This window comes from Pteronotus mesoamericanus, unplaced genomic scaffold (genome assembly GCF_021234165.1).
Source record: "Pteronotus mesoamericanus isolate MK-2021 breed Mesoamerican mustached bat unplaced genomic scaffold, CSHL_Meso_final contig_56, whole genome shotgun sequence".
NCBI classification, from domain to species: Eukaryota; Metazoa; Chordata; class Mammalia; order Chiroptera; family Mormoopidae; genus Pteronotus; species Pteronotus mesoamericanus.
In genome coordinates this window covers 24,745,580-24,808,885 of record NW_026555201.1, presented here as the reverse complement: position 1 = coordinate 24,808,885, position 63,306 = coordinate 24,745,580, and the positions used below count along the sequence as shown (strand labels likewise).

General features: G+C 33.7%; 2 protein-coding genes across 2 annotated transcripts; one reads left to right on the top strand and one right to left on the bottom strand.

Annotated features, from left to right (window-relative positions):
- Positions 1-3,040: 3,040 nt before the first annotated feature.
- Positions 3,041-31,813, top strand: RASSF9 (Ras association domain family member 9). Its single transcript, XM_054579838.1, has 2 exons — positions 3,041-3,116; positions 30,553-31,813. The coding sequence occupies exons 1-2, from the start codon at positions 3,070-3,072 to the stop codon at positions 31,811-31,813; spliced, it is 1,308 nt and encodes a 435-aa protein (XP_054435813.1). The 5' UTR covers positions 3,041-3,069.
- A 24,438-nt stretch (positions 31,814-56,251) lies between these two features.
- Positions 56,252-56,624, bottom strand: LOC129075715 (60S ribosomal protein L37a-like). The gene has a single exon (XM_054579837.1). The coding sequence runs from the start codon at positions 56,597-56,599 to the stop codon at positions 56,321-56,323; it is 279 nt and encodes a 92-aa protein (XP_054435812.1). The 5' UTR covers positions 56,600-56,624; the 3' UTR covers positions 56,252-56,320.
- Between the last annotated feature and the right edge of the window lie 6,682 nt (positions 56,625-63,306).

The window sequence follows — 63,306 nt, the reverse complement described above, 5'->3', positions numbered from 1 at the left end:
AAAGAAGTGAATAATGTTTGGGAGGAAATATTATACAATGTTCTGCTATATCATTGAAAAGGTATACAGTCATTAGTTTGCTTTATTTTTAAGTTGGGGTAATTTTTTATAGTATTCTCTTTGCTACCTTCCCTGTTTAAAAAAATAGCACTTTGTCTAATACTTTGTCAATGCTTGTATGCCATATTTCACTTAGTTCTCAAATGAGTATCAATAAACATAAGGATTTTTTGAAACTGATTATTTCCTTGTAAGAAAACTCTTATGAGAATAAACTTGGATAAAAGAGTTTAAATATTTTGAATGATATTGATGTACATAGACAAATTCATTCCTACAAAGTTATGTCAATCTGTACTACTACTCATGTAGAGTAGTATACTCTGATCATCATACTGAAAAGAGTTCAGCATCATCATTTTAAAAATCAGGCAGTTTGGTAGAGGCAAAATGAAATCTCATTTTGATTTGCCTGTACAATATCTGGTTACTAGTCACGTTGAATTTTTTAAAAGCATGGTTTTGTTATTTTATTTTAAAATTGTTATTTGCTCATTTTTTCTATTTAGATACTAGTGCCCATGTTTTATATCCTTTTAGCTTTTAATATCAGAGGAACATTAACCCTTGTGTTTAATTCTTACACATCAAAGAGCATGTCACTGAACAGTATTAATAGAATATTTTATGTGAGGAATAACAACATCATAAATGAGACTCATTTATGCTAACCTGAAACTCAACATAAGATTACAAATATACTAATAAAGCTGTAATGTTGTTTCCTCTTGTTCCATTAAAATTTCCTTAGTGAAAAATGTTTTATATGAAAACTATATATACAAATAATCTTAATAAGGGTGGAGAACTGAAACTACAGGAAACGAGATATTTGTAAATATGAAATTCTTTGCAAATTGACTGCAGGCATTATATTAATAAGTAAACAGCATGTCTTTAGAGGATTATGTTTAGAACAACTTAGAATAACTGGGCAATATTCCATAATAGGTTAAATCATTTTTGTTATGTGCTTGTAAAATAAAACCAAGAACTGAAACTCATGTATACCCAGGCTTATGTTATTCATATTGCATGCAAAGTGTGTATGTGATTACATAATGTAGGAACCCGGCTGGCCCTATGCTGATGCTGCGATCAGGAGTTCTCCGGTCCTTCAACAAGTGTGTGTGTGTGTACACACAAACAAATGTATATGAATACATATACACACACACAAGCTTGTAAAACAAAATAAGCCATTTCTACTTTTCGTGTTTTAAAGGTTTTCTTTGGTATTATTACTATAGACTCATTTAAAAAATGGGTATTTTTCAAAATTATCTATCTTCCAGGACTAGAAAAAAAGTAATTGAATTAAAGCATTGGCTATTATAATGTTTTCTAATTTGTAACACTTAGGAATATATATATATAATATATGGCTTATATACAGTATGTACAACTATAAACAATACATTTTAAATAACGTGTAAAATACATATATGTATATATACATATAGAAATATACAATACAGAGGACTGGAGAAGAATTATAGCAGCCATTGGAAAGTTGATTTCTTTGAGCTCTGCAGAATCCTGAATAAATCAGTACCTATAAAACCATAGCAATTTTTAAGATCGCTTTTTTGTGTGCGCTTGTGTGTTTGATGTTGTTGGGGATGGGAGTCGGGCTCCCAAAGAAAGTGTGAGACGTCACGTTCTCTGCCAAGGTCCAGAGGTCCATTAGTCTGAAGTGTGATTCAGCCCACAGTCCTCTGACTTCTTTTTCCCCTCTCCCTTTGCCGTGGAAGCCAAAGATTAAGAAGCGTTACTTAGCGAAGAGTAGAAGGGGCAGGAGGAGGGAAATTAGAAGGGCGAAATGCCACGGGGGGCGAGGGGGTGGAACGTCCTGGGGAAACTGCAGGCACTCTTGTCCGGACCGCTCTTTCCCACGGCATCGGGGGCTTAGGGGAGCTCCCTCGGCGCTCAGCTAGCAGCCCGCACTCGCGCCCCCTCGCCCAGCTCTGCCCGGCTCCCAGGGTAGTGCGATCGAGCTCGCGTGGGAGCCGGTGATGCCTGCCTTCCCCTCGACCTCTACTGCACGCTTGGAGTTCCACGAAATCCTCCAGGCGCGTACTGCCATTTTACTAGTTGAGTAGGGGGCGGGAGCAAATTGTTGGCTCTTCCTTCAGACTCCCACGTCCCCAAAGGCCCAGTAAATGCCAAAGAGGGGTTAGAGGCTGGTGTAAATGCCGGGGAAGTCGGACCCCAACCCCGGCTGGTTCCTAGCCCAAGGCTGTGATCGGGAACCTTTTGGTTGGAATACGAACCGAAAAGAGTGTGTAGGACTGGAGGTGGGGCAAGCCCTCAGGATCATGAAGTCGGAGACTCAGATTCCCAAGTGGCCAGTGACCACCTGGACTCTCCAGCTTCGCTCCTCCTCCGCATATTTTACAGCACTGACACCCGGGCGGGGGTTTTTCGTACCGAATCCGTAGGCAAAGAGTTCTAGGCCCTGACTCCTGCTTGCCACGATCAGGTTACTTTTCACAGACTGGAGCAGCTGGGAGGTGGGGTATTTACTTTTAATTCTTTTAGGTAAGTTCAGTTCACCTTGTGTGGTTGGGTGTGGAAGGAAGGGAGGGGGTTTTCCAAATGGAGTGAAATTCCCATTCCATGGGTATTACCCTGCCTGTGGGGTTGGCAGTCCTTGAAGTTTAGCAAGTCTGCAAATAAGTACAGAACACAATAGAGTCCCCCTCCCTTCCTCTCTCTCTTTTTTTTTCTTTTCCTGCCTTCAAAGGCCTTCTTGGAGGCTGAAGCTGGGCAGGTCTCCAAAGGTGCAGCAGCCACAACAACCTCGCAGTTCCAAGCAAAGCAGCAGTTGCACAACTTCCAGCAACTCTCGTAGCCGGTTACTAATGAGCTGAAAGCGAGGAACATCTGAGGAGGTGAAGAGGAGGCTTCCAATCCTCCTCCCTTTACTCTAGAAATCCAGATACCACCACCCCCTACCCTCAGATAACTTTGAGATAAGGTCCTTTCTGTTCCATTGCCTGTTGGACCATGGCTCCCTTTGGAAGAAACTTGCTAAAGACTCGGCATAAAAACAGGTAAAGTCCAGCGTGCGTGTGCTCGAGAGTTTGTGTAAAAGTATGCAGGGTTTTGTTTTGTTTTGTTTTGTTTTTCCAGTTAGATTTTGATGAAAATTGTTCTTGGGGGACAAAGGCCTAAGGAGTTAGGTATTGTATTTATACCTAACTGGTGAGGATATTGTTTCTGTAACAATGACTGCAGTGGCCAGGGCAAGGATCTCTGAAGATAACGATTATTTTAACTTATTTCCCCCACTTTGGCCAGCCATTGTTCCATAGCTAGCATCACCCAAATCTCTCTCTGTGTTGCCTTGTATATTTGAGAGTAGTGGGCTGGCAAGTTTCATTTTGCTTCAGCCAGAATTTTAGTGTGTTATAGGAAGAGTTAAAATTTTGATGAAGATATAAGTCAAATTCATTAACCATTAATTAGAATGAAAAACACAGATGCTGATATAAGCCTGAAACAATGCTCTGGCTCCCCTAAAGTAGGGCAATCCTGGAACTTGAACATTTCCTGAAGTGAAAATGCCCAGTGGAGAAACTTTTCATGAGCTGATTCTTTCAAAATCTTTGCGAAGTTTAGGTGGTTTTAGGCACTAAAGGATGATTCAAACAGTTGTCCTCCTTAATCCTTATTAATATTTTACTTTGATTCGATTTCCTTTGTTCTTTCAAGCCTGAAATGTACATAGTGTAAATATTTCTAGGTCTCTCTGTGTCTGTCTGTCTCTCTCACACACACAGATTTTTTTTTTAACCAGTAATGTGTTCCAATCCTATTAAGTATTTTATTAACACCTCCAATGCTATATTTCTATGCCAAAAAAAGTGAGAACAACTTTACACATGGGCTTTACTTTTTTAATATATTTATTTTGGCATAAGGGCTTTTTCTACAACTGGTCTCTCAATCATGCCTGTTTGTACTTGTAATTAGTGTAAATTTAAAAGCATACAATTAGATGGTAGGAAATGATACAATTAAAATGTCTGCATAAAAATATAGAGTGATACAACTTTAAAGTAAATTTCCAGTTTAATTTGTACATGCATGTCTACTTGAAATATTCTGTTTTTAACTCATTCCAAATGTATTAATGATTTAGTTGACCAAATTTGCTTAAGAAACCAAAACAGTAGTAATGAACACTATAAAAAATTTTAAACCCATTTAATTTGCTAATAACTTATACCACAAATGTGGTATTTCTGGTAATGGATAGAAGTATATATTAAAATAAAGATATCTGTTTGAATATAATGTTAGTGATGATTATCAAAAATAGGTTTATATCTTAGTATATTAAAAATTCCATAATAATCCCCTTGTCAAAAGAAAAAACTCACTATTTTTCAAATAACATTCAGTAGCATTATTTATGAGTATGTTTGTTTAAAATGATGTCAAAATGTATTAAAAGTTACTATGGGAAAGTTCATGGTTTTATAAGACAAGTTATGTTTCTAGCATACAAATCTTTTTGAATACTTCCCCTGTAGTTCAGGATTGCGGTGCGCATGCAATCGTGTTTGTTTTTTGTTTGTTTGTTTGTTTATCATTATAAAGTTAAGAATTCTGCCATTGGCATGCCAGATAACAGTGCAGTAACTCTTTGCATGCACCCCTGTGAGTTTCCCTCAGGGGAGTATGTTTCCACTTTCATTACCTCGGTTTTGCCACTGCACCATCTATTCTGCCCATAAAACTAATTTCTGTCAAGGAGGTGAGTATATGGCATTTTTTATGCAAAATTATGAAAACATGAAAAGAAACAACAACAAAAAATGAGGAGTTTCATTGTATATTGAGTTTTTCTGAGAAAATGGAATGGTGATCCCAAAGATGATGCTTTACTATGAACCTGCTTTGGCAAAAGTGGTAACTGAGGATATTAAGTTCTTCTTATAATGGAGTGCTTCTGTTTACAGATTTCTATTTTGTAACCCTTTATAAAAATTTAAACCACAGTGGTAGTCAAGTACGTAAAAATATGTGTATTTCAAATTAAGCAGTATATAAGCTATGCGATATATTGAAATAGAATTTGTGTATATTGATTTGTTCAGTGTTCAATATTGCTATTGATGAGATATTTTTGTTTTCTTCTATTTTATTTTCTACCTTCTCAAAGGTGGAAACTGCAGGTAAAACTTAGTTAAGCAATTAAGTTTATCTATTTCTTTTACCAAATCTGATTCTATAATGATTTAAATAACCCTACTAGGACATAGCAAAACCAAGTATCTTTCCTAAAATGACAAATCTCTATCCTTTCATAGGAAATGCGACTGATGATACAACAGTTATCTGATAACAGTGAATGAATTCCTCAAACATTGTATAAAATTCCTTGTAGAATGTAAAGGAAGAGTTTGAGCAATATATTTGTGTACATCGTGATATATAATTCATACAACTAAAAGAACCACTTGAACATAATTGCATCTTTGTCAGCAGGGAAAAATGCAAATTACTAGAAAGAATATTAGGAATTTGAGATCATAAAATTTTGAGAAATTTGTTTACTGAACTTTTCTGCATCTTATTCTGTCTTTTCATTTTGTCCTCTCTTAAAGTGATATTTAATCATCCAAGATTGAACTTCCTGAAATAGTTCTGTAAATATTCTCATTACACATACCTATTTGAGAGTTTTACAGACAAACAGGATGTAAATGAAACTTTATGTGGCATAAGAACCTTTCAGAGACGCAAACTGTGGATCTTGGAGAGGGCGGGGCCATATATGTCCAGTCACCATTGTGTTCTCATGCCTAGGACAGTGCCTGCCATGTGGTGGACCTGCAATAGACTTGTTTATATAATTTTGTAAACTAAAATTATAATTTGTACTCAAACTAAAATATAGTAATTATTTTATTTTCTGTTCGTCATATGATGTCAGCTGGTATTATATAAAAGGGAATGTTTTATAAAGATTTAGTTGGCATTTGATATAATTCAAAACCCAGGGAGATAGAAAAATAATTATATGGATTTGGACACCAACTTTATCCTACTCTACCAGATTATCTTTTCCAAATTTTAAAAATTATTTAATTCAAAAATTTGGTAAACAGTCTTTAGAAAATTTGAGAGTATGGTCACAAAATGATTGTATTTGATCATGCAAACTTTTATGCCTTTTATTTCTAAGTTCCTTAGAAATAAAAGAAATGGAGCCAATCTAAAATTCTTTATGTTTACAGTCAGAATTAATATTTAAAAAGTTTCTAATTGTAGCTATATTTAATAGTAAGAGCAGTTTTCAGAAAAGCTTTTGAAAGATCTTATGCAGCTTTTTGTTCAACATGAAGAATGAAATTATTGGAGAGTCTAGATATTTCCTTTTCAATAAACTATTCAAAGTTCTGAAAGATGTTTTCTAAAAGTCACTAGATAGATATTGTTTCTCATATAAAAGCCTAAGAAGCAAATAATGAAGCCTAACTTCATTTGGCATTCATATGAACATTCAGTAATTAGATTTAGATTATTAACATATTCAAATGTTCACATAGGTTCTATTTGTGATTATCTTTATATCAGATTCTATTTTCAAGAAAATGGTTGTTTTAAAAACTAATGCTACTGAATAGCAATCAACAACTTCTTAAAAAGTTCAGAAAAGTAGAATGTCACTATAAAGCTTTTAGGGATACTTGGTTGTGAGTTATGATTCCTTGAGATTTTAATTAATGAAATTTGAGGGCAGGGAATTGGTTGAACCTTTTACCAAACCTTGCTAGAAGGAGAAAAGTGTCATAGTAAAGCAGCGTCTCATGCATTTGTTGAAAATTTAAAATATAATAGTTAATTTAGGCGATTAGTAAGAGGAAAAAAATTCACAACAGTTATGAAGGGATCTAACCTAGGTTATATGGCTTTTATAATTATTATTAAGTACTATTCAGTCCACTCTGGACTTTCCTTTGGCTTTTCTTATACCTATGAATATATGTTAATCACAGATGATAGAAAACACTGTCATAATAATCAACTTCAAATTAAAACTATCCAAAGTATATTTGTAATAAATATATTGGAAATAAAATTTCAACTCTATTATTTATAATTCATACATAAAATTTGCATTAAACATTCCCTTTGAATCAATTAAGGCATTTCTGGCCAAGTCTTAAAAAAACAGGTGCTTTAAATTGCTCTCATAAGAACATCATACCATGAATGCTTCATCAGAAGGAAGAATTAAGTTTTGTGGTTTAAAGAATTAAGTTTTGTTGGCAAGATCCATATTTTTTAATTATAATTAGAAGGATGGTAATTTGTGAATTCTGCAGAATGGGAAATTATTATATAATGTTTTTGTATAACCTTTAATAAGTATTTAAAATGGTCCCTAAACTGGATTTAGAAATGCCAGATATTTGAGTATATCTTCTTGGTTCCCAGGAGTTCCTGAAAGAGATTTTCCTTAATGATACCTAGTAACTTAAGTAGTTACTAGTTGGCAGCAGACAGGCTGTTAAGAACAATGAGTGGAATGCTCCATTCCTGGCAAAAATAGCCTGAGAGCAGTAGCAGTGGTAAAATTGAGCTCTAGGTTAAATCTTGAATTGTTACTGAAACAACTATAAGCCAACTCAAAATCCACTACATAAGATGTATTATTATGCCCTGTACTAATTCATGAAACATCACAGTATAAAGTTCTTAAATGGATTTTTTTGGGGGGGAAAAAATGTTTGTAGCTAGTCAACAATTTTATTTACATAAGTTTTGATTGGTATGTGGTTCAAGGAGATTTGATAATAGTTTTAAGTAATTCACAAAAATGTGGCGGTTTCTCTTTTTATTTTAGTTCTGAAAGTGGAAGAAAGTTGAAGTGGGAGTATGAGTTTACCTCTTTCAGGTGCTGAAAGCAAATCTCTTTGTCTCTAGCATATTGATTTTCTAAAGCGAGGCAACATATCTGCACCACCATGTCCATGTGAAGAAGTTCAGCGTACTTCTGTCTTTTAATGTTCTTTAATGTGTGTTTGTTTATAAGTTTTTAAAGACATTCTTTTGGCTAAATACACAAAACACATAGAACATTGATTCATTAAGAATCAATTATTTACATTTTAAAGTAGATTTTGGTTCCATTTTGTGGAACCTATTATAATACTACACTTTCCAGAGAAAGTTGCATATTTGTTGATTATAATGAAATTACTAATGTGAATGGTCACCCAAGGGTAAAGTTATTACTTTATGTGAATTGAATAGAGCTTTGGGAAGATGCTTAGCACTGGCAAGATATTTCAAGGATAAGAATAATCAATAAGAATTAAACATGCTGACAAAGAAAATTATCCTGAAAGGTTTATATTGTAGGCTAGAAAACCCTCTATTTTTAGTAAATAAAGTAACTTAAGATAGGTATAAAAATTTTCATTGAGTATAGGCTTAGTGAGAGCAAGGACTTTATCTACCTTGTTCCTTTCTGGGTCACCAGTGAGTAGGTGCTCAATAAATATTTATATAGTTGAATAAATTGATGCATCGTATACCCTCCAAAGACAGCTGATCCCCTTACAGTACTTGGTTCACAGTAATAGATTTATATGTTTGATGCATGAGTAACTTAAAGAATGGATCCAGAATCCAAAGTTAACCTCTTTTTACCTCTTTCCTAGCTCAACTCCTTCTTCCTGTCAAATGGTGAGGGGACATACATACCTGACAAACAGATGTTATAAAAGGCTCTACTGAGTTATAGGTAGAAAACAAACCAAGGAAACTCATTCTTCACTAAGGAAACTGTTATTTAACTTCATGCTCATTAAACAAAACTGAGTATATATAAGTAAGGGTTGACAGATGATGGTGGATGGCTACTATATACACCAATGCTGCAAGTGAGCATTTCCTCCTTCTTGTGAGATAAGAGGGAAATATGATTGTGAAACATTTGTTTTCTCATATAAAAGGAGGATTTATGTTCTTTGTATAGGATAGTTACAGTTATGAGACAAGGGGAAAATGTTAGAAATAGGCAGAAAAATATCTTGGTTAAGAATTACAGCTTTTCGTTCACATAGCCCTTAGGTCACCTCTCAGATGTGCCATTACTAATTGTATGCCCTATGGCAAATACTTAATCTTTCTGATACAAAAGCAACAACAATAACATGCAAAGTTGAATCCCAGTTTGATAATTAGAGGTGCTCTTGAAGTAAAAGAATACACAATTATGAATAAAAATATCGCTAAGGTCATTCTGGGGTCTTGGAAGATGGCTGTGCAAATAAGGTAGCCTTTATGCTTAAGTTCCATTAGCTTCAGGGTGAATGCATCTCTGCTAATACTTTTTATAACACTATGTGCCAAGCCTGCTTTAAGTAATTTATGTAATACTTAAATAATGCTGTGAAGAAGGTACTATGATTGTGCCTATTTTACATTTGAGGCAGTTAAGACACAGAGGAGTGGCAGAAACAAAATTTAAACCTATACTTTTAACTAAATCATATAGACAATGCAGTGCTAGGACATAATGAAATCTCAAAATATTTACTCTTTCTTTAACCCTGTTGAATTAAAAATGCTATGAAGGGTATCTAAGTTTTTAATACTTAAATGTGATGTGATATTTTGGGTTTTGAAACCTCAACCTTGACTCACTAAAACTTCCATATTACTACTGATCTCTTTTCCTCCCTGTATATAAAGAAGTAGATTATAAATTAATGAATAAAATTAGAAATGAGTCTATAAATCATTGTATAAATATACAAACTGTCTTTGGATCTTGATGAAATATATGAATTCTGAAGTCTTTTAGATTTGTCTATTGCTTACACGTTTTTTGAGCCAAACTGTGAGACCATTAATAATTTTGCAATGCATAGCATAGCATAGCATAGCATAGTTTAAGGGATATTTCCTTATGCATATTTATGGAGTTTTGATAAAAAGAAGAGATACATAATTTAAATATTTTAAGCTTATCTTTAATAAAATGAGAGATTGAATATTTAAGGTCTCTTTCATGTCTAAGCTTCTATAATTCTAAAATACCTTCTGCAGATTAGAGTTGTTCTGTCCTTGTTTACCTTTTCAAGATAACTTTAGAAAATGGGGTTACAAGGAGAATTTTAGTGTGTGGTTGATTTCGTTTTCCCTAAAACATAATGTAGTGTCACATATCTTCTACCATGAAAGGTAGCATTATGGTAAAAGTCAGTGTGTGTATTTCTACTGATAATTAGATATGATTAGTTTATAAATTATAATGCCTAAGAGTTATTAAGTGTTTAGTATCTGCTATGCAAATATGTGAATTTTATGAGTAGTTGTCTTCTTTCTTCAGGAATGGTAAACTCTGGATTTGGTATTGCACCAGACATGCAAAGACACAAATCCATTCCTAAGAGGTTAAACTCCTAATTGAGAAAAAAGCATTATAGTTAAATATTTCATGCATGAACTTATTTTTAAATCATTCTTTCATGGGAAACTATCTTTGACAGGGTAGATAAAAGCACATTCTTTATAATACAATTAATAAAAGGAAAGCAAAGTATTTTGGAGTTGAGAAAGACTGTTTTTTTCTGTAGAGTAGGTGCTCCATAAATGTTTTTGATTGATTCTAAGTAGAAGTTTATAAGAGAGAAGTAAATGAAGGTAAGGGAAAATAAAGGGAGCATCATCATAATTAGCACTTATTAAACTCCTACAGTTAGATGACAGGTTTGAACAAGAGAACACAATAAGATATATAAAAAGATGTAGGATGGGCTTGAATCACACAAAGCTAACCCTGACTCAGATAGGATAATCAAAAGAGAAGAATTTGGAAGCAGTCAGAAATATGGTCTGTTTGGTGACAATTAAAAACCTTGGTTAGGTTGGTGAAAAACAGCATTTTACAACTGATGAAATATACAGAAAAATGTTAAAGATGTGTTTATAACATTATTAGACTTAGTCAATTGTAGTTACCTGCTATTCATTCTAATATCATATTAAATTGGTCAGATTATCAGTTCACCAGATTGAATTATTCTACTATTTTGTGCACTTTTAGAATTTTAATCCCATTAATGCAGATAGTAGTCTAATGTCAGCAAATTTTCATGCTCGTTAATTATGTTGTATAATTGATAGGAGTTTTATGTCTAAGGCTTACTGTATACTGCAGACTGTATGCTTGTTCTCAACCAATGTCTAAGATATTTATAGTCTCCTCAGATACCTTTAGTTACTCTAATGCTCCTCATTTACTCTGACTTTTTTCGGTCCTTCCGGAATTCCCTGCAGAATGGTTAACTGAGGGTACTTACAATCTAGTAGCAGGGCATTCATTTGGGGAAACCACACTCTTTCATAGTAGGGTCTGAAGATACCTATTTTTAGCTCTGCACATATGACCTTAATTTTGCCTGCAAGCTCTGAAAGATGCTATTAAAAAGCAAGGCTGCTCCTATTGGGCAGACATAAAATAACTATAATCTCATATGAAGAAAAGTTTTACACAATTAGACAAAGCATTTATGAAGCGATAGGTAGCCTTTGGGATTCTGTCTTTTCTCATAGTACAGGCAGTCAGGCTCTTTACAGCAGTGGACCGCACAGGGTTAACTTTGGTTTCCTGACTGCCTGCTCATCTGCTCTCTTGCTGAAAGTAAAGAATTTCTCTAGGACTATTAATAATAGGCGTGAGACTTAGGCTATTTTACTTCTAAAAAATGTTGATCATTTTTAGTGGTTCTGCCTTTTTGTTAGGAAAACTTGCTGTAATCACAGTTTAGAGAATAAAGTAAAATGGCAGCTAATGTTATATAATACTTCACAAAGTCAGGTGTTCTGTTGTTCTGCTTTCTTATTTATTTTAGCACCTAAAAACAAAACTTCATGAATTATCTCACACTGTCAGATCTGGCATCTACTTGTGTATATTTGGCATGTTGTCACTCAACATGATGGTTATTCGATGATTCTTAGAAATCCAGAAATATTAAATGAATCCCACATATTGGGGAGGTATTATGTGAAATTAAAGATGAATTACATATGAATCATACTTTTAAAGAACTTGCTGATTAGTAGACATACAGACATACTTAAATAATTATAATATAAGGCAGACATTTTAAAGTACAATAAAATTCATGTGTTCAACAATAAATATGTACCTCCTAATATGTGCCATATGTTATTCTACAGAATGGGGATAACATAATGAGAAAGATAGTCAAGATGTCTCCTCCCATTGAACTTATAGTGCTGTGGTAGAGAGGTAGACAATAAGCAAACAATAGATTAAAACAATTAATTGTTTCAAATACTGTTTGAAACAAGAAATTTCAGATAGCAGTTACTATTTGGAGTCACTATGGAGGCAGATTTTATAGGAATTCAAAATGGAGTTGACAGGGAGCAGTAGAAAGTGTCAGGATGAAAAAAAGAGTCATTGATAACTATGGTTTTGGGCCTGAGTAACAGGGAACATAGTATATCACCACAAAGAAAAAATGGCAAGGGTAATTTGGGGAGGGAAAAACATCAGGGAGAAGAGTGAAAACTTCAAGGTGCCATTTGAATGTTTCCAAATAGTCCACCTCCAAACACCTGGTGTTTGGACATGCTGCACCTGAGATGGGACGGTGAAAGCAGCCTTTCAGCCATCCCACTTGACACCTCTTGATATCCATATGGAGCTGATTAATGTGGAACATACTGCACCTGGAACGGAGCTTTATAAACCAACCTCCCAACTTTCCAGCCCACCACTACTCAAAAAAATAAAAGAAACATTTAAAAACTATGTTAAGCACATAGACTTCAAAGATGAAAGACTCAGTCCAGGACCTGACTGAACAACTATCAAAAAATAGAGGTAGAAGCTCCCTTACAGAATGTCACTGGGTTCTGAAAAAGCATCAAAAACGGAAATCAGTTTCTATCTGGGGTGGTGGAATTTGGGTTATTAAGAGCAGGTAAGGGAGTTTTCTTAGAGGAAGCAATATTTGATGCAAAGTAAGAGTTAGTCCAATGGAGAAGGAGGAAGAAACGTGTTTCAGGCCAAAGAAACAGGTTGTAGAAAAGCCCAGAGTGAAAACAAAAATATGAAAGATGTAGTTCAATCTAATACATAGGGTGATATATGTGACAATCAGGTTGCCCTCGTACTAGACCTGTCAGAGATCAGCAACAAGTTAGGAATCATTGGGTGAATGTGCATCTTAGACTGCTTGGCGATGAGCTGGAGGAGTCAAATCATGGAGCAGGCAGGAGACAGAGGCTGGGAGCAGGGAGGAAAGGGGGCGAGACGGAGAGGGGAAGGGGTGAAATGCAGAGGAAGAAAGATAAAATGATTAAAATACAGGACTTGGAACCCATTTAAGGACTTTAATCAAGGAAGGTTCTCAACTAGATTGAAGTTTAAAAGGGCAGTCTGGCAATGTTATGGAGCACAAATGTGAGTGTGCAAGTTTATAATGTAATTTGTGATATCTTACTACAATAGTCTATTATAAAACAGAAAGCTGTCTGAATTGTAGTAGTGGTGATAAAAATGAAGATACATATTTGAAATATTTGGAAGGAAGAATAATGGAATGGGATGAGAGAGAGAGAAAAAAGAATCGAGGATGACTTCCAGTTTTCAAGATTAAAAGAAAGGGCGGAGGGATGATGATTATATTCAGTAAGATGGGAAACCAGGAAAGAGAATAGTTTGGGATATGAAAGGATTGGATAACGGGTAGGTTTTGATGGGTCAAATTTGAAGTGCTTGGGCTATACAAATATAAATAATATAAACGTGCAAAAAAGGAAGTTGGGAATAGGGGTCTAGAGTTCAAGAGCAAAATAATTGGATTTGGGAACCATGATCCTACACTTGGTTGATAAAGTTGTGGGCGATATTACAGTCACTCCTAAAATGTGTACAGTGAAACAAGAAATGAGTCATGGAAATCTGGGGAATGCCAATTATACCAGTTATCACTTACTGCATAATAAAATATCCTAATAATCAGTAGCTGAAAACCAACATTTGTTATTTGTAAAGATTCTGTGGGTAAACTGGGGTGGTTCTTCTGCTGGTTTCACCTGGGCGTTCTCGTGAGCAGTGGATTGGCTGAGGACGAGGGTCAGAGAGGACAGCTGAGATGGCTGGGTCTGTCTCTTCTTGTGGTCTTTCATCTCAGGCTTTTTCATCAGACAGTTCAGCTGCAAATAATCTGTGGCCATCCCTGCATGACACCTACATCTGTTGAATGTACAGAGGAAGAAAGACCCATACGGGAACTGGGAAGGAGAAGCTCAGAAGGTAAAGAAGTAGCTTTGGAGAATGAAATCAAGAAGTCAAACAATTGATTGCCGTAGAGATGGGAGAAAGAGGTCACAATGCATAGTGTTACAGGCAGGTCAAGTCAGATCAGTGTTGAAAATGGGAATTGGATTTGGCAGTTAGGAGATCTCTGATAAATCTATGAAGAATTTTGTCTGTTGGGTTGGGTGAGGGTGTTAAGTCATTTTATTATGGTGCATTGTTACTGTGGGTTGCTATTTGCATTTGTGAAAGAAAGATGAGTAAATGTGGTCAAATGCTGGTTGTTACAAAGTGTCAGGGTAGCATGAAAGACCAGAAGAAAATATGGAAGATAAAAAGAAGTTAAAAAGGGATAAATAATAAAGGAAAGTCATTGACAGGTGAAATTCAGTGAATATTAAAGAGTTTAAAATATTGGGAAGGTAAATGGATATAAGATACTTTTCATACAAATAAACAGTGTTTTTCTCTTATCGATGATGGTTTCAAGTATTTCCTTTTTCTTAACAAAATGACAGGACACGCCCTGGGACACTTTTGTTCTTATAAATTAGTAATTTATCATTGCTTTTGGGTAATTTATCTATGACTAATATAAAGAGCTTATAATTTTAGATAAGTTGCCATTTGGAGCTCACCTTTTATGACAGTTGATTACAAAGCATGTTCAGAAAATGAAAATCAGGCACAAAGGAGTTCACTTTGTGCTTTCAGATATCTGACTGGATAATTCAAATTCTTACATATTTCTAGTGCCATTCAAATATGCCAGCATATCTGAGAATACATTTAGAGAGAGAAGATTAAGTTGCTGCAGGCAGAGACAAGTTGAAAATCACCGTCATTAGGAAATATCTTTCACTAAGAAGACAAAACCAATTATGGACTTAGCTGTCAAAAGGAACACAAATACTAATCGTCCACATAACTACAGCTATCGTTAAACTAAATATTCAGCCTAGGTAACTTTCCTTTAATAAATATACTTGTGCTTTGTTGTTTAAAATATTTCTCTACAAAGTACACATCAATAAGGAAATTTTAGGTATTTGCCAGGCACAAGTAACACTGGAAAATAAGCGGTAGAATTTCCAATGAGAGTATATATTTTCTCAGCATTTCATCTGGTAAATACTACAGGTTAAATATTTGCATTTTGATTATAATCAATTTCCGGAATCTGAACTATGAGTTTAGTTTACCTAACCCTCAGTAGTCTCTAATACACATTCTTTACACATTCCGTTCCCTTTTCTCTGTGAATGAGAATTATGTATTATAGCTGCTACTCTATGGTTATGGGATATCTAGGTCTTTTCTTATCCTCCATGACTGGCATATGTTATTACTTCTAGAAAATTCAGATAGCGTTACTAGGGCTTATAATAGTGATTTATACATGTCTTTGCATATACATATATATGTGAAATTTTAATTTTCAAGGTAATTTTAATTCATTTTTGACTGTTGCAATTTTTCATAAAACATTTAATTTTCTGAAGGACTCCAGCTTGAAAACTATTTTAATTGAATGTATTGGGATGACATCGGTTAATAAAATTATATGGGTTTCAGGAGTACAATTCTATAATACATCATCTCTGTGTTGTATTGTGTGTTTACCACTCCAAGTCGTCTCCTTCCATCACCATTTATCCCTTCTTTACCCTCTTCAACCTCACCCCACCCCCTTTCCCTCTGGTAATCACCATACTGTTGGTTGTGCCTAAGTTACTTTTTTTCTTAGTTTAATCCCTTCTCCTTTTTCACCCAGCCCTTCAACCCCCTTCCCCTCTGACAGCTGTCAGTCTGTTCTTTGTTATCTATGAGTCTGTTTCTGATCTGTTTGTTAGTTTATTTTATTCATTGCATTCCACATATAAGTGAGATCATATAGTATTTGTCCTTCTCTGACTTGCTTATTTCTCTTAGCATAATATTCTCCAGGTCCATCCGTAATGTAAAATTTCCTTCTTTTTTACAGCTGAGTAATATCCCATTATATAAATGGGTCACAGCTTTTTTATCAACTCATCTACAATGAAATGTTAATGGTTTGTGTGTAGTGAAAGCTATTAATAGCACTAGCTTTCGTCAAAACAGTGATTCAGATTTTCATAGCACCCTAAGAAAGATGTATTATTAATGGCTCGAGGTTGTGTGATTCTCCCTTCCAGCGATTGCAGCACTGTGGTCCCCAAAATGTCAAAATGTTACTTCAGAGGCCGCTCGCCACACTTTGGGGAAAATAAGCAGAGTAAGCTTGTGGTCCAGAACTTCCTCAGCATTTGACTGCTTCATTAATCTTAATTTGCTTAAACTTTACTGTGTCTGTGTGTGCATGCACGTACATACACACACACACACACTTTAATGAAAGACAATCAAAACTGTCAATTAACATAGTCTTTTCTATTTTATGTATAGTCGGGGGGGGGTGGTGCGGAAACTTCTCCAATCCTCTTGAGGTCCCTGGGTGAGTTTGAAAATTAAATTGACACAAATTAGTAGGAAAAGAGCATACAGGTTTATGGTAAGTTTTACATGCGTGGGAGCCTTTCTAAGGAAATGAGCCAAAAAATGGTTAAACCTGCATATGTTTATCTAGGTTTGATGAAGAGTGGGCAGTTTTGGAGAAGTCCGGTAAGTCAAATAATTTGAGTTAAGTGCAGTAAGCTGGAGGAAACAGCAAGTTCTGTTGGTTGGATTCTTTTGTTCCTTTGTCTTCAGAGATAATGGTGATCCTTTCTCCAGGTATAGGAAGGGCACCTCTCACATAAGAGTGTTCTGACCTGTTTCATGAGAGAGGCGTAGGTGGAAAGTCTGAGTGAACTTCTTGCTGCTTCCATTTTATTAGATTCTATAAACTAAATATATTCAATATACCAAGGTGACATATTTAGGGCTATTGTGTCCTGAATCTCATTAAGCACATTTGTTTTACTCCAGATGCCATCAGTTTCCTACAGTGATCAATTTTTAAGTACAGAAAATAGCCAAAACACTTAAAATAGGTATAAAAGGTCAATGTAACTTTTAAAGGCTGAAAGAATGGGGAACACACCATGCTTTAGACAAAAAATTACATTTGTGAACAATTCTCTAAAACTTAAAAAAGACCTGCAACTCTCTCCTAGGTTGTTATTCAACATCTATTCTTTCAAAACTTTGAATGTTTTATGTAAGAGAATCCACCAGCATCTTTTATTGAATTCTATGTAATCATGCTTTGGTTGCATAAGATAAATATTACTGTGATTTCTTATTAAATAGTGGTAGCTTATGAGAATAATGACATTTCACACAGTAAAGAAAATTGCTGAATTTGTGCATTGCAAATGTTTCTTATAAATCATGAATTTTGATGCCATACCAAGAAAGTCAAATGCATTTTGGAAATGCTATACACTAGGTTCCTTTTCCTTTTCTTGGGGTATTATTGTGTAACATTAGCACATTAAGTGCTCTGAGAATTCCTAAAGTAAAGGAAAATTTATCACTGGTTTTACCCAAGAGTCAGCAAACTTTCTTTTTTCCTGTAAAGGGTCAGATAAGCGTTTCAGGGTTGATTAGCCACAAGCTCTCTCTCTCTCTAAGTTTTGTTATTGTAGCTTGAAAATGGTTGTAGAAAATATGTAAATGATACTATGGCCATGTTTCAATAAAACTTCGTGGACAATGAAATTTGAATCATATAATTTTCATGTTTTATAAAAACATTATTCTTTTGATTTTTAAAAAGTATCAAAAAATCTAAAATCCTCTCTTAGTTCATGAACTATATAAAAAATAGGCAGCAGGCCTGGATATGAGAAAACTTTATGTCCCAGAGACTTTGTTTAAACCAATTTTAAAAATCTTTAAAAAATATCAATTGAATGGGCAATTCAGTATTTTATTCAAGCATCTACTAAGAAACTGCAAGTTAATTTTATAGTTGCTTCTTAAACAGTTAAAATAATTGAGTCTGTGTAATGACAAGCCTTCAGATTTCTAAGAAAATCAATCCCTGAATATTGCATTGATAGATGAACCTGTATGTATTGACAATGTATTGAAGTAGGTGATACATAATGTTTGCTTATATTTTTTCTCATGATGTTATAAAAGCCTGTTCATATATCTGACTCAGATTTGCTTTATGGTTTTCAAAGGGAAAACAATGAAACATGTTGATTATTACATTAGACTTAATAGAGAATCCGTGATTCAATTAAATTCTTATCCAAATTTTTATTATTTTTTTGTATTCTTATTTTTTCCCACCTATTAGCCAAGAGTAGTGAACAAATCCTTAATCTCTTGTTCCTCAGTTTCCTAATCTGTAAAATGGATTTGCTAGTAGGGCCTACCTGATAATGTTGTGATGAAAATTAAATGAGTTAATATATATAAAACAATGCCTGGTACATTCTAAGCTTTTGATAAATGTTTGTTATCCAATGTATTCTTTCACATAAACCCTTCTGTTCTTCTCCCTAGTCACTTTATTATTTTTTATGTACCTGTTCCTTAATTGCCAGGCCCACACATTATCATGTTAAGTTACAATTTCAAAGGGTCTTCTTACTGACAAGATCCAAATCAGCAAGCACCCTGTCCCAAATTAAATTTCTTGAGGCTCTTTAACTTTGAGGTTCTACAGAGCATTACGTGACTTGAGGATGAATTGAATACTTCGAGGTCAACTGTGTCTTTTATTATTTATTAAATATTACTTAACTTTTATTGTCATTCTTTTTTATTTTTTGAAATTTTGTAGCACATTTGTACAGAGTATATCATTATTTTCAATAATGTTTAGCACGGTCTTGAATTTTTAAACTCTCTCTCACTAGACATCTATTTTCTCCCTCCTAGCTGTATGACAAATTCTTGAACAAATTCTTCTAAGGATCAGCTTATCTTCTATATCATTTTTATCCTCAGCATTTATTCAGACTTGCTAAAACTATGGTTCCATTGACAAATGAAGCAATCTGTAAACATTTCTAAACCATGATTCAAAATGGACAGTTTATTGGGAGGATAAATAACTAAGAGTGGATTCAATTGATTTACCTAGAACTTTTTTGTTTCTAATTTTATGTTTAAGCTTTTATCCTTACCAATTTTGTCTCTAAATTTCTGTTTGTGTTTAGATCATTACTTTTTTCTTATTACAAAGCCACCCAATCATATTACACAAAATATAACTTTTTCTTACATAACAATGGTGAAGTTAAGTAATTTATTAGCTAAACTAATTGTAATTGTACTTTGATAATTTTGATTATTGGGAAAAGATGCTATTAAATTTTGAAGCATGATCTTTTAGTTTGAAAATAGCTAAGACATAAAATTTAAACCTTTAGCATCCAAACTGATTATTTATGTCATCCTCAGCATTTTAAACCTCAAAATTGGTATAGTGGGTTTGTAAACTCAAATACTGGTTTATAACCTTTGGTATGGAACTTGATTTAATACATTTGCTCTTTATTCTTGCTGATCTTTATTCTTCAATAATGATATGCTTTTATTTAAAGCAAAGTGAATTTCTACAAGGTACTGTGAGAGTTGAGTCTGAAATAAATATATTGAAATAAAATGCCTTTTCTTATTGCTCCCAGTCCAAATCATCACTTCTAAACCTTGCATTGTTGAGTTATTCTATCCCCAAGTGTTATTTTTGACATGTTTTTAACATGCTTGGCAGATAGTGAGCTAAATGTTGAGGTGTTAAATACACTGGAACTTACTTCCTGTGAGACTTCATAATTTATTTACCTAAAATGTTTTGAGAAAGGACTGCCCAAGAAAGGTTTTCATAACTTCTCAGTCATCCATCTTTTCCATATAAAATCTATTTTGAGGGATTAAAGTCTGTTTCCTGCTGGATCAGGATCTCTGCAGGAACAATGTTTTTCCCTGTATTGTTGTTTTTTATTACATTTATGAAAATACAGAACACATAGACAAATATATGTTGTATTAATTATGGCTGTGGTCTTGCTATGGCTTTGAATTGCATAGTAATAATAGGATAAACATATATTTTGAGGAATATAAACATGCTTTGAGGTTAAAGCAAAAGTTTGAATGGCATTAACTGTATTATGTGTTAAGAAAATAATAGGAACACAATTCTCATGTCCCTGTGGAATGAGAAGTTTGTAAAGCTTTTACTTATTTTTCACCTGCATGGGAAAAAATATCTGACAATATCTTAGTTGGTCAAAAGACTGATAAATATAAAGTATTAGTAGCCTTTGCTTTGTAGTCAGCAATCTGAAAGTAGAAGTAGCCAGATTTTTCAAAATATATATTCGCCATGCCAAGTCATTTGAGTAAGGGTGACTTCAGGACAGCATTACAGTGCAAATTGTCTTCAGAGTAACCAAAACAAGATAATGTTATGTTCAGTGTCATTGTATTGCTAAGTTATTTTTAAAGGCTGTTTCTGTCTTATCTAGGCATAGCTTATATGCCTACAACGCTCCCAACCTTTACTAGGTGATAGCACAGTTTGTTTTTTTTCTCTCATTTCCCAGTTGTCTCTGGGAACTTCCCTTTCATGCTGTAGAGTCTGCAGCTATTATCTTGGCTTCCTCTGCACCCAAACTCTGGGGGTCTAGAAACCTCCGTTTCTGATCTGGTCCTTGTCCCCTCTGTTCAGGGCACAGTAGACTGTGAAGAAGGAGGACAGAGCGAGGATGAAAGCCTTCTCTGCCCAGCGCCAAGCCGGCGGACGCCTGGCAGTGCGCTGGCGTCCCTGACCATAACCATCATGTCATGCTTTCTGCATACACATTTTTTTACCCCGCAGTTCACTCCCCACTCTTGGCAGCCAGATGTTCAAATACGGTTACTTAGTGAAGAAGGCAGATTTACTAGTGCGTGAATGTAACGTTTTTTCCTGAACTAAAATGAATCTTATTCTGAACTGAGTTTGTTTCTATAGCAACTAAATGCAAATAGCAGTATTTCTCAGGAATAGCTCTGGGATCAACAGAGGGAACTCTGGTTGTGCAGGATTAATAACAACAGACATAAAGATTGGTTATGGGTGAAAGGGGAAAAAAATTTCCATGTGTGTTCCATTAAGTAGAATGCCAACTTTCATTATTTATTTTAGGCTACTTGAGTTTGGAAATGTCTCTCTTGCCTGTAAATTTTGCTTTCATATATTTTACTATTAGTTTCTCCAAAAGGTGTAAGAAAAAAAGGGTAAAGGTGAAGCTACAACACAAGTATATTTTGTTGTAAATCTGGAAGAGGATTGCTCAACAGCATGACTATTGACATTTTAGGCTGGATAATTCTTTGCTAGGAGGATGCTGTTCTGTGCGTGGCAGGATATTTGTTTCTGGACACAACTCGCTAGATGCTAGCAGCACCCCTGGACTCTAATGTGAGAAACAAAAAGGTGTCCACACATTATAAAATGTCTCTTAAGGAAAACATCATCCCTTGTAGAGAATCATTGATTTAGAAGGAGAGAATCTTCAGTTTAAAGAATAAGTAATGGTAATTTAAAGGAAACAAATGTTTGAGTGGTGGGCCAGGACTTCGATACCCGCCCCCCACCAAGCTTCATAGTTCTTTACCCTTCAATCTAATCCATCTCCCATTAAGTCTTCAGGCACAGGTGCCACCAATAACTTGGAACTGAAAAGTTCTAACTTTTTTGATTTCCAGGCATAGAATGAGGTTCTACAGAGAGTTAAGCAATAAAATGACTTTACTTCAATTCACTTCTATATATGGCAGCTAGATTGTGTCAGAATCATACTCTTCAGGGTGGTCTAAGAAAGCACTGCATCGTAAACTCTATGGAAAAGTGCATTCTATGGTCAAAACATTTTCTATACATATCTATAAATTGCATTATAAAACATGGGTCCTAAAGATAAAAATGCACTTAGAGGTCCAAATATTTTTCATAAATATCTATAGCTTGCATTCTGGTATTCATATACTGGCATTTTTTATAAGGTAATTATTCTTAATTAGTAATTTACCATTTTAATGATTCCTATTGTTTTAAAAGTAGAGTATAATATGAAATACTTGTCCTGATAACTTTATATATCGAATTTCAATTAAACTTTAATGTCTACTATATGTGTATATATATGAAGAAATGATGCCCTTTGATTTATTCACCTGTGTCCCAAGTGCAATTCCTTTCCCTCTTGACAATTGAATAAACGTGGTCAAATATTATCCATCTATCTTTGTCATTACACGATATCCTTTCCCTGTAAATATGCATTTTATGGGATCTTCAACTTGGCATTGAAATGTCATATTCACTATTTTAACTAAAATTTTAAGATATAAATAGCTGACTTATTCCCTAATGCTGTGTGTATAATGGTTACTCAGTGGAAGTTTGTTGAAGTAATATTTATGAACGTTGCATTTGTATTTATAAGCCAAATCATCTTAATTCTATGTAATTTTTTATAGGCATTAAAATTATTTATCATTGGGGAGATATTTTTAAGTTTCTGGCTGACAGTACAGCTAATGCAAAAGTCTCATGTTAATTTTCACTTTTAGTTCAGACTGAATGTGGAAAAGTACCTGTCAGTGAGGATAACACATGTTGTTAAAGTGTTTTATTTAGCATATACATATTATTAATTTTTTGATAAGTATATATAAGCAAAACTCTATATAGGCAAAAGTGAATAATGAAAGAATTATAGAAGAATAATCATTCATACACACACATACACCTTTTTTGGAGTAATACGCTTCATTAGCACAATCTTAATATGAGAGTTATAAATCAGAGTAAGATTAAAAGCATTTTTGGCTCCTCTGTGATCCAAAGATTACATTAATGATGTTTTTAAAATGTTTCATATTAGCTCAACAGTTATGTTAATATTATAAATGTACATGCAAAAATATTGACTAGTTGAAACAGGTGAAAAAATATTGTGGGATAGGTTGGAAAGTATTTGTAGAATAATATTGTTAAGTACTGTAGAAAGTTCAATAAAGTTACTGAATAACAGTAGTAAAACACTACACCCTATCCTGCATTAAATAAAAACAAAATCTATTTTATTATTACTGTTAATAACCCATATTTAGCTAGGTTGCTTATGCATTTATTAGAGAGAAAGAGAGAGAGAAACATCAATTTGTTTTTCCACACATTGATTCATTGATTGCTTATGACTGGACATCCAACCCCCAACCTTGGCATATTGGGACAACACTCTAACTCACCTACCCAGCCAGGGACCAGGTTGCTTTTTATAATTTTCAAAGTATAATTTACTTTTTCTCATATTTGACATTTGCAGAAACCTTGTGAAAAATGTGAGTCAGATATGTCCATTGCGGTAGTACAGTGAAGGGTACAGAGGATTAGAAAAAAATGACCAGTCACAATTCAAAATGAATATTAGTGATAGTTAATATGATATAAATTTAAAATTTCAGTCCATTTTTCTCACTACACTCTTGCAGATCTTCACAAGTGAACCTTATTAATGTTTTAAAGGAAAAAAAGAATGAAAACATTTAATAAAATGGATACTGTAGCATTATGAATATTTTTTTAAAAATTTTTTCTGTATATATAAATAATATTTAAATATTTTGTGATTATAAACTTTTTAAAATAAACAAGTGTGCTAAGCAACAAAATAATATTTTCATGAGAACCTTAGAATATATTCAATATTATCAAATTTAATAAAGTATTAAATATATAATTTTAAATAGTATGTTCATGAGAAATGTCATAAATATATGCTGCACTATTATAGATATAGTATAATATATACTTAGAGTGTATAGCTAAGTCTGTTGAATAATGTTTCAAATTTCTTTTAATACAGTTCCTAATGAGTCAAATATAGTAAAAAAAAAAGGTTGTCTAAAACATTTAGGTATTGATGGGAGTCATATTTTACCTTTTAAGAGCATTTTTTCTTTTCTTATGAACCATTCTTGAAATGGACAAACTAGTTCAAATCAAGTCAAAGCACAATAATAACTTATTCATCTTTTTAACGCATATTTCATTGTAAGATTTATTTTGTTTTAATCAGAAGCAAAATTTGAGTTCTTTATACATTTTGAAGATCAAACCATTGTCCGAAGTATCATTGGCAAATATATTTTACCATACAGTAGGTGTCCTTTTCAGGACCCATGGACAAAGACAATGGGGGTTGGGGAAGATCAAATGTGGGACGTGGAGGTGGGTAAGGTGGAGGAGAGGAATGGGAGGAAAATGGGGACAACTCTTGTTGTAATTGAACAACAATAAAAAAAAGCAAAATTTGAGTTACCCTACGTATGTAAGGCATTTTAAAGTGTTTTTAATTATTCCTTGTTTTGTCTTCCTAAAGTGAATACCTTAAATAACCTCATTACTATATGTTTGTGATGTAGATAACAGATTCAAATATTCCTGACCATATAATTTATTTAAGGAATTTCATGGATAATAAGATATTAGGAATGCTAGTACCATACTTTGAAGCCATAATCTGACTAAATTCTGGTTTACATATCTACTTGCAAATTGTAAGAGTGGACATTTATCAAATTAACCTGATTCCAAATTTAAATTGTTGTGACTTAAATGTGAGTACATTAGTTACTTTATTCCTGTTAATGTACATTTTTAGTACTTTTACTCTATAATGTAATACATAATTTATAAATCTTACAGCACAAGGAATTCCTTTTTGAGAGCCAGTTAAATTATAATTAATGTAATTTATATTATATTATATAATATATATAATTATATATAATATATATGGTGTGTGTGTATATATATATATATATATATACCATAGCTGAATTATATATATATAATATATGGTGTGTGTGTATATATATATAAAATATATGGTGTATATATATACACCATAGCTGAAAATATGGTGTGTATATATATATACACACACCATAGCTGAAAATAGCTCTGGTATTCTTATATCCCATTATGAAGTCCTCTTACTGGTTACCCATTCCCTGAGTATCTAGAGAGAAAACTCCTACAACCACCACCCATGTTAAAGTTTACCATCTGCTGCCATTTAAGGAGTCCCTACTCCCTTCATATTATGGAGTCAGATGTATGGGACTCCCTCAGTACAGATGCCCAAAATGAAAGTTGAGGGAGGCAAATTTATACCTTACTTTTTAAAAGCATTCAACCAGGAGTTTGATTGATTGATTGATTGATTAAACCAGGTGGAACATTAATTTTATAAGGGGAGATGAATTGAGTTTTAAGCATTTAATTTTGAAATCACTTTTGAAAAAAAGAAACAGTTCATAAATTGGGAACTCTTTGTAAGTGGATCGTCATAATGGCCATTGCAACTTATTTTTAAGTATGTGTCTTAAAAATAAAACTAAATAACTCTAATCCCAGAGTTGGAAGGAACAGAAGGAACATTTCTACTTTCTGTCTTTATGACTTTGAACATGTTACTTACCCACTTTTTGTCTCAGTTCCCTAATCTGTAAAATGGAGATGATATTAATAACTACCACACACGAGTCCTTAAAGTCAAAGGATCCTGCAAACCAAGAAACATCTAAAATAAAAAGTAACTTTGTTGAATTAGAAATAGTAAATGTTAACAAATATTTTCAATATATGTACAGCAAAATAATTGCACTGTTAAGCAACATTGAGTGAGCAAAGGCAGAGTATAAATGGAACTAAAACACTGGGATAAAGTTAAAAATAGAACTGAATTACTGAGATATGACTTTTCAGTTTTTACATGGTTATAATATATTCTTTGGGAAATTTAAGACACAGTAAAATTTGTATTACTTTTACCAGTAAACATACACAAAAACAAAGCAAAGCAAAAACAACACCCTTAGGCATGAACTGTAAATATTTGTTTTTATTTTCTTGCATTAGAATTGGGGATTATATGTTTCAACTATTAGATTTGAATCATTAGATAAGAACTGCTTGTTGCATTATATTGCATGACAAACCAATTCATCTAGCTAAATTTGTATTTTTATCCTGTGTTGTGTATGTGTTTGTTGGTGTCACTACTTATAGTAGATAGTAAATTTCCAATGGTTAGGAAGGAAACATTTTTTTAGTTTCAGTTCTAGTGTTAAATCATTTATTTATATCAAATGACAAGATTTGCATGGGTCTGTAAACAAATGAAAACAATTACTTCAAAAAATAGTGATTAAGATTACTAAACTGGTTTAATTTTGATGAATACTTTACATCTCTTCTGTATTTTTTATTTGAATATTCTTCTTTTATGATATGATGCTGAGAGCCTAGCTTCTGGGAACCACTAATGGAATAAAAGCACTAGAATAGAAGTGTACCCTGTTCAATTCTAGGACTCTTTCCCACAATAGGCCAGGGACAATCTCATAAATTGTACATGTCTTTATACCATCCACATTTCTGCGACAGTGCCAGACAGACAGGAAGTACTGAGCAAATATGTGTTGAATAAATAGAAACTCAGTCAGAGGTCTGGTTAGCGTCGCTCATTGAACTGAGTGCTGGCCTACAAACCAAAGGGTTGACGGTTCAATTTCCAGTCAGGGCACATGCCTGGGTTGCACGCTCCTCAGTAGGTTGCACACAAGAGGCAACCACACATTGATGTTTCTTTCCCTCTCTTTCTTGCTCCCTTCCCCTGTAAAAATAAATAAATAAGAAACTGAGAGCCATATAATAAAATATAGTTTTTAAATTCCTAAGCCTGCTACAAGGCAGAATTTAAAAATGATGATGCTTATACTAGGTATGAAAGATTTATTGCCTACCAATCAACAGTCATTACTTTCAAACATGATCAGTCCGGTGGCATAAACTATTCAAGAAAAAAAAAGGCTTGGATGTGGAGCCCACTTTCTAGTTTGGATTTTTAGTGATATAATAGTGTTACATTGTCCACAGAGGCTGCAAATTAGTGTTACATTGTCCACATAGGGGAAAGTCATAATATACAAGAACTGTAGCCTTCCAAAACAAGAATTCCAACTGGAGCAGGTATCATGAAAGTACTGGAGAGTTATCATATACATGATTATTATTATTCTACCGTACTAAAAAATGTAGGGTTGAATAGAATATAAGTCATGTATCATCCCTAGCTACAGACCCAGAACTGAAGTTTCCCAGTCAGAAAGTGGAACAGGACATAAGGGCTGCTCTAAGGAGACAATAATAAAGGCTTTTCTGTAAGAGTTTTGTCGGCTATAGGCGGCACCCAGGCCAGTGAGAAATCCCTTTTACTACATCAGAGTGGGAATAAGATTAATTAGAAAAAGGCACAGAAGATAACACTTTTCCACACTTTTGTCCAAGGCTGGCCATCGGGAAATACCCTTCCTTGACCAGTTGAGCGCTCTAGTGGCGCCACTACGGTTCCATTGCTATCAAAGACTAATTTATGTGATAAAGTTCCTCCTAAATTGTAGTTTATTTTATGATTTCCTTCAACTTAATCTGCACATCTAAATCATCAAACTTGTTAACTTGTTCTCTTTTTTAATAGTGTAATGGTTAGAACTGCACTCTGGAGTCTGCTTTCTGGCTTGGGTTTGAATCCTCACTGTACCACTAACTCCGGGACCGTGAGAGTCACTAAAACCTCCTGTGCTTCAGTTTCTTTATCTGTAAAATAATATCATTACCTACCTCACAGAATTGTGAGGGCTAAATGACTTAATATATGTAAGAGCTTTAAACAGTGCCTGATATAGTAAATGTTTAAAATTGAGTATTATAATCTTTATTGATGCTTATTTTTAATAAGATTTCTTTTAGAGTTTCACTGTAAAAGCTAAAAAAATCCTGTAAGATAAATAAAGATGTCTTTAGTTTTAACATCATAGCTAATGCCATTATCTCATAAGGTTAATAATTATGACAATTACTCTATTTTGTTAATTTTACCATTATTTATAAAAAATTATATAGCAATTAGTTGTAATTTAACATACAGTACATGCACTGAGTATGAGATTTTTTTCAAATTATCGAAATTAGTAAGTAAACTACACAGTGTAAAAAGTTTATGTTGAATATTTTATATACATGATTAAAATATATATCAAGGTAAGGATTAATTTAGAGGTAATTTGTCCTGTATAGTCACAAAACAGACAATAGTTAGTAATAATTACTTGGAGAACATTTGTTTTTGTTTAGAATGTATTCGTGTATTATTTTCCTACTAATTGAAATATGAAAATAATTTTATCTTAAATTCTAACCTTCATTTTGCTGCTTAGAATTATTAAATGATGTGTTGGGTATTATCAGATATCACATTATTCAATGCTGAGTCATTAAATGTAAAATATTTTATAAGAAAACAATCAAAATTCAGAATGACTTTTTGAATAATCATTTATAACATTTTATAAATACAGTTGAGTTTTTTTATTTTATTGGGTACTCTTTAAGAACTACACCTAATTTTCTATGTTATTTGGTGTCACTGATTTGTCCTTTCTTCTTTAGCAGTCACTTTATGATCTCAGGAGAATCAATAACCAAAGTATAATAACCAGTAATTTAAAATAAAGGTAATACTATAGGATTAGTCACTATTGCTACTGAAACATAAATACTATAAGCTAAATTCTAAGTGTTAAATGATCCTAGAAGCCAGAGAAATTTTTTTCAGCATATACTTTGAAGGCACTACATAAGTAAAGTAATAAATGATGTCAACTTTCACAGCAAGCCAGTTACTACTCAAAAGTCTTACCACTCCATAAAACATATGAATTATAATTAATTTCATACCATTTGTTTCTTAACATTCTTTTAAAGAGATATTATGAAAGACATACTTTTATTTACAGCCATATTAGAAATATGATTGTAAATATTTTCCAAAAGGTATAGCCTAGAAATTATGGAACTGTTTTGTTCCTGTGTCTTTTTCTTTCAGAAAACTCTTTTTTCCCTGCATTCCTCTATGTTATAAAGGAAATTACTATCAAGTCACTACTTGATATATATAGTCCCAACTCTAAACACTTCCTAATAAAGCTACTGCTGAAACCCTAGCTGAGGCAGTTCTCTTCTTTTCCTTAGACCTCTTCACTAGGCTTTCAACTAAGCCTTCCTGCCTTTGCTTTTTGCCCTTTTTACAGTCCATTCCAACAACAGAAGCCAGATATACTTACAGCATAAATTAGATCATGTCCTTCTGCTTAAAACTTTCCTATCACTTCTCATTAAAACTGAAACAAAATCAAAGTACTTCATCTTTGCCTGCCAAACTATGCCTTTTTGCTAGACATCATCACCTGTCACTTGACCTCTCTCTCCCACCAGCAACAACCATCAGCTTCACTGTCCTCAGCCTCCAACTACATTCACGTTCTTTCTGTCCCTTGAGCATACTTCATGCCCCTTGCAGTCTGTTTACTCTTTTTGGAATTCTTCCTTTAGGCCTCGGATTGCTTCCTCATTACTTATGATCCTATTCAAAGGTCGCCTTCTTATAGAAATCTCTTTTAACCACTCTAAATATAATAGACTTCTTCCAAGTCATTCTGCGTCCTTTTATTCAATTTAATATTTTTTCTAGCACTTACTACTATTGACACTATATTAACTACACATTTGTGTTTGTGTCCTCATTTTCTTTTTTTTATTGTATCTTTGGCATTGTCAGACATGCTGGGCACATTATTGACATGCAATAAACATTTGTTGAATGAAAGAATAACAATTTTCAAAATTGGACTATTTTCAATTCTATGACACCAATATGATTTCATCAGTCCTACCTATGTGTCCGTAGTCTTTCTCTAGTCCTAAGGCTCCAGCAAAAATAGCCTCATTCTATCTCCACTGATTCATCTACACTTTGATAATTGTCTTAATTCTAGCAGTTTTGATTTAATTACATTGTGGTTGACTTCTAAGGATGATTGAAAATAGCCTCAGTTGTCTTTGATGAGAATTTTCTCTTTCCAGGGCCCACTGGAAATTTAAAATAAAATTAAGATATTTTCCGCGGTTTTAAGATTTTTTTCTTGTTATAAAACTTCTGATTATATGTAGTCTCCACCTCAAAATGTGTCTCTGTTTAAGGGTATTAAAGTTAAACCACCTTTCCAAGTTTACACAGGCGATGACAGGAATATAATGTGCTTTGTTTTTCTTTCAGATCTCCAACTAAAGACATGGATTCAGAAGAGAAGGAAATTGTGGTCTGGGTTTGCCAAGAAGAGAAGATTGTCTGTGGTTTAACTAAACGCACTACCTCGGCTGATGTCATTCAGGCCTTGCTTGAGGAGCATGAGACCACATATGGAGAGAAACGATTTCTCCTGGGGAAGCCCAGTGATTACTGCATCATAGAAAAGTGGAGAGGCTCAGAACGGGTTCTTCCTCCACTAACTAGAATCCTGAAGCTTTGGAAAGCATGGGGAGATGAGCAGCCCAATATGCAATTTGTTTTGGTTAAAGCAGATGCATTTCTACCAGTTCCCTTGTGGCGGACAGCTGAAACCAAATTAGTGCAAAACACAGAAAAACCATGGGAGCTCAGTCCAGTAAATTACATGAAGACATTACCACCAGATAAGCAAAAAAGAATAGTCAGAAAAACTTTCCGGAAACTGGCTAAAATTAAGCAGGACACAGTTTCCCATGATCGAGATACTATGGAGACCTTAGTTCATCTGATTATTTCGCAGGACCATACTATTCATCAGCAAGTCAAGAGAATGAAAGAGCTGGATCTGGAAATTGAGAAGTGTGAAGCTAAGTTCCACCTTGATCGGGTAGAAAATGATGGAGAAAATTATGTCCAGGATGCTTATTTAATGCCCAGTTTTAGTGAAATTGAGCAAAATCTAGACATAGAGTATGATGAAAAGCAGATTCTAGAGGACCTGAATAAAAGTGGTAGAGTCCTACAGCTGGAGGAACGACTGACATATTACAGAATGCTCATTGACAAGCTGTCTGCTGAAATAGAAAAAGAGGTAAAAAGTGTTTGCACTGGGATACATGAAGATACAGAAGAGGCAGCTGCAAGTGAACTAGAAAGCCTAAATTTAGAAACTGTTAAGTGTGACTTGGAGAAAAGCATGAAAACTGGTTTGAAAATCCATTCTCACTTGAATGGCATCCAGAAAGAGATTAAATACAGTGACTCATTGCTTCAAATGAAAGCAAAAGAATATGAGCTCCTGGCCAAGGAGTTCAGTTCACTTCATATTAATAACAAAGACGGATGCCAGCTAAAGGAAAACAGAGGGAAGGAGTTTGATGTCCCCAACAGCAGTGGACAGGTTCCTTCTTTTACTCAAAGAGTATTTAACATGTATACAAATGATACTGACTCGGACACTGGCATCAGTTCCAACCACAGTCAGGACTCAGAAACAACCGTAGGGGACGTGTTGCTGTTGTCAACGTAATTTGGATGGCTTCTTTCTGACCTACTTTACTCTGTTCATGCTTGTTTAATTTAATAGGAAACTTTATTTTAAATACTACACTCTGAAAGAAATGTAAATTCTGTTAAAATATTCAGTAGTTAATAAAAACTAGAGAAGCGTGTAAGTTTCTTTTTGAAGATATCCAAGGTGACCTAATTATTACAAGTACAAATGATGAACTGTTTATTAGGAATGTAGCACAAATAGCTTGCAAGTGTATGAGAGAAATAATTTGATGGGGGTTATAAGCTCCCATACCTTTTATGAGAAATGATTTATATAAACTTTAATTCTTAATATTAGACAGCCAATATAATCAAACTACACATGTGATCAGGCAAAATATGCTCTATTTTTTTCAATGCTGTATTATTGAGACTTTTAAATCTGTAGAGTACATAGCAGCTACTCTATTGTAACTATATTAATTCAAATCTTGGTTTGTCTCTTTGGTACTTAAAATGTACATTATCTCTGCCACTTCCTGAACTTCTCTACCTTTCTAGACCTAGACCACAGGAAGTGGGAAGGGCTGCTGGTGGGACATGTACAAAGATCAGCAGGGGCATGGATGAGGAAGGGCTAAGTCCTTCATGCAACAGTAATTTTTCCAAAGAAGGATGAAGTTATCAGGAGACATGCATGTGCTTTCTCTAGCTGACAATGCCGGTATTCAGATCAAACCAGTGGTCTGTGCAGCTTCATTCTTTGAGTGAGATTCAGTGTGGGTTACAGAGAAAATCATCTGGTCATAGTCCTGATTGTTTACTCCCTACAAAAGTTGAAGGGATGCAACTCCGGGTCTTTTGTGTGGGTAAAATAGAGCTTCATAGGCCATTTTGTCTTTGAACATGCAGAGGGGAACTCACAAACTTTTATTCTGCTACACTATTATTCAGATCATTTTACTTTGTCTAAGGTGCAAACAAAAAAAAAGTACAGCTCAACTCTTTACTCCGAAGCATGCTGGTAAATATACAACAAATCGAATGGATTATTTACATCCTTCCTTGACTAACAATCATTATAGTGCGAGACTATGCTTGGTTTTGCCTAGTTTTAAAAGAAATTCCTGTCTTTCTCTCGTTTTTCTCTCACTCCCTTGCTTCTGGTCAGTTACCACATGGTATAATCATAGTGAAACAATTTTATTATATTGCTAAGTGAATATTGCCACAGTTTATTTTTCCTTAAGCTGACACTTCCCTTACATGTCAGTGCACATGTAAGTAGAAATATTATTTTACTTATATATGAATAAGCAATATGTGAATATTGGTTAAGATTCCCAGGATTTTTCATTTCTTCCATTTTAGCTTTATGCTTATTGAATAGTGCATGTTTTAATTCAGTTTTTTAATCTCTTTTTTCACTGTGTTATCACTCAAACTTTTCACCAATCTTTGGGAAAATATTTAGAATTCTACATTTGGGGAGCATATATGTTATCATTTCTTGCACCAAGATATTGCTAAATGCTTTATTTGGAGTTAGCTGGTAGGAAAATTTCATTGCAGAACCAGTATAGTGATAAAGAATAAATAATAATGCTAACATGGATTTGATTCTTTTTAAATAAGAAGATTTATTAGTCATCTAAAAAAGGGTAGTTTGTCTGCCTTATATTCTATCAAATCATTCAGCAATATGGTATATTTATTGTTACTTTTGGGGATTAAGTTCAGATCATCAATGACAAATTGTAAATCTGTTTTCCTGCAGTAAAAGTAACATTTTTACTCTTTTTTTTTAAAGATGTTATTTATTTATTTTTAGAGAGAGGGAAAGGAGGAAAGAAGAGAAGGAGAGAAACATCAATGTGTGGTTTCCTCTCGAGCACCCCTACTAGGGACCTGGCCTGCAACCCAGGCTTGTGCCCTGACTGGGAATCGAACCAGTAACCCTTTGGACTCAATCCCCTGAACCACACGAGCCAGGGAGGAGTACTCTTTAGTAAGAAAATAATTTTTTAAAATGCTTATTTGCCATATAATTTAATTATCTGAATTAAAAAGATGTTCTGATACAGAAATAGAACCAGATAATTTTAATTTAGAAACTTTGGATTTACTTTTGCTTTTAAACAGTTAAGCACAGTAATACATTCTAAGAACCAATTTTTCTGTATTTTTATAGTAAATAATGTTAAAAATTCTTGTCTGAATGCAGTACACTTGATTTTTAAATTCAGTCTAGAATTTCCATCTGTTCTTTAGTCATACAAATATATTTGAGCTTTTGATTCATGACAATATTAAGTCACCAGCTACCATGGTGAGTCTCTAATTTAGAGTAGTATTAACTGAACTATTTTTTACTAAATTGAGAATTTGAATTATGAATATAGAACTTGATAGAAAAGTCAATGTTTTAATTCTTTATGGAAGCTTTAAAATAAAGTGTTTATAAATTCTTGAGTCACCCTACAGGTCAACTATGCAATTGTTATATACAGCTAGAAGTAGCAAATAACGTTTACTAGTCTTCCTTCCTATAACAAGAATTAGATTTTCACCAACTGTGCCTTGTGTATCATTGCACTTAGAATGTCTCTTTTTCCTCCATCTGCCATACAGTGAAATTCTACCCATTCCCAGTCTGTAATGTTACCTCTTCTATGAAATATTGTGTTCAATCAATTCAAATATTTTGTTTCTGAATACACAAATATTTTAGGTGTACTTTTCAGAGTGGAGCATTTATATTGTGGCTTAACATATTTATGTATGTACTTATCTAATTTCTTCCCCCAATGTGTTTCTGATTGTCTTATTACTCTGTCTTTTGTTTTGTTAATCCTACTCCTTCCAATCAACTTTTTTGCCCCTCCTCAATGTTTGAACTGAATTGCTAAATTTTAGAAGGTTTTACAATTGCTAAATTGTGACTGTTTAAAAAAGTGATTTATTACATGGTAAATGATGCTTGTGCAGTTTATATATAAATATGTATTTTAGCAGACTTAAAACATTAACAATAATTCTACTTGTAAATTTTTGGGGGAAGACACTGAATCTCCATGTTATGAACAATTTTTAATGTGGTATCATTTTATTTTAAATCAACAGTTACTAGTTTAAAACAATGCAAATACTGTTTTTTAAAGCCCCTTAATAGTTAAATTATAGTATTTTTCTCTGAATTGTATGCATGTGAGGAAAAAAATACATTTTATGGAGTTGAATTTTAAATGGCAGACACACAAAATAACTTTAAAATATCCAAAATTAAATATCTACTTTATCTTTCTCATTAAAAACAAAATAAATGGTCCCTCATTAAAATGTAGAAGCTATTCTAATTCATTAAAATTTATTTTTATATTTATTTAAACATTTACTATACATGAAAAATATATTTCTGTGGCTGCATTTTATAAATTTCAAAGTAGGATTTTAGTTTTATTTAAAATGTATTTTTTCTAGGGACAAAAGGAATGCTTCTAATGCAGATATAGATTTTTTAAAAATATTAGGCTATTTCTTTTCATACTACATGATTTGTTTAATAAACCTGACATTACAAATATAAAATATATATAATTTTTTCAAGTGTATCTAATTCAGAATAATAAAAAAAAGTTGTACCTTTTTATGTGACATTGTGTGTGTTTTTGAGTGTGTTACTTGGCTATACTAAAAATAAAATTTATATCAGTTGGAATTATGTAATTGCTTAGCTAACACACAATTTAAGATCAGATATTCTTTTCTGACTGTATACATGTCAGTGAATAAGATCTAATAAAACTTTTATGTTTCATACATATTTGTTTCAACTTGCCATTAAAGAAGATCCTCATTTTTAAAGCTTCCCTTTATCCATAAGACATGTTTCAAGATCCCACGTGAATGCCTAAAACTGTGGATGGTACCAAACCCCATACATACACACATATATGCTATTTCTCATAAACATGCACACCATGATAAAATTTAATTTCTAGATTAGGTCACAGTAACAGATTAATAACTCATAGTAACAGAAAAATTATAGCACTATATTATAATAAAAGTTATATGAATGGCTTGGGGCAATTATTAAGTAAAGTAAAAGTACACACACTGTGATTCCAAGACAGTCAATCTGATAATCAAGACAGCAACTGAAGACTAACACGCGGCTGGCGCACGCTGCACGGGTACCCTGGACAAAGGCATGATTCGTGTCCTGGGCAAGACCGAGCGGGACGGTGAGAGATTTCGTCACACTACGCAGAACTGTGTGCAACTTAAAATTCATAAAATGTTTATTTTTGGAATTTTTCATTTAATATTTTAGGAGTACAGTTGACTCTGGAGAGCTGAAACTGCGGAAAATGAAATTATGGATAAGGGGCACTAGTGTGCTGGATGGCAGGTTATATTGCGTGGCATCTGGCTTTCTAAAATAAAATTCATTTTAATATTAAAATATTCAAGTGTAAATTTTTCCTGCTATTATTCAGTTGGTCACCGCACTTATTCCTCAAAGTAGGTCTTTAATTTTGACTGTCTTTAACAACTAAATCATTTGAAAAATAAGGAAACTTATCAACTCATTCAATAACTCATTATAAAATGGCTATTAAAAGATTGTCTATAATGTTCAGTGACAACATTTTGAAATAAGTTAACACTACTTTCTTAGCCAATGTATCAAAAATTCATTTGTGTTTCCAACAGCTTTTAGAATTGAAAATCAAAATTTGTAAGTTCCATAATGAATAGTTTCATAATCAGAAAGCGGAAACCTGAATGATTACCTTGATATTAAAAAAAATTCAGATGTTTTTCTTTAATGGAAATATCAGACACATTTTTATAGAAGACTGCTATGTGTTTTCCTATATTTCTGATGTATATATAATACCATTGAGTTTATTTATTTATTTGTATTATTACTATAGCTCAAATAACAAAGAATACGAACTATGAAAAGTAATTCTGCCTTCTATCTACCTCATGTGCTAACTACCCAGATATCCTTCTAAGAAATATCCACTGTGTTAAATGTTATTTATAAGTTGTTCTAGAGATAGTCTATACAGATACAGGGGTGTGTGTGTGAGTGTATATGAGTGTGTGTGTGTGTGTGTGTGTGTGTGTACCCATCCTTATATTGTCAATATAAATTTCTCATCCTATTTGATGGCATCAGGCAATTTTTTGCATAAATTATCAGTTTATTTCACCAGTCCTCTGCTGATGTGCATTATGTACTTTTCAAGCATCTACTATTATGAACAATGTTATCAATGAATTTCTGTGAGGCTAAATTACTACATGTAGGAGTGCTGTGTCAAATAGATTTTTTAAAGTTTAAAACACAGTGCTAATCATTCCTTATGAAATCACCCTTTATGACTTGAGTTGGAAATATACTCCTTCCTCCCACAGTGTATGCATTTTCTTTTTAGTTTATTTTAATGCAAAAATATTTTGTTTCAATTTTTTAATTTGAATTTGTGTATTTTTTCATTAATAACTTATAAGTTGCCCTGGCTGGGTAGCTCAGTTGTTTATAGCATCTTCCCAATATAACAAGGTTGCAGGTTCAACTTTGGGTCAGTGCACATATAAGAATTAACCAATGAATGCATAAATAAGTGGAACAACACTCTCTCTCTCTACAAATCAATAAATACAAATTAAAAAACTCATGAGTTGTATTTTTAGTCACTCCTAAAAGGTCTTCCTAGTGCATAATTATTTTTAAAAATAAATTTCATGTCTTCTTTATGCTACATTTTTATGTTGTACTTTTAAACATTTGAAGTACCTGTAATTTATTCTGTTACAGAGTTTAAAAGTAGTATGACATTGTGTTTTTGATAGTTACTAGTTATCCCACATCACTTGATCAAATAACTTTATTCCACTAATTTTAAATGCCACTTTTTATTGTGACTCAAACTTTAATATAATTTCGAATTTGTTTCTGGACTTTCTATACCATTCTGTTGATTTGGCAGCATATTTTATCCTGGAAACACTCTGTGACTAAAAATATTAAGAGAAAATTTGAATGTGAAGAAATCCAACATTCCTACTTATTTATGTAAGACAGGTTTTATGAAGTGTGACTGGTAATATTTGTAATAACTATGATTATAAGATAAATAAAATAGAATGTCTCTTACTATTTGGTCATTACTCAGGTTAGAATGCTATAAGGCTACAAGTTTCCTGATAATGGCCAGACAGGAAAACAAAAAGATACCGAGAAAAATTAAAAAACTAGCTGTCACTGTTACTAAATATATCCATAATGATGCTTTTGTATCATGGTTTTAGGCATTTAGTCCTTACATTTCTTAATGTTATTAAAATTTGTGCTGATACCACTTACGAGCCCCACCAGTTAGATTACTGAACTTCCATTCTGAAAATAAAGTAAGAGAAATGACCTTCCCTGAGAATCACCTCAATTTACTCATGGAAATTGATATAATACATTGGAAAGTACTTCTCTCAACAACCTATTATTCACAGTTTTTAGTCAGTATTCCTATAATAAAGGACAAGAAAATATTCCAGGATTGTGAAAATGCATAATTATTTAGGAATTTGTCATAGTTTTATGTATAACAGCAAATTGAAAGCCCAGTAATCTAGGAAGTATTAGGTAAGTTCTGGGGTATTTGTGTGAATAATTTGTAAAATAATACTGATGCTTGTAAGATCACACAGCTGTATAATCTAGTTTTAAAGGAAACAAAATGAAAAAAAAATATATATATATACACACTATGTTTAAGATTTAAGGAAGTTGGGGCATACCAAAAAGCAATGCATATAAAAATGGAAATGCATAATTTTCTTAAGTTTTTATATTATAGTGATAATTTGGGGCATAGTGTATTTCTTTTCACCATATAGATTTCAAAATATAAAAACCTTATAATTGAAACACGTTAAATATATTGCTGCATATGCTATCCCTCTGACCTGTCTTATCTCCTTGCTGAGGCTCTTTAGAGCCTTTTATGAATATCAAACAGCTGGAAAGTGATGTGTACTGACAAGAACAGCTAACAGGATCAGCTAACAGGGAACTGAGCCTGAATGCTGTAAGCATTTGAGTCCAAGGATGCCAGGTTTCTAGTTATAAAATATTTTCTTTTTAATTAAAAAGTTAAAAAGTTAAATTTTATATTACTTAAGGTCCTTTCAACTTGGTTAAATTTTATAAGGTAATGCATTCAATAGATTTAGTACATGCACAACAAATGTTAGATATTTACTTATTGTTCTTGGCTCTATTCTTTTTATCTCTGGTAGAAGGTACACTAGATTAAAGTAGCCCAAAAACTCTCAAAAGAGTAAGTAAAACTCAAAACTCTGCCTCTCTCCACATTTTTATTCCTATCTCTTCTTTATTTCCAAATTAGTTAGGGCAGGGCTGTAGGTTATTAGTATGAGACTTAATAGAAAAATGAGTCATAGTTATGTTAGTTAAACAATATATGACCAGGAAAAAAATATCATTTTGTTTCCAGAACAGAAAAACTATGCGAGAAATAGAGGTGGGTAGGAAAGTAACCTTTGTTGTTTTTATATCATTCTAGTGTCTAACAGAGATTTGCACTTAGTTTTGCCAAAAACATTAATAAAATTAGACATGTAACTAAAGGGCTTAAACAGCTTTCTGAATATGAGTTGTTCTGTCAATGTAAATAATGCAAAAAAAGTGAAGTGTCTATTCTTGAGTAAAATATGCTTATATACTATATTAAAAATAAACACTACCTTTTCCCCTTCCTGTAAATTAATTATTTTATTATTATAATTTAATATATATTATATAATATTATAATATTATATATTATTATATAATAATAATATAATATATATTATATATTATAATTTAATATAATTAGTATCTTGGAAAACATATACCATCATTATCTATCACCCAGCACAAATATACTGGTACTCATACAGACAGATGTTCAGCATTAGGCTTTTCCTTTCCAAACCCTATTTTAAAGTATTTTTTTCACTCTAAGTAGCATTTGTCATACCCAGACAAGAGAGTATAGAAAGTTTTGTACCTTTTCAAAACCGAAACTAAGATTTTGAAATGTTTCTTAGCATTACATTTTAGTTATGTGAAATTCTCATGAGCCATTTCCCTCCAGTAAGGGCAAGTGTTTGACACAGTGATTGTTAATGCTTTTTCTGCTTTTTCAAGTCTAGATCATTGAGTAAAAAAACTGAATTTTCTGAAGGGGGTTAAAGATCAAAGATGGACAGCAGGGCTAGCATTCTTTATTCAGCATCTACCTACAACACTTATATCTGAGGTCATCTTCCAAATGATTATAGAATGCACAAATGTCAAATACTGGGAGAAGGAGCAGTTTTATTAGGGCTGGGGGAATGGTACTGCTGACTGGGAATGGTAATTTAAAATTAGCACAGACTAAAGAGGAAAATGCCCTGGGCTGGTGATTTTACATCAGTTCATCCTGAGCCTTGAGTCTTTCTGTGGTAATTACCAAACCTGTCTCCATGGCAGAATCTCAAAGGGTATTTGTTAAAAATACAGATTCTTGAACTTTACCCGGGAGACTTTGACTGAAGAAGTCTGGATTGTGGCCCCAACTTTTGTGCTTTTAAATAGCTACTCAAATGTTTTTAAAGCAATGGCATTCAAGTGTGTTTTACTAATACTAGCAGAGCTGGGGAGCAACTGGAGACTTTACTAAGCAAACATGAAAGGGTGTGCAGAGCAAGCATTCTCAAGATGTCCAAGAGATGACTCAAACAGTTTTAGGGTCTGAAGCCAAAGGCAATCTGGAAACAGAAACTTATTAAAAGGCAACTACAAAGACTGCAGACTTCTACCCAAGTGTCACAGGGAGCGTGACATGGGGCACTCCGGGATCTGAGGGTTACTGTCTGGAGCCAGCTGAGGAGGGAACAGCGCTCTGAATCCTACAGAGCCTGTCCCAGGGTTGTCATGGATGGGGGAATAAACACGAGTCATCGCAAACACTTCTCTGTTTGCCAGGAGAAGGGAAAGGGCTTTTCCCTCTAGTGGAGAAGGCCCTGAGCCCCCCATGTCCAAAGGCTGCTATTGAGATCCATACGCACAGGGGTATGGATGCAAAGCTCATCAATCAATGTCAAAAGGCTATGTTTGCAGAAAACAGACAGAGAAGATAGATAACAATTGGGAATACAAGAGATCTGCCTTAGGTCAGGGTCTATGAATAATGTAAATCTCCGTCCCAGTATGAGCAGTTATCATAGCTTTTGAGAGAAAAACAAAGCATGCTTCAAGGAACTTACTTCTAGGCCTGATTCCCCCCTGGGATCTGCCCTATTTAGTTTAGGGCTGTACCTGCCTTTAATATTGTTTCAAGCCTGATCCAGGTGGGTGGGGCAGAGCCACCAAGAGACAAGGAGACTTCTTTCAGACAGAATGAGGACTCTAGCCATGTTCAAGCCAAGCTGAGGGGTGTGGGCCTTTTTGCCTTTTCTCCATGTCCCCCAAGTCCTGTCTGCTGCCCATACTGGCCATGTCTGTCTTAGGTCGTCTCTCCCCATGAGAGGACTTACCCATCATCAACAACTGACCATCACAGGACCAAGCAGGGGGATGTGAGGGAGGCAGGGGCTGCGCCCCTGGCAGGGGGACGGGTTTCGTCTCCTCAGTGGCCTGTTTTCCCAAGGCCTCCTTGATTATTTCCAGCCTTGGGGCCCTCTCGCCTGTCGGCGGGGCTACAGTCCCTGAAACCAGACAGGGTCTTTCCCAACACCCAAGGACAGAAGTTTTATTTTCCCATTTTTAGATAGTGTTTACTTTGAAGTGAAAATGATAGGAAAAATAAGGCCGTTATAGGAACTACTGTGGCCATATGGGTATTGCATACATTTTAATGTTATACTCTTTTCCTCAAGTGTGCCATAAACATGCTTGCTTATTAAGAATGATCAACTGTCCCAAAGTGTTGTATTTTTTTGGCCCAAATTAAAAGTGATTTCTTCTACAAAATAGCTAAAATAGTTCTAATTAAAAAAACCAAAAGGATTTAGTTCAAATTTGAATTCCAGCCTTTGTTATCCCTATAACTTTAGTCAAATTATTTAATCATTCTTTTCCTGAGTTTCCTCACATGAAAAATTAAGATAATAATATCTGATTTTTAAAATGCTTTAAGGTTAAGCAATGTAGCATGAAAAATACTTAGCATTGCACCTGGCATATAGTAGGCTTTTATTATTATGGCAACTGTTATTACTACAATACTTTCTTGATTTTATTATTTTTAATATGCTGATGATAATAGAAGAAGCATAGATATTCTATTTGTGTTAAAACATTTAGATGCTCACCAGGTTGAAAAGTAAGTTATGCTGTAGTGTTTATTATCAGTGTCATGGGATTATTTGTAGAGTGTCTATCAATTCACTCCATTGCCATTTCAGCCGAAGATATATACAACTTGCAATACATCATAAAGATGTACTTAACATGTTTTTCTACAATCCAGCATTAAAATTAAAAATGTGTGTGGGGAAAAAGACAACATAAATGGAGATCTGAAATAAGGTATTTAATACAAGTTTTACAAGCAATACATGCATTTTTCCTTGGAGGATGACTGTGTGTTTATAGTTAATTTGAGGCAGCAATCAAAAGTTTTACAAAACCGGTCCTGACCAGTGTTGCTCAGTTGGCTGGGTGTCATCCTACACAGCAAAAGGTCACTAGTTCTATTGCAGGTTAAGGCACATGCCTGAATTTCTGGTTCAGTCCCAGTTGGGGCATGTACAAGAAGCAACCAATCAATGTTTCTCATTTCGGTTTCTCTCCCTCTCTTTCTCCCTCTCTCCTTCTCTCTCTAAAAATAAATAAATAAATAAAATCTTTAAAAAATGTTTTATAAAACCTAATAAGTCAAGATAAATTTGCACTATATTTTTATCTTTGAAACACATTATGAAGTGGTTGCTTATTCATAGAACTGGCAATTCAGTTAGAGGCAGTAAAAATGCCTAGAATCTCAGAATAGACAGAATTTTCAAAGTTAAGAGATGTTGTTAGAGTGAGTAACTTATGTGCTATGAGGTCTGCTTCTCAGTCACCAAGTGGCAATTTGTCAAAAACATCCGACTAATTTTCAGGGAAAAAATGATTTTCAGCAATATTTAACTTAACTATATTAAGGAATCGAGTTATAGCAGAAGAGAGGCACTAATTGTTTATTTTTTTTCTCAAGATAAAGAAATCAAGTTTGAAAAATTTTTGTTCTAAAAATATTTGCAATAAGTATTTTACAAACTCATGAATTAGTCATGATTGCCAATGCTCAAAAGTGATGTAGAACAGTTTAGAGATTCTTAATAGGAAACTGAAACCTAAATGTTATAACAGAAAAATGAAGTGGTATAACTGCTGAAGATGCTACAGCATGTAGAGTTTCTTTTATTTGTCAAAAAATGTTATTGAGCAAATATGCATTATTCTATGTTTAATACACTGTATTTTATGAGACATTTTATAACAGATAACATTAAGTATTACAGAATCAAGTCCCAGTTTCCAAAAGAAGCAAGAGATTGTTAACCATTCTCCTCTACTTTTATTTCACCGTAGTGAGCTAGAGAGGAGGAAATTGGTGACTGAAATTGGTGTGTAAGGAAGTACTTGATGGTTATGAAACAGTTGGGGAGAGTTAATATCTCACCTTTATCCTAGTGTTACAATTTTTAAAAGATTGATTTAGCAATCAATATATTAGCAAGACAAGTGATAAAAATACCAGAGGGATAAAAGTTACATGGATATTATATTACAAAACATCTGTTACAAGACTGAGAATAAAGAGTTCCCAAATTACTACAAAAAGATAAAATTACCTGCTTATTTACATCTTAAAATTTTTCAAACTTTTAACATATATATTTGCTTATATTTCAAACAAATAAATAATCAATTTTCTATATATAATGGAGCTGGAGTGTATGATATGAGGGAAGGCCTGGTGAAGTGATGTGTCATTCCAAACAGACTGCTTCTGCATTTAGAACTATGTCACCATGGAAGCTCAGCTGAAACTGGCTGCATAAGTCTGTCTCCACCTTATTGCATGTAATACCATCATTAGCTAGGATCATGGGTGGTCACTACTTTATGCTCTACCCCACTATCTCAAAATCATAATTAGAGCCCATGCTTAGTGTTCATCATTCCTTGTGCATACAGATTAAATGAGGCTTGAAGTGTCTATGCTTTCTCCACGCTGAATGAGTTTTTATGCATAATGCCAGAGGAATTTTTCCAGATGGTTAGAACTAGAATACACAAGTCAGAGAAAGAAGAAGGAAAAAAAAGTTATAGCTTACCCAGGCAATCAGTGCTCAGTTGTCAAATATGTGAATCACCCTGAGTGCTGCTTTCTCCTCATTTTGCCTGCATTTTGAGAGAGTTAACAGTTCACTAACTACTCTAAAACTGTTACCTCCGCATCAGTAATCCAAATTGGAATTCTCAGAATCTCCTTAGACTCCTCACATCAAATTGTCATATTCAGCGTCCCCAAGTCCCATTCCTTTTGCCGTCTGTGTGTATATTTTTCAAGGTCCCCTTTTTCTTTTATCATGGTCTTATTGCAGGTGGAGTCTGAGAGTAAATTAAGAGTTCAGGTAGTCCAAATCTCTCATATTACAAAAGAGCAAAGAGGGTCCTGCATAGCTGGAGTTTTATAGATAGGTAATGGAGGCATAGAATTAAGATTTAGACCTTTAAACTCCCTGTAGAAAAGTGGATTCCTGATAGTCTCTGTACCAAGTAACACTTGCTCTTCTAATTCTGATATTTTAATTAAGTTCCAGATTTCCTTTGTGTTATTTCCCTCTTTGGAAGAAAACAATAGAACTGATAGAAAATATTATGTAGTCCTGGAAGAGCTGGAGCCTAGCTTCACATCCTTCCTTAACTCACCCCATGCATCCTTAGAAGCAGCAAATGAACAGGTGCCGTATCCTATTTATCTAGTCATCCTAATCATTAGAAAAATGCCTAGAATGGACAAGTATTAAATGAAAATTGGTTGAATTCAAATTGCATCAGTCACCTGACAACCAGCTGCACAATTACAAAGATGTACCTCCTCAATCTCAACAAGCAGTTGATATTCTTCTGTGTATTGACCACAGGAAAATTGGCAGCAATTTCCAAAAGAGCAGAGGAGGGATTGTTTCCGAATGTCTTAAGTATCTGACAATCTTTAAGGAAGTGTTATTCCATATTTAGCATTGATTTTTAAATGTTTCATTGTTTTGCTTCATTACAACATATTTTTAATATATTTTATAGCATACCTGACAAATATGTCTCTCATTTAAGTATCGCTTTCTTAATTAAGAGTTTGCACTACCAGCCTTTCTTTCTTGAATGCATTTATTTACTCCAAGCTTGTGATGGAAAAGAAAGAGACCTGTCCTTTATGGAAGACACTCTAGGTAAGTCTTCTCATTCATTCATTTACTCAACAAACAGTCTGTTGCTAGAGGTCCTCAGTTTTTCAGTCTTTTCATCCTTAGAGTGGAATGACACAGGGATATTCCAGAATTATCTGTGAAGTTACCTGGCTGGAACTTCAGTCACTTTGCCTGTTTTTCTCACCCAACCCTTTCTGCCACTCCCAAAGGCCTGCATGGGAGAGTTCACTCAATGTGACAAATCTCCAAACCAATTTGTTTAGCCAGGCTCTCCCAGTAATCCATTATCAGAGACAATCAAGAGTTTACTGCAGTGTAATTATAACAAAGACATCTTGGGTGTTAGTCTGAAACTTAATGTATGCAACCCTAGGGATGGGTGAGGAAGCTGAATATGGATAGGTCTGAACTTCGGGTAGCATTATCAGCGAGAGAAGCAGAGGAAAAAGAGTAGACTGTATGTATAGGGAATGATGTGCAAACACAAAATCATGACTAAGAATAAGAAATTATAAGAAAAAATTAAACATTCTACATCTGGGAAGAAACAGTTACACAATACTTATAGTATATGCAATGATGATATTACTTTATATATGTAGCCCTTTGAAAGTTTACAAAAACCTCAAAATCTGTCCATATATGATATTGCCTTATCATTACAACTCACATGGATGAGAGTTAAAAATGAATTTAACTGCATCTTAAAGATGTTCAAACTACAGCAGCTCAGAGTGTTTTTCTCCCAGAATTACAATGTGGTTAACATTGTAAGCAGGGAATAAAACTAGTTTTCTGGCTTGCTCAGATCAATATCTAATCTTAAAATGAATACACATTTTATTTTCAAAAATAGGATTTTACTTATTTTTTCTTTCCCCTCCCTCCCTCCCTCCTTTCCTTCTTTTCTTTTCCCTTTTCTCTTTTTTTCTTTCCTTTCCTTTGCTTTTCTTTCTAAATACCAAAAAGTATGTAGTTTTTTTAAAGTACATTTTAGATGGTCCCATGAAATCTCTCACAAGTTAAACTTCCAAGATTTTGGTTTGTGCTTCAATAAAAAAAAAAAAATTATGATTTACTTAGCAAAATCCACTCAACAAATATTTTTTGATGCCAACCATGAATATAATACATCATGAATACTGCAGTGAATATAAAGTATGATTCAAGACAGGGGTACGGTCTCTAAGAGATTATTGAGGAAGCAAGACACAATGCCATAAAAGAGTTGAGTGATGAAGATAATGAAGATAACATGACAGAAATTTAAGGAAGGCCTAAATGGAAGGGAAAATCAGCTAAGAAAGGAACATAATATTTTTGAGAGTCTGTATTTAGCCAGGGACTTTGCAATCATTAATTTATTTCAATATTAGAACTCAGAGAAATTATCATCTCAACCAAAGAGGTTTTAAAAACTAAAACAAAAAGAGGATAGTAAATTTCCCATGATAATACACTGAGATTTCAAACTAAATGCATGATGTCAAAGATCTTATTTTGGACTCTGAAAAACTTGGAAAGTTATAAGTTGAGAGGAAAAGACCATAATATGCAAAGGAATAAAATAATAAATGAATAAGCAAAAAGATCTAAGGTCTGTAGCCTAGTTAAAAGAAACAGATAAGAAAAGTGATAAATAAATGCTGTATTTGCTTATATTAAATTTGAATAGTCAATAAATTATCAATAACATGATCTAAAAAATTTTTGGCGAATATTATTGTGGTGAGTATTATTACTGATGAGGTGCTATTACAAAGTCTAGACAGGAGGCAATGGAGCACTAAAGGGAGGCCACAGTTGGGATTATAGAGGGAAAGAAATGAGAGGTGTTTGGCAATATTATCTATAGGAAAGTGTTTTAAAATTTGGGTTATGATTGAGGCAGAAGACAAAATATATAAAATAGTAAATTGAATGGGACCTAGTACAATCAAGAACAGATAAAGATTAAAGATTCTGATGTGCTGATTTTGAGGCATTGTTAGAATTAAAAAATTAATTGCTGTAACCAAGAGAAAATCCACAGAGCAGTGGATCCACTGTTTGTTGTGACAACTTTAAGAAGAGTATAATGATCCCAATGTGCAGGTTGTGCCCAGACCAACTAAATCAGAATAATTAGAGGTGGGCTTATACTTCAATCATTTTTAAACCTTTCCATGTGCAGCTAAGGTTGAGAAGCCTGGGAGACAGAAGGTGAGATTGAAGTTGTGATTATGGATGAGATCACCACTTGGTGGGTAAATACTCACAGCAGAATGCTGAGTCAGCAAACGGAACAGAGAAGAAGAGGCAACAGAGAGACAGAAAAAAAATGGATAGAGCAAGAATCCAAAGGGCAAGTAGTGAAGTCACAGAAGAAGAGATAATCAATGGGCCAACTGTTCAGATACAGTTAGAGAACTAAAAAGGTTTCAGGTTTTCTGATAAGCAAGTTACCTCCTGATTGGAGAATCAGTTTCAGAAATGTAGTGGAGGCCATATTACATTTGAACGAGACAGGATGTTGAAAAGAGTTAGTTCATGTAAACTAACACTTTGGAAAATAAATTGATGGGAACTGAGGAAGAAAAAGATTGAATTGGAGGAATTTGATAATTTACATTATGGTAGACCTATGAACATTTTAAGCTGAAAGAAAATAAGTAGGATTTTGAGAAAGGTTGAAGTTGTAGATAAAAAACTGAGAAAGAGGGTCTAGGAGAAAGTAAGAAACAATGGAAAGCAAAATACATACAGAGGACGAGTCCTAGCAAGTAGAGAAGTTTTGTTCTTAAAAAATGATATGCAATAGGAAGAATGACTAGGGATTCTCTGAAAATGAAGAGACAAAATAATTTTCTCAGGGTTTTAAGGTATAATAGATACCTTCAGGACAGTCAAGAAGGCATGGAGTATGTTACATGCAAACTTCAGTAATCACACACACATACAGACACACACAAATTTCAGAGTAGTAGTGGAGGCTCAATGAGGACACATAACAGGACTTTGTGGTAAATCTTATTAGCATAGTCTTGAGACATCTTTCAATAAAGCTCTGTACTTAAAGAAATTGAGTATGGGTTATTGTGAAATGTTTGCTATTGATATGATTCACACATGTTTAGAAATTGACAAGGAGATGAATACAAGGTAACAGAATCTGAGGGATTTGTAATAGTAAGCATGTTATAAAAATGGTTGAGCTTGTAGTTCCAGTTGGTTTCATTAACAAACTCAAAGTCGGGGGAAAAGAAATAGGTGCATTGAAATACTGTGATGATAAGTGATTGGGAATTTGTTGTCTCAAGTCAAGGAGGAGAGAGAAAGTGGTAAAAGAGAAACATTTCCGATTTAACCAGTAGGTATTGATATCAAAATGCCTTGGGGATCAAAGAGTTGGTGGAATAAAAATCACCAAATTTCAAGAGTTTAAAGGCATGCAAAGCTATCACTCATCTTAGAAAATTTGCATAAGGCTTATAGTCTAGTCTACAAAGACCACTAAATAGAAGCTACAAAAAGAAACATGCTAAGCATTCAAAGAAAATAGTTTCTGATATTTTTATCCAAGCATTCATCAAGAATTGTTCATTGAAATACTAGTCATACCTTTTAAATAAAAGAAGTAAAAGAGTTCCAAGGGCAAAATTTGGGGGCAATATTGTATTCTAATTTCTATTATGGGTATTTTCAATGTATATTAGCATATTAAAATGTTTGAGAATGTCTGTGTTAAGGAGACACAAAAATGCACAATAATAAATAATAATAACAACAATAAAAAACCTGCTTCACTTAAGTATATCCAAACTTATTTGGTTACTGAACTTTTTTACTGTTATGCCTGAAAAGATCCAATGAAATAGCATTTTATGAAACATTTTGGAAAACAAGGCCTACCAAAATGAAATTAAAATGTGGTTTTAGCAATGATTGCTTTTCATATTCATTAAGAAGTAATTAAATTAGTCTGGATCTTTTATTTTTTCCAATTTTACTTTAGTTATTATATTCATTAGCCCATTGATTTTTATGTTGCCTTTACCTCAGTAGATAAAGCTTCGTTTTCATTACATTTGATTTTACACAAGTTGAAGCACACATTTGAATCTGAGCATTAAAGAGATATATAAATATTCATATTTTTAAAATAACATGATATGAAAGAATTATTAATACATTAGTATTTGCCTCAAAATGTTTATAGATACAGTGTAATAGAGGATATACTACAGTAATAAGAATTCAGAAAAGGAATGTTAATAGGCTCATCAACCATATCATATATATATTATTTATATATATTATATACACACACTCACACACACACAGACAATAAGGAGAAGAAAACTAGAAGATCATATCAGAATAGTATTGGGGGTATTCTATGTAAAAATAGGTTTCTTTATTTCATTTAGCCTAATTACACATTCTGTTTTCTACAATGAGTATATACTGCATCTGCAATAAAAAAATAAAATCAACTTGACTGCATATTCCACTGATCACAACAGAAGTTCAATCTTGGCTTTAAAAGGCTGTCATATGTTTCACAGCAAATTACAAACAGGAAACTGAAACACAAATATAAGCCTGCTCCAGCTGCAAGTCCACACCTGGGCCTAGAGGTAATCTAGTTGGTGTTACATATAATATTGTGTTGTCTCAAGCCTGATCACATGCTGAACAATATGATTATGTTTGAGTTTGGAGAAGATAAATATCTCATATGTAAATGGGTTTAATAAGTTTCAAAAATAATGTGGTTGACAAATATTCCTTTCAAGAGAACAGTAACCCAAATGTAGGCTAATGTTTGTTAAAAGAGTGATTGGAAGTCAGATATTCTGCTGGGTTGAGCAATATAAAATTACTGCTATGAAACCATTTTTCACTTAAGAAATTTGCAATTTCATTGGACACAAAACTAATACTTTAACTTGCAGGAAATAAGGATGTTATTCATTTACAAAGGAATGTATCTGCTGAAGCCCAGTTCCTGTGTAGAAAACAACCTGAAACAAGAAAACACACGTGTTTATTGTTCAGGATTGAAAAGTCATCCTGTTTTTTCTTTCTTATTTTCTTATATCTGAAGGTAAGGACCTCTAAGAACAAATACTGAATAGTTTGGGTTGCATTATATTGAAGACACATAATTAAGCTCCAGGTTACAGTTATGCAAAGAGACCCAAGTGATGGGAATAAAGAAATATAGTAGCTTTTTTTTCAGGAACCTAATGAAATAAAGGGTTTAGGCCAGGTTCCAGTAAATGTTTAATTATATAGAGAGACTTAAGGTAACTCACAAATAGGAGAAAAGGGTACAGTAATTGTTTTCTTTCTAGGATGAAACTATCCTAATGAGACTGTTTCAATCCTTACCTGTTGCATACTCTACTTGATCTGATGATTCTCTTCATAGTCATGATACTGACCACCCACTTCTTTCATAGAGTTTTAGACAGAAATTCTAGGTTAATGATGCTAGTAAATTCTCAATTCTGTTAGCTTTAGCTACAGCCAATTCTTTATCCCTTGAAAAGCTCTTCTTGAGTTTCTTGCCTTTACAAATTATCTAATCTCATGTTGTAGCAAAGATGTGGTAAGGTGATTTTGTTGAAGTATAATAGTAACCACTAAAGCTTTGGTGGCCTCTGCTATTGGTATTTGCTTTGGAATACAATGTATAAATTACATAAAGTAAAAGAAGAAAAGTTAATATATCACTGTGAGGAAAAATGAGAGTGAATAAAAAGAAAACAATAATGAGTCACAAAGAAAAAAAGCTCATAAAATAGGTGAGAGATAATGTAGGCAAAGAATAACTTCAGGGATGTGCCAAAAACAAAAACAGAATAAACAATAAAAAAGGCTTTGTAAGAGATAGGAAGTGGAATGTTCCACAGATATAACTTGAAAAATGAATACAGTATGTGGGAACCCAACTGAATACAATTTTTAAAATTCATATTTAACTTTTGCATATAATATATGATGGAATAATTTATCTAACATCTCCTTATATTAAAAAACTAAAAAGCATTCAACAACTTTTGGTTATTCTTAGATATGGTGATGATGCCTACAAGGGCTAAGAAAAAATTATTTTGGGAGAAATTTTACTTTGCTAATGATAAATTACCCCACTGCCAAAAAAAAAAAGAAAATAATAAATGTTTTTAGGAAACACCAGAAAAATTTATCTTTCAAGTTCTATCCACATGTCAATTCATGCAAAATTATCTAACCTGATTAACTATTTATTACTGCATAACAAATTATCCCCAAATTTAACAGCCTAAAAACAATACAAATTTTATCATTTCATAGTTTCTGTGGGTCAGCAACCTGGAAACAGCTGAGCTGTATTCTCTCCTTCAGAAGCTCTCACAGGCTATAAGCAAGGTGGTCTCATTTGAAGGCTCATATAGAAAAGGAAACACTTTCAAGCTCACTAACCTCAAAGAAATGCATTTATGCCATGAAGTAGTCCCCCCTCATTTTGGGAGGATATGTTCCAAGATCCCAAGTTGTTGACTGAAACCATGGAGAGTTTCCAACTATGTTATATATAATAAAAGATTCACAGTGATGATTATTAATAAAATAGAACAATTACAAAATATACTGTAATAAAAGTTATGTGGATATGGTATTATTAAGGAAAATAAGGGGAATTTGAATACTAGCATTGTGATACAGTAACAGTTCATCTAATAATCAAAAAAGTCACTAAGCAACTTTAAGGTGGGTAGCATAGGCAGGGTTAGATACACCGGAGCAAGAGATGACTCACATCCTAGGCTGGAGGGAGGGTGATAGCAAGAAATTTCATCACGCTACTCAGAATAGCAGGCAATTTAAAATGTATGAATTATTATTTCTGGAATTTTCCATTTAATATTTTTGGACTAAGGTTGATTGTAACTGAAATTATGGAAAGTGAAACCAGAGATAAGGAAGAACTGCTATATTTACTTTAAAGTCAAACATCTAACTTTAGTACAGAATTTTTCAAAATTAATTAGAATAAAACCCATCAACTTTGAAATGAATGTCATTGATTTTTTTTGTAATAGTTATAAACAATTATAAATATTCTTAAATGCTTTAGATTATTGAGGCTGCTATTTCATCTATTCTTTTATTTTTATTTATTCATTTATCCAGTCAATATTTTTGAGCCCTCACTTGTTTCAAGGATATGGCTGTGAAAAAAAACAATGTCCCTGCTCTCATGTACTTAATAGAATGGAGATAGAAAATAAACAAGTAAACATTCAATACATTAGCTGGTGATACTTGCTATGAGAAATCAATATGTGTTATAAGAGTGTGGTTGAAAATACATATATATATATATATATATATATGTATGGCTATTCAAGGTATCTCTGAATAGGTGACATTTATGCAGACACTTAAAAGACATAAATTTTATATATTTTATATATATATATATATATATATATATATATATATATATATATATATATATATAATGCTCCTTTGAGCATTTCAGAGGAAAGAGAAAGTGCATGGCTTAAATTGTGGAAATGCATGATTTGTTCAAGGAAAAGTATGAGAGACGGTTTTGGAAGCACAGTCAGGAGGACCCAGTACTTGGAAGTCTGAGAGGTAACTGCTAGGTTGGGCAGGCCCGGGGTAGGTCATCAGAGGGGCTATTATTCCTCTAGGTAAGCTGGGAAGGCACAGGAGAGACAAAATCTAAGCTATGTTATAAGCAGATCAATATGGATATTGTATGTAAAACAGAAAGCTGAAGGTAGAGTGTAATAGACAGGAAAACACAGACTAATTAAGAATCTAATGAAATAATTCAGGTGAGAAATGATGTGGCTTGAATGAAGGTGACAGAAATGGGGGTGGTGAGGAGTGACCAAAATTGGGATATACTTTAACATTATGAATTTTTTACTGAAAGAATAGATGTGGCCTATGAATTAAACAATGGAGGTCTTTTTGTTTGTTTGCAGATATAAATTAAACATATGAAATTAATCTCTCTTTACTAATGGAATTTTCATATAAAGAGTTTAAACTAGAGGATTCTTAAAAAATAGTACTTTTAACTGAAAAAAAAGTGAACGTTGCCTTCTTAAGCTTCATATACTATTTGGAATGCATTATAACATTAACACTAAAACATTTATGCATGTTTTTGAAAATTTTTTTCTCACTTATCTCAGTGAGAAGCTCTATGAGAAGCCTATCTCAGAGAAAATTTTGTAAGACTGATTCACACAATTTTTCACTATTTATTTTTCTAATAAAAAATCTTTAAAAAGTCTTGATAGATGATGCTTACAGTGCTTACTGAGAGAGAATGTCAAAATCTTAAAGAATTGATTATGTATCCTAAAGTGTCACATTGACAAATTCACTTTCTTCTTTACTCTTGACTTACTCTTTGTTGGACTCTCATAAATATATAAAAAAGAAAAATGAATTTTATTATAATGACTAGAATTTTAATTTCTGGAAAACTTATTGTTAAATGTAGAAACAATAAATATAAATAAAGCTATAAGCAAATGAAAGCAATGGCACAAAGATAACTAAGTAATTATATCTAATTGAACTTACTTATTTTTGCTTGGATACTCCTTTTTTTTTACTATTTTTTTCTTCTTTCCAGTGTAAGCTTGAGAAGATTATCACATACCAACTATGTAATTTTATAAGTGTCATCATTTAGAAGAACCTCTATTTTTCACCTGCAAAATAGTAACATTGGGCTATATATGACTACTACAGTCAACTATAATTCATAATTTTATTGTGAGAAAAAAGTATAGCTTAAAAAATTTATTTCAAAGTTAATAATTATATATAATGTTTAAATTCATTTTATCTTGAAAGCTTTGCTGTTTGTCATATATTAACATATTTATTCAACAATTATATATTGTTTATTTTGTTAATATTTTGATGACTCAGACATGAAGCACCACCTTGTCTCCTGCATCTCCCCCTGACATACAGTTTCAGTCTGTTTGGATAATAAAATAAACAAATGAAATACAATAGGAAATAAGAGTGCTTTGATATATGTGGTACAGGGTGGGTACTTTTATTAGTTAGGAATCTGGGTTGTGAATGACAGAAACCTAACTAATTTGCTTATACAAAAAAGAAGTTATGTTAAAAAGAAAAAAAATCTCACAATTAAAGGAAGTTGTATAGCAACCCTGGTATCTATGAGAACCTCAGGGTTTAGCAGAGGAATTCAACTCAGCCAATACTACCTACCTTTCCTCATTACTTGACAACATTCTTTATCCTATAGACAGGCTTTTTCAAGTGACAGAGAGTATGGCCACCAGCTTACCTACATTCACATGTTTCCTGTCTATGTGCTGGGAAGGGACCACGATTGAACGGGCTAAATAAGTCCTAGATCAGTAACTATTGCCAGTGAAGTACAGATAGTGTGAGTGGCCAAACTGAAGCCATCTGCCCTCTTACATTTGCAAGAAGTGAGGAAAGGGATTTGAGCAGATAACAAAACCGTAACTGCTTCAATGACTAACCCAAAGTATGCAAATTCAAGGGAGAAAATATTTGAATCTCAGCATAAGAAACAGAGAGGAGGAGGCAGAAAGGGGTAATAAAGTTATGGAAACATAAAAATATGGTAGCATTTCTGGAAAACAACAAAAGAGTTGTGAAGGGCTACAGTGACAAAGACAGGGTGCTGGGAAGAAATAGTAAGAAATAGGGTTAGAGACACAGGAAAATAGTGGAGGAGTAAGCAGAAGCTACACTAACCTCCTCCCAGGACCAATCTAGAATTACAAGTAAACTGTAGAGAAATAATCCTGAATAATCAACTGAACACTAGCTGGAAGGAAGTATTATAACCAGAAAAAAACACTTCACCACAATGAGACTGATAGGGCCTCTGAAGAACAGGCACAAGAGGGCTGACCGAGTTCCCATGAGCAGCACCTGAAGTTCTGGAGGAATATTTTAACATCCAGGGGGTTTCCTCTTAGAAATGTGAGGTCTAAACCCCAAACTGGGCTCCCCAGCCTACAGCACCAGAGCTGGAAAGGAACCCAGATAACATCCAGCTGTGAAAAACAGCAGGGTTTTTTTCTGCCAGTGAGATATGGATGAGACTCAGAACACCTCTTAAAGGCACAACACAACATTTTGTTTGCAAACACTCTGAGTCCTGGCTGAGGGAGGGCAGAGTGGACTAGAGACATTTGAGGAGAGTCTGGGATTGGTGGCTCTGGGGGGAAAAAATGAAGGAATAGCCCCCAGAATTCCTGTGCTGAGTCATTCCCTATACTGCAGAAGCCATCTCACTCAGGCAGAGCCCTCCTCTTCAAATGGCATCAGTCCGAGGTGAAGCAATAGCCCCACCATAGGAATTATCTGCCCCGCTGTGCTGTGTGGTGCTTAAGCCAGGCCGCTGATTATAGCTTCAGGCTATACCACTAATTAATTTAACAACTAATGTGGAAATTAAAAAGCACCCAAAATGGGAAGACAAAGAAACAGACCTCAAATGAAAGAAAAAGTGAATTCTCCTGGATAAGAATTAGATGAAATAGAGGCAAGCAATTTATCAGACAGAGAGTTTAAAGTAATGATTATAAGGATACTCAGCAGCATGAAATAAGACATAAGAACCATAAAAAAAAAGTCAGGAAAAAAAGCAATATCTGAGATAAATAATACATTGGAAGGAATAAACAGTAAGTTAGATGAAGCAGAAGACTGAATCAGTGATTTGGAGCACAAGGTAGGAAAAAACACCCAGGCAAGAGTCCGAAAAAAGTTGGACCCAAAGAGGCCTACACTGAGACACATCATAACTAAAATGACAGGGCTTAAAGATAAAGAGAGAATCCTAAAAGCCTCAAGAGAAAAGCAGGTAGTTACATACAAGGGAGCACTAATTAGACTGTCATCTGATTTCTCAGCAGAAACATTTTATTTTATTTTTTTATTTTTATTTTTATTTTTTTACATAAATTAACCCATTTATTATCGGCTAGCAATGCTTCAAATTGTGGATCTTCTACTGGTCTTTCAATTCCTTCAGTCTTCTGATGGCAGACTTGACTGTGACAGCAGAAGTGGCGTTGTAGGTCCAGGCACCACCAGCGACCGTTTTCATGCAGGAGCCGCAGTGCCAGATCCCCACTGCTCGTCTCTTCATCTTGGTTTTGCCACAGAAGGAGCAAGTGTACTTGGCGTGCTGGCTGATCTCAATTTTCTTCACCATTTTCCTGAGGGAGGCGCCATAATGGGTGCCGTATTTACGGACGATTCCGACTTTTTTGGTGCGTTTAGCCATTTTGCCGCAAAGTAGGTCGGACCCCAAGAGCTCAGCAGAAACATTTTAGATGAGAAAGGAGTGATATGAAATATTCAAGGTGATGAAAAGCGAGGACCTCCAACCAAGACTACTTTACTCGCCAAGCCTATAATTCAAAATTGGAGGAGAAATAAGGAGCTTCCCAGGCAAGAAAAAGCTAAAAGAGTCTGTTAACCCCACATCAGTACTGCAACTAATCTAAAGGGTTTGCTAGGAGGAGGAGGAGGATGAGGAGGAGGCAGAGGAAAAGAAAAAACAAGGGAAAATAGTCTGACAATAAAATGGCACTAAATATGTATTTATCAATAATCACCTTAAATATAATTGGTTTAAATGCTCCAACCAGGAGACATAGGGTAGCTGAATGGGTAAGCAAACAAGGTGTGTGTGTGTGTATGTGTATATATATATACTGCCACCAAGAAACCCATCTCAGATCAAGGGATACACACAGACTAAAAATAAATGAATGGAAAAAAGATGTTTTGTGCAAATGGAAAGAAAAAAAAAGCTGAGGTAGCAGAACTTATATCCAACAAAACAGAATTTAAATCCAAGGCTATAGTAAGAGACAAAGAAAGACAATACATAATGATGAACAGAAACATTCCAACAAGAAGATATAGGATATAACCCTCGTAAACTTTTACACACTCAACATAGGAGCACCTAAATATGTGAAGCAAATCTTGATGGATATAAAGGGAGTGATTGACAGAAATACAGTCATAGTTGGACATTTTAACACCCCATTGACTTCAATGGATAGATCTTTCAGACAGAATATCAAGGAGAGAGCAGCCTTAAATGACACACTACATCAAATGGATTTAATTGATATCTTTAGAGCATTTCACTCCAAAGCAGCAGAGTGCACACAGAACAGTATCTAGGATAGAACACATGTTAGGACAAAAAACAAGTCTCAATAAATTTAAGAAGATTAGAATCATATCAAACATCTTCTCTGACCACAAGGCTATGAAACTAGAAATCCGTCACAAGAAGAATACTGAAAAACATGCAAAGACATGGAAACTAAGGAACAAGGAAGAAATCAAAGGATACTTTAAAACAAATGAAAATGAGAACACAACAAACCAAAATCTGTGGGACACTGGGAAAGCAATCCTAAGAGGGAAATTCATAGCATTACAGGACTATCTAAAACAAAAAACAAAACAAAACAAAAAAAAAAAGAAAAAGCTCAAATAAACAATCTAACTTCCCATTTAAAGGAATTTGAAAAAGAACAACAAACAAAGCCCAAAGTGAGTTGAAGGAAGGAAATAATAAATAGCAGAGTAGAAATAAATGAAATGTCTAAAAAATCATGTAAAAGATCAATGAATCTAAGAGCTGGCTCTTTATAAAGATAAACAAGATTGACAAATCTTCAGCCAGACTCATTAATAAAAAAGGAGAAAGGACCCAAATAATTTTTTTTAAAAAATGAAAGAAGAGAAAGAACAACTGATGCCAAAGGAATACAAAAGATTGCAAGAAAATATTAAGAACAATTATATGCTAACAACTGGACAACCTGGATGAAATGGATAAATTCCTAGAAACATACAATCTTCCAAAACTAAATCAGGAAGAATCAGAGAATCTGAATACACAGAATTACATTTAGTGAAATTGAAAGGGGGAAAAATAAAAAACTCCCAACAAACAAAAGCCCTGGACCGGATGGCTTCCCAGGTGAATTTTACCAAACATTCCAAGGATAACTAACACACACTTCTCAAACCACTTCAAAAAATTCAGGAGGAGGGAAATCTCCCCAGATTATTTTATGATGCCTGCATTATTCTAATTCCAAAACCAGATAAAGGCACTACAAAAAAGATAATTATAGGCCAATATCCCTGATAAATCTTCAATAATATATTAACAAACTAAATACAGCAATGCATGAAAATGACCATATGCCATGATCAAGTGGGATTTATTCTGGGAATGCAAGGTTGGTACAACATTTGCAAATCAATAAATGTGATTCACTATGTAAACAAAATGAAGTATAAAAACCACATGATCATATCAACAGATGCAGAAAAGGCATTTGATAAAATCCAGCACCAATTTATGATTAAAAACTCTCAGCAAAGTGGAAATAGAGGGACTATATCTAAACATAATAAAGGCCATATATGACAAACCCACTGCCAGCATCATACCCAATATGCAAAAACAACAAGCTTTGCACTTAAGATCATGGGCAAGACAGGGATGTCCACTTTCATCTCTCTTCTTCAACATAGCACTAGGAGTCCTAGCCACAGCAATCAGACAAGAAGAAGAAATAAAAGGCATCTCAACTGAAAAGGAAGACATAAAACTATATTTGCAGAAGACACGATACTGCACGTAGAGAATCCCAAAGATTCCACCAAGAAACTATTAAAACTGATTAATGAATTCAGCAGTGTAGCAGGATACAAAATTAAAACCCATAAATCAGTTGTATTTTTATATGCCAATAACAAACTAACAGAAAGAGAAATTAAGAAAATAATCCCATTCACAATTGCTTTGAAAAGAATAAAATACCTAGTAATAAACCTAACCAAAGATGTAAAAAACTTGCACTTGGAAAATTGTAAGGCACTGAAGAAAGAAAATGAAGAAGACATAAAAAAGAAGCACATGTTGTATTTATGGATTGGAAGAATTAACATAATTAAAATGTCCATAGTACCCAAAGCAATCTATATATTCAACACAATTCTTATCAAGAGTACAATGACATATTTCACAGAACTAGGACAAATATTTCAAAAATTTATATGGAACCACAAAGAACCCCACGTAGCCACAGCAATCCTGAGAAAGAATAACAAAGCTGGAGGAATCATTCTACCTAATATCAAACTATAAGGCCAGAGTAGTTAAAACAGCCATAGGTCACAATAATCAAAACAGCATGGTACTGGCATAAAAATAGACACATATATCAATGGAACAGAATAGCGAGCCCAGAAATAAACACACACCTTTATAGCCAATTAATATTCAACAGAGGAAGCAAGGACATACAATGGGCTAAAGATAGTTCATTTAATAAATAGTGTTGGGAAAATTGGACAGGTACATGCAGAAAAATTAAACTAGACCACCTTCTTGCACCACACACAAGAATGCATTTGAAATGGATCAATGACTTAAATGTTAGGCCCAAAACCATAAAAACCATAGAAGAAAACACAGGCTGCAAAATCTCGGACATTGTTTGTAGAAATTTTTTATCAGTTATATCCCCCCAGGCTAGGGGAACAAAAGAAAAAATAAACAAATGATACTACATCAGACTAAAAATTCTTGCACAGCAAAGGAAACTGTCAATAAAATAAAAAGACAACCTATTCACTAAATGGGAAAATATATTCACAATGATACATCTAATAAGGTGTTAATATCCAAAATTTATGAAGAACTAATAAAAATCAACACATGAAAAGCAAACAGTCCAATTTTAAAATTTTAAAATGGACAAAGTACCTGAATAGACACTTCTCCAAAGAGGACATACAGATGGCCAACAGACATATGAAAAGATGCTCAAAGTCACTAATCAGGGAAATGCAAATTAAAACCACAATGAGATACCATCTCACACCTGTCAGAATAGCACCTCACATCTCATCAATAAATCAACAAAAAACAAGTGCTGACGAGGATGTGGAGAAGGGGAACATGTTTGCACTGTCAGTGGGAATGATGCTGGTGTAGCCACTGTGGAAAGCAGTGTGGAGATACCTCAAAAAGTTAAAAATGGATCTGCCTTTTGACCCAGTGAACCCACTTCTGGGAATGTATCCAAAGAAACCCAAAACACTAATTTGAAAGAACACAAGCATTCCTATGTTCAGAGCAGCATTATTTACAATCGCCAAGCTATGGAAGCACTCCAAGTGTCTATCAGTAGATGAGTGGATAAAACTACTATGGGACATTTACACAATGGAATACTATTTGGCTATAAAAAAGAAGAAAATTTTATCTTTTGTAAAGTATGGATAGACATGGAGAACATTATGCTAAGTGAAGTAAGCCAGCCAGAGAAAGACAAATACCATATGATTTCACTCATGTGTGGAATTTAACGAACAAACTGAACAAGGAAAATGGGGACAAACTCATAGATGGAGAGCAGGATGGCAGCTAGTGGCAGGGGATGGTGAAGGGGATTGAGGAGAAAGGACTCATGGACATGGACAGCAGTGTGGTGATTGCTGGGGAGAGGGAAGTATAAATAAACTAAATGGTAATGGAAAAAATACAATAAAGATTAAATTTTAAAAAAGAAAGAAATAGGGTTGGAAATGTGGATTAGGTCACAATATACAGGCCTTGTATATTTTGTGTTATGGTTTGGAATTTCCTGACTATGGTTTAGAAGACAATTGAACAGGAGGCCATTTGACAATCAAAGCAAAGCTGGCGAGAGCTTGAAGTTAGGTAGAAATTGTTAAAGGAAAGAAACTGAAGAGGAAATAAAAAGTAGATTATGAAGTATAATAATTAGGCTTTTTACAAAGTAGGGGCAAGAGAGAAGGTAAAAATCTAGGGTGAATCCTCAGATTGCCATCCCCATTGAGAGAAAGCTGCCTTGATGGGACATCAGAGGAGCAAACATAACTTACTCAGGAAACATACCTTTTGATGTCTTTGGAATATGAAATTTCATTAGGTATTATGGGTTACAAATTGTGCCTTGCAATTTTCACTTGGACAGCATGGTAGTTTCTAGCACTAATATATTTCATTTTTCTATAATTTACACATTTCATTTTTTATTGAATTTGTCCTTAATTGGTTCAAAATAGTGGGATTCCAAATGAAAGGATTTTGATCACTGGCTTTTATTATTCACCTTAGAACATGGGAAATAGCATGAAATTAATAACAGAAGCCTTACTAGTTAATTTTAATATGGGATCAATTTGATTTGTTTTGTGATCTAAGAAAAAGCATTTCATTCTTTTTGAATTGAGTTGTTTTATCTGTAAAAGGATGTCTAAATTTACCTTCAAAATTCAAATATTTTCTATTTGCTTGTAGCAGACTGAGAACTGATACTGTAAACCAAAACAATATTGAAAATGTACCCATAGAATACTCTAAGAATTACTAGGCAAGAGAACAAGAAAATAATAGTTTGATCCTCAGTCGCTGTCCCCTTGCATGCTCCTGAAAGGCTGGACTTTCTGGCAATCACCACACTCACTGAGTCTACTTCAGATCCTCAAATTGGTCATTAGTCTCCTAAACTCTTTGCTGTGCCTTAAACTTTACTTAAACTCTTTCTTCCAAAGAAAAATACTCTGGGCAGCTAAAACAGGGATAAACAATAATGTGAACTCACACACAGTCTCCACTGTGCCTCAGGCACTGTTCTAAAGTGTTTTGCAATTCTGACAGGTATAAAGTGCTGTCTCAGAGTGGTTTTAATTTGCATCTTTCTGATGATTAGTGATGTTGAACATTTTTTCATATGCCTATTGGCCATCTGTATGTCCTCTTTAGAGAAGCATCTATTCATCCTCTGCCCATTCTTTAATCAGATTGTTTGGGTTTTTTGGCGTTAAATTATATGAATTTTTTACACATTATGGATATTAATCACTTATTGGATGTATCATTGCCTTCCATCTAGGGGGTGGTCTTTTAGTTTTATTGATAATTTCCTTTGCCACTCAAAAACTCTTTAGGTTGATGTAGTACCATTTGTTTAGCTACTTATTTTTGTTTTTGTTGCTTGAGGAGACAAATCCAAAAAAATCTTACTGTGAGCAATGTCAAAGAGTCTGCGTCCTATGTTTCTTTCTAGGAGTTTTATCGTTTCAAATCTTACATTTAAGTCTAATCCATTTTGAGTTTATTCTTGTATATAGTATAAGAAAGTGATTCAGTTTCTTTCTTTTGCATGTATCTGTCTAGTTTTCTTAACACCATTTATTGAATAGACTGTCAGCCCCGTTGTATTTCTTGCCTCCTTTGCCATGGATTAATTGACCTTATAGGTATGGGTTCATTTTTGGGCTCTTTATTCAATTACATTGATCTGTGTGTCTGTTTTTATACCATAATATGCTTTTAAAATTATTATTACTATAACCTTGTAGTGTAGTTTGATATCAGATAGTGTGATACCTCCAACTTTGTTCATTCTCAAGATTGTTCTGACTGTTTAGGGGCTTTAGTGATTCCATATAAATTGTAGGATTATTAGTTGTAGTTCTGTAAAAAATCCCATTGATATTTTGATAAGCATTGCATTGAATCTGTACTTTGCTTTGGTTAATATGAATATTTTAACAAGGTTAGTTCTCCCTGTCCGTGAGAACAGCATATCCTTCCATTTATTGTTTCTTCTTCAATTTTTTTCTTCAATGCCTTAAAGTTTTCCAAGTATAGGTTTTTTTTTCATTTTCTTGGTTAAATTTATACCTAGGTATTTTATTATTTTTGATGCAATTGTAAATGGTTTTTTAAAAAAATTTCTGATAGTTTATTACTGTGGTATAAAAATGCAATTATTTCCACATATTAGTTTTGTAGCCTGCTACTTTATTAAACTCATTTAGTTCTCATAAGTAGAATGGCTGTCATCAATAAATCCACAAACAGCAAGTGTTGGCAAGGATGTAGAAAAAAGGGAACCCTTGCGCATTGTTGGT

Bases quoted from the DNA above. Each gene is read 5' to 3' on its own strand.
- RASSF9 (XM_054579838.1), top strand. From the start codon at position 3,070: ATGGCTCCCTTTGGAAGAAACTTGCTAAAGACTCGGCATAAAAACAG. The intron at 3,117-30,552 runs GTAAAGTCCAGC...TTTTTCTTTCAG, and splicing joins AAGACTCGGCATAAAAACAG to ATCTCCAACTAAAGACATGG.
- LOC129075715 (XM_054579837.1), bottom strand. From the start codon at position 56,599: ATGGCTAAACGCACCAAAAAAGTCGGAATCGTCCGTAAATACGGCACC.